Genomic DNA, 60,948 nt, shown 5'->3' with positions numbered 1-60,948 from the left:
GAAGTGGGGAGCACACAGGTTAATTAGTTTGTTTCATCCCTAGATGGAATAAGACCTGTGAGAGAGAACTGTGTTTCACCGCTTTATCTTGCATAGATGTTGAGATTTATTTTTCTTCCCCGAAAAAACATGCAGAGGAGGTGGAAGTACTTGCCTGCAGTGTTCCTTTCAGCCCGCATACAGCCCAAACAACCTCCACTAATAAAGTAGGGTAACCTGTATGTAGCTTGAGAGTCGAAACCCGGGGCAAAAGGTCAACAATGCACACACAACTCAAATTGTCAAAACTCAAACTGTGACCATATGAATAAGGGGTGAGGGTGACACAGATGAGAACATTTTTATCAACTCAGGACTTCTCTTATCTGGATTATGACATTGTTTAGTGCATTTTTACCAAGTAAATCAAACTCAAACTGTAAAGTGAAGGGGATCTGTCCCCTCTATCCCACACCCTTGTGTATCTCAGAAATCTAGCATTGGCTGAGCTGTGGTCAAAATATCTTTATCTTTTTAATAAATTAACTTTTAGTTTAAACCACCTGATGAACCAGAAGAGCGGGATTGGCCTTGTTGAACAATAACCACCACACAGTTTAGACAGTCTCTAAGTTTAATAGTGTTTTCTGCCGATGACAGTTCACCTCACACTTCTCTGAATTGGCCCAGTGGGGTACAAACCGTCTGTCTGGCGCTCCAACAAAAGATAAGCAGTGTAGAGAAAACAAATATTATTAAAGTACAATTTCTTGCACATTTTCTAACTCATAATTCCATATTTTATTGGACCTTAAACTCTCACCTGCACTTAACTCCTTTCAAAACTTACTAAGCAGGTAGCAGGCTGATATGCTGACAACCCAACAGTCTCAATTGAGACATAAAACCATGTCAGAGTTAAAGGAATAACAATGTGCCTGCAACAGGATCATAAAGTACACAAAGCAGTGTTTCCTCTACCGTTTTTTATTGTCTTAAAGGGTCCTCAATGACCACACAGGTGTTCTCAATTCTGCCTGATTAGCTCTCAATCAATCACAGTTTGTACTCGTTCACAGTCCTGAGGAAAAAGGTCTAATCAGTCAAATTGTGTGAAAACACCTGTTAGTCACAGGTATGTAGTGCCTCTTGTATTATAACAGTACATTACTTCATATTGTTTTTAGCTGAATGTATTCTTTTTTTTTTGTACTTCACCAGAATTTCCATAACCTCACAGTCATTTACTCCCTCACTGCATGGCTTCGGTAAGCTTAGATACTGCAGAACAAAAGCAGTCGGGATAAAATACCGAAACGAAAAATACTGGGTCAGATGGGACAGTAAAGCAGTTAGTTGGCGAGACTTTACTTCACGTTTTTCTTGGTAAACATCAGCAGAAACCCGCTGTAGTCACAGCTGCACATGCATACATAGAAGTGCCGAGTGAAGGGAAAATTGTGGTTTTGACTTTTATCTTTTTTTTTTTGTTTTCGGATAGATAAAAACATTCTGATGACTTCTTCCGTTAAAATGAACAGTAAAATGGATGGGAAAAAAAACACATCCAGATAATCCCAACACGCATCCATACAGTGTACCCTAACTTATCACAATAAAAAGGTAACCTAATATAAATCTTGAGGTATGGCCTACTCAACTCGTCTTTGATTCTGATGAACTTGTGCAATAGGAGACAAAACCATTCGTCGTTAATTCACTAACCTATACCGCTGACTGAAATTAAACCGAACTGTCGTCATTGGCTCTCGGTGTATGGTCATCTTCAGCATTAACCCAGTTCTCTGGCCTGTAATGCTGGCATCTGAGGTAAAAGGGCTGAGGCAGCATGCCAGCTTAACACACTAACAATGAGGCATCAGTGTCATTTATTTTCTCCAACGTGGAGTTTCTTGACAGGACAAGTCTTTTTCTCCTGCTCAGTCTCAGTCATTCTTGTGTCATTCTGTCCATTTGTCCGAGCAGTCTGTCTCTTGCAGTTTCCACAATATGGGAAAGTTTCTCTCTCATCACAAACTCTACTGCCTGGATTATTCTTGACCTTTTTTTTTTTTTTTTTTAAATTTTTTTAAATTGTTCATTGGCCTGAGCAGCATTTCATCTCCGTCCTCCTTGTAGCTCTTGGGACGTGTTTCACTGGGCCTGCTTCAGGTTCAGGATCCAGTAACCGGGTGTTCAGTTGAAACCTAGACCTGTGCCCTTGGGTCTCTGTGTGGCCCGGATGGGCTCGGTGATGCCCCTTCCATCTGGACCCAGGCCCATCCCCGGGCTCCAGCCCATGCTCTGCAACATGCGGCTTCCCATGTTTGAGTCAGGGATGGGAGGCGCACTCTCCCCGACCACTCCTGGAAGAGAGGTCACAGGTTAGGAGAGAAGAAGACTTTGACAGCTTGTGTTTAAGAATTTAGGGGAAATAAACCAACAACAACAAAATCCCAACAACTAAGTATTACAATAAATCACATTATATAGTTAATGGTTTGTTTTCAGACAGAATGTGAACACCTCATCACTGAAATAAATAATCACAATTACCAACACTGCTACAAATGTGGCTCATTAGTTCAATGACAAATTAGTAGCAGCTGTCAGCTATAAAGGAAATGTGAAAAGCAGCACTTTGATGCAAGTTTTGAATTAGCAGAGTCTCTGAGAGGCTATAACTGCAGGTGCATCAATCAACCTGAGACTTAATAAATATGTCACATCACAAAAAATAACACCAATTATGCAAATCAGACACAAGCTCTAGTTGAATCTAAAAGCAGGAACATAAAAAATATACGGCAGACAACCTAATAACACCGCCTTTCTTAGCAGTTATTGCTTAAACAATTTGTTCGATTATTCGATTAGTTAATCAAAAGAAAATGAATCGTCAACAATTTTGATACAATAATTTATTGTTTAAGTAAATCATCAGGTAGAAATGCATCAAGCTGCTCAAATGGGAGTGTTTTACATGACTGTAAATTGGATATCTTTGGGTTTAAGGCAGATCATTGCACAAAACAAGACATCATCTTGGTCTCTGGGAACTTGCAATAAGCATTTTTATTTATTAAAAAATGTCGGTAGATCAATACATAATGGAAGCAACAAATGAACTGCAGTTGTAATAGCAGTGTTTTGGTGCTTTTCCTTCATTCACATAGGCTATAGGTATTTGTTTTTCTGTCTACTCTCTGTTACAGCTTCAATATATGCCTCTATAAGACCTGTTGCACTTAAAGGCCCTTTCACACATGCAGTGTATCCCTGAAATGTTCAGGAACATTTCCTGCATGAGGTGATGTGTGAATGGGAGCAGGGATCGATATTCAGGGAAATCTGTACCGCCAATTTCCCACCTGAAAACCTAGTAACATTTCAGGGAAAATGCTGATATGGTTGTGTTGTGAATGAAAGCTGTAACATTGCAGGGAGAGGGGTTACGTCCGTCTGATGAAAGAGACTTTCACGTGGAGCGAGCGAACCAATCACAAGACTCCACTGATGTATGTATTTGAATGTACGACTTGTCTACGGTTGCCAATGCTTTCGCGGGTGTCTTACAAAGTGCTCCTCGCCTGCCATGTTCCTGAAAACAATAAGAGACACATTCCGCTGTGTACGCATACATCCGGCCTTGCCCCATCTTCTTCTTCTGTTGAGTTTAATGGCGGCATCTGTAAGTGTTGCATTACTGCCATCTACTGGACTGTCCCTTGCCCATCTATTCCAGCATTGCCATGGCCTGTGTGAAAAGGTGCAAGCTGGAAATGTTCCTGAATGTAGCTGCGTGTGTGAGTAGTGAAAATCACCAGTTGTACCTGAAAGGTTATCCCAGTAATTTACCAGGAACTATGTGAGAGAGAGGCTTAAGTCTCTCTTCCAGTGACCTCATCAATCTATTCAAAATGTGAACCTCCTCTGAGTCTCAGGATGACACATCTAAGTAATGCAATAATGTAATTAACTTTGCCACATTTACAGTGTAGTTTCCACAGCATCCAGTGAGGGCAAGTGTACCCACGTCTGTCTCAGACAGATAGTGCTCATTTTGTCCTCGCTCTTCCTGGAAGTAACCAGTCCAGTCACAGAGGCCAACCCTTTTAATCCACGCTTTATTTGTATGCAGCATGGGGTTAAGCTGCCCGCTCATTTACAGTCATGATTGTTGAGTTCCAGGTGGGTTCCAGCCAAACTGTCAGAAAACACATTTGGCCGGTCCCCGCCGCTGCCGTCACCTGCTGTTCCTCAACACGCCAACTGCGCCTGGAGTACACGCTTGAGTTGTGCATTACATCACTGACTGTGTCACTTCGTGCAGTGAAATTTCAGCAGTCTGGAGTACATAACCTTTTCATGTGCCCGCTAACTGAGTTTTAAATTATTTTTTTATGAGTAATCTCAATGAAAAAAGGACCATATAAATGATTTTTTTTTGTTTTTTTTCCATTTAGTTGTGTTTTTGTGCCTTCACTGTTGTTTGCTCTCTCTAGCTCTGTTTGTCATATTGTCAACTAGAACTACTTTTTTGTGTTATGGGTCAGGAAATAAATAGAGAGAGGGAACTGCATCCTGTACTGTTCTTATCTGGCCCTCTATTGTGCATAAACAATCATCAAAATATTGGACATGGCTTCAGACTAAATATCTTACAATGGGAGTTTAGCTTAACAGCATTAGGTTTTGCTACCTTGCCTTTCCTCCAAAAGTAGCAACTGGCCCAGGAGCAAGGAAAGTGGTTTGGGGAAGGGGGGGTTGATAAACAAGAGTAACTGGCTGAGAGTTAATCCAGTATCTGACGGCACGACTAGCCGCTGACTCTTGTCCAACAAAGCTTAGGAGGAAAGGGGGTTAAGAGCTAAAGCAGGGTTTAATAATGGGAGCGGAGGGGTATGAAGGATGAGCAACATGCTTCTCTCGATCGACCCTTTTTTAAAAAATGTGGAGTGAAACCCTCACTTCTCATCTCCAGCCTCTTGTGTTCGGATCAGTGCGTGTGCGAGGCGGAAGGCGAGGAGGAAAGGAGGATGACGAATATACTGAGCTCAACCCGAGAGGGGGGACGAAAACAAGTAAGAAAATTAGAGCCAAAAATACATAAATAGAAGGGGCTGGTTGGTAGTAAGTGCCAGATGGTGTGTTAGGTGTAGCTAGGTGTGCATCCGATACCTGAGGGTGCGGTGGAACCGAGGGGGGCTGCTTTTCGCCTCCGCTTGACATCGCCCGTACACAGAGAGCCAAGGTGCCCGCTGGTCTGTCTGCAAATGGAGCCAAGTGACATAAAAATATGGCAGCATTAGGTTTTTTTTTCCCATCTCAAATAACACTACTCAAAGTATTTATTTACATACAGTATCACTCTTTTGAAATATACCATTAACCACTGCGGGCACGAAGGGAAGTTATGTCGATGGGATTGCAGCGGTGATGAAGAAGACTAAATAAAGGAAATGAAATTGGAAAGGATGCAAACAGGTAAGGGGTAAGAAAGGTGAGAACACTGCATGGACAGACAAAACCTGCCACAACTAAGGGGGTCCGGAGGCATGCTCGCCCGGGAGAATTTTTCGTTTTAAAAGAAATTCATTTTACATGCCTGTTTCTAGTTATTTTTAAGTATATTTGCATCTGTCTGAAAACGAATTCTAACAGCCATTATGGGGTAAAACTATCCTGTTCTACATCTGCATTAAAACTGTAAGAACACAAAAATGCAAATGTGTTTTGGTAGATGTAGATGGAAAATATCAGCTTCAAATGGCCACTCATCCACCTATTCATCCATCTATCTGTCTCTCTAACAGACATAAAGGGCTAAAGAAGAATACTGAATGCATCTAATCTAAAAGATCATTACCATTATTTCACCAGATACAGTAAATGCATCTGCAACTTCTATAGCTCCTAATGGAAAGGAGGAGCTGTTTTTGAATAACATTATGTGTTTTAGAAAACAGCAAATGTAGCTTTTTTTTTCCTCCAGAAATTATTCTTTTTGATGGTTCCTTTCATCTTCTATGAAATGTCAGTAAATAGTTTAAAAATGCCTGTTATAATTTCTCACAGTCAAAAGATGGTATCTTCAAATGTCTTTGTCCCCAAAATATTCAGTTTACTACAATGTATGTCAAAGAAAATCATCTAATTTTCATATTTGAGAAGCAGAAGCCAGCAAATTTCTGCAAAACTGCAAATTTCGCCAAAAAAAAAAAGGTGATGAGTCTGCATCTCTGAATTGAGGTTATAAATCAGCCGTGTTTAACTCTTGTTCTCACCTGCTGGCTGTTTTTACTGAACAGCTTCTCCGATGGCCTCTGTCCGTCCGCGAGTCCCAGTGCAACTACAGAGACGAGACGAGAAACAAAAAGTTCAGAGTCAAACAGTCAGTAAGTTATCCTTCAAACACCACACCAGTAATGCATTCAACACCAACTAAACTCTGTCCTTCAAAAGAGATTAATTAAACTTTGCATTTCTACACGCTTTGTTGCATTTCATTGCATTTGAATGGGAATAAAATGAGGCAAAGAAAATGTGACTCACCTGTCCGTGTTCCCTCCTTGAGCCTGAGCTGAACCACGGCCTGTTGAAAACAAAATTGTGGTATTGAGGTCGTACATTCACGACGATGCAGAAAACAAACTGCTATAGCTCATTATTTCTTGCTTGTGAGTAAAACTGTTGGCCCTTTTTCAGGAACATTTTACTCAGAGAACTCAGAAACCTGACCTGAATTTAATCTGTAGGAACATACAGTCGTTAGTTTTGGTTCTTGCAAAAACAGTGATGGACCTGAAATGTGTGTGAGTATAGTGAATCCTATGACTTTGCTTTGAAACTGTATTAATGCATATTTTACATAATTTCATTGTGTCTTTCCCTTTATCCAACCCTCACGCCTGCAAACCCAAATTGTGTTACAAAGCAATTAAAACTGAACTGATTTCAAATTCAAATTGTGGCTTGCAGGTGGACGGGTTTCTTAATCACACTTCTTGTATTGCTCCTTTAAGAAAATAGGTTTCACAAGATATAATATGAACATAGGAATAAGACAATAAATGGAATAGATAATAAAAACAGTCAAATTGCTGGAATCTTATTAACATTTTAAAAAAGCAAAAGAACTCACTCGTGGGAGTCTTGGGTTTGTCTGCCCAGTCTGTCGTTGAAGCCCTGACTGGTGCTGCCCTGCAGCCCTGCCTCAGATGCCTGCTGGTTTCCATGGAGACGACTCAGCCTGGCCTGGAACCCTGACAGACGCAGCACGGGTTTGTCATTAATTAAACAGGATTATTGAAATTACTACATAGTTTGATAATTTTCCCATTTAGGCGCAGCAGACGGTTCATGTTGGATGAGAGGGAACTGAGCTCCACTATGTCCCATAATACTGGGAGGGAGGGGTCATTCAAAAACAGCAGTTCAATGAGAAATTAGTAAGGGAGAGAAAGGCAGCTTTGTTTAATGAAAGATACAGGAATGCTATTATTATTTATTTACTTTTATCATGCCTGCTGGACCACAATAAGGTGACAATGTAATGTTTTCCATGAAGTACTGGGAAATGAAGAGGAAAATGTATTGTTCTGGCATCTAGCCTCAAACTCGTGCCCAATATGTCATGAATAATTAGGTAATTAAATGGTCATGACCACTATCTAATCATGTGAGAAATGTCTGCCAAAGGAATGTTTTTTTTCTATTTAATACAGCATGCTACAACCAAAGCCATAGGCAGGAAATATTACTCCCTGAATTTACTATACATCAATATTTTATAGCCTTACTGCTGAACATTGCCTTGACCTGTCTGTGGGATGTGTTTGCCTCCTACTGGTCATGAGTGAGACTGCAACAACACTGTAAAAATTTAGGTGACTGTACATTTTCACTGGTCCTCAAACTAAATGCTAACAATATACACTCCTACTAAATTATGTAGTACATTTTATGTCAAAATGTGTTAAAAGCTGCCTTGAAAAGACATTTAAAAGTTGCAGTTTTAAAGCTAAGCTCTCAGGTGTGATGGAAGCCTACCTCTCTGTGCTCCAGGGCTCATGAGGGGGAAGGATCCAGTGAGGATGCTGTTGAAGACAGGGTCAACTAGGTCCAGCTCCTCGGACCCCGTCTCTCTCTCCCACCAGGGGACCACGCCTGCCACCCCGCATGCACCCCCGGGTCCTGAACCGGAGCCTGGATCACCCTCATAGAACCAGTCGCTCTGCTCGTCGTCACCTGGAGGTAAGAGGACAGAAAATGTGACCTCATGGTCACCACTGATACAGATGTAGTACATGTGTAATTCCAACTCTTTCTACACTTGTTACCTCCCTGTTAGAACAACATTTATCCACTTTAAAGGAGTTGTTTGAAAAATTGTGGTGTTCATGACAGATAAGAGAAGTTCTACTAGCGCTGCAACTATATAGGAGCAAGGTAGGAAAATATTGGCCAGTGTCAACTAGAAGCACGTCATCTGCAGTGAACATACAGGTAATTAAAACATGCAGACAGAACAAAACACTATTGTACACACAGATTTAAAATGGAAACACAGCCCCAAAACTAAGCATAACGTTCACAATCAGGACGAACACAGAGGCACAAAAAATGAGACCCCATCATCACTTTTTTAGAATTACATGTCAATGACAGCAGCTATTGTTCCAGTAGCATATGGTCCACCGTGTGTAGAAATAACAGGTGCTACTCACATATACCAACATACTGTATACTTCTTGTGTACACTTATGACCAATACTTTTTTTTTTTTTTTTTTACATATCTAAGTACATACCTTGCCTCCCCTCATCATTGGTGTAGAGGCCTCCGTCGCTGCTGTTACTGACACTGCTGGTTTCACTAAAAACAAAAGAAAAGGAAAAGAAATAAAAAGATTAAAGACATTTCATGCAAAAAAAATGGTAAAGAAGAAGCCAATAATTGAGATCGCACACATGTTCTGGACGTTGTTCAATGCCAATAGTGTTTCTGTAACAACACCAAAATTATATTTTTTCTAAAAACCAACATGTTTTTCCACAAACTCTTTTGCTTAATTTAATTTAAATTTAATTTAAAAGTTAAATTCTGCCTAAACACAGGCAGCTGTACAAAAACTTTGTCAAAACAAGCTTGTCTAAAATTGGAAAAAAATCTTATTAAATCAAGAACTTTCTGATTAAAGAATAAGTAAACAAGGTTATGATTTGACAACATATTCTTAGCCAGCTTTTGGTACATGACTGCTTTTAATACTCAGGAATACAGAAACATTTTGGTCAGCAGTATTGAGATTCACGCAACAGATCTTCCTCACCTGTTGGCCTCAAGCCTCACACACAAACAGTCACTCATACATTTACAGAAAAAGAGACAGAAGAGTTGCAACTTCTGGTCAGGACATGAAAAAAACAAACAAAAAGGTCAAAACACTAACCACCTGTCACTCATGTCTTCATCCGAACCCTTCTGCTCCTCCAGCTCCATCTTGTCTTTGGACCCTTCTGTTGGAGATGAGATGGGGTCTTCACTCTCCACCACCACCCCTTCATCCGTAGCCTCTAGTCCCAGCCTGTGTGTGGCCAGTTTCCTCTTCTTTACCCTGCTCTTCCCTCCCCCTGGCCCTACCAGGCCACCTCCACAAAGCTCCATGCCAACCCTTCCCTCCTGCCCTGCACCCAGTCTAGGGGGCCTGCCGCCAACACGGGCTTTGGGAACAGGTGGGGGCCCTAGCATGGTGGAGGAGGGGGGTTCTGACTCCACGGGAGGGTCTACAGCCATACGTTTGACCTTACGTCGTCGCCTAAGACTGCGAGTTCCCTCTGCAGACCCCAGCACACCCAGGTCATCCGGCCAAAGCGGCCTCTTGCTTCGTCCCATGTCAGCTGTGAGGGGGGTGCGGCGTTTGGGGCCAAGTTGTTCATCCGAGTCGCTGTTGTCGCGGGCATGGCTGTTGGCAGCAGAGACACCTCCTGTGCTGTTGCGGTAGTCCTGCAACCAATGTCAATGTGGTAAATACCAGGCTGTGATACTAATGCTAAATTAAGAAACTTAAAAAAGCCTTGAGAATGTTTTGGCCAAAGTGATGGCGGTGCTGTTTATGCAACACTGACAAATGTTTTACATATGTGCAGGTTTTGTGACATCCCAACTGGTTTGGAAGCCAAGACCTCTAAATCCCTGCCCACATCTGATATTATCTGTGATTTAAACTCAAATATTTCAAATAATAAAAGAAAAAAATGACAGGACAATTCAGTCAGATTATCAAGTTAGCACAGGAATGGAATGAAAAACAATCTGATTCGATTATTTACCAGCTGACTGGTGAAAGTAAAGGTAAAAGATTATTGCTGTGAAACATTCACTGAGTCAGGTTACATCAAAAGCACTAGAGAGTATGACTTGTCTAATAATTTCCCTTTTTTCAAAGTTTCCCCTTTTCTTGCCCTCTTCAGAACAGGGTGAGCTACTGAACAACATCTCTGAATGTCAGACAGTCTGAAGAGTTTTACTCAAGGACCCTCTTGTTGGCTTGTATACACAGTGTTTTAAACTGGCAGGTCTTAGGTGAAGAACGGTCTTTATAACCATCTGAAGAAAATGTCTCACCTTGTGTTCTTCAACACTGGACTCTGAACCCTCACTGAGGTGGCCTGTCTCCCAGGGTGGGTGCGGGTTGTCCGAGCGTCGTTTTCTGCCCCTCCGCTTCCGAGCCTGTCTTTTCAGCAGACAGCCCACTGCCAGTGCATGGTCTCCTCCATCACCAAAACCACCACGAGCAGCTTGCTCCGAGCTCTCCTCCAGCGCTGACACCAGGTCATGGACCAGCTCGTCCATCGTCCGGCGAAAGTGCCTGAGGTAGAGTGAAAAAGGGAGAGGGAGAGTATTATTACACGTTTATAATTAACATGGCTGGGGGGGAATGCAACTTGTGTTTTATTGAGCGACAAGTAATGTGTGCAGGACAGCTATGATGCAATTGGGAAACTTAAACGAATTTGTGTCTGCGTTTGGGGATAACTAGTGAATTTCAATTGGTAGAAAGAACAACAGGAAAAATTAAGATTTCTAATTGTTTAAAAAGACCTAAGTTAAAGCCAACGTCGTGCGTAAACAACACTTTCTCATGGCGAAATGATATTATAAGGTTACATATAACGTTATGTAGCTATTAAACTAAAATTAGCTTAAACAGATCATTATTCACATATCGCAGACATTTCTCTTCGTCTAGCAAAGTTAAAGATAACATCCAATGAGTTCCCTGGTTATTACTTACGACAATAAATCTTCCAAATGTGTAACTTAAGAGCCTACAGTGTCATTTGCAAACACACTTAAAATTAGCTTAAACACTGCACTGAGTTAGCGTTAATTACCGCTGAGTTAAGCTGTATTTTTCGGTTGTTATTAGCTTTATAAGCTAACGGTTTCTTGCTAGCTATAAGCTAGCTGAGTCCACTTAAACAAACGTCCAACTATTGTAGCGTTAGCTTTCAAGCTATTTAACTGTCGTTAAGTACGAGCGTCCGCATCGTTCAAACGTGTTCGTCATAATAGCTGTCGCCGGAAAATAAACAACAAAGAGATGCTTAGATATCCTGATTAGCTTTGCTGCTAGCCAGTTAGCATCGCTAGCTTTAGCTCTAGCCGGCTGATTCACGGACGTGAACAATATGTTACGTCTCGGTGATTTGATTTCAAAGACCACCTACCAGCCGGTTCCCGCTTTGCCGATGGTTTTTAGATTAGCTGCACGGAACATTAAAGCCGCCAAATGCCAGATACCTTTAGCCAGAAACAACGGACAAACACTGACACACCACTGACACCATCCTGACACAAAAGCTACCGATCAGCTAGCTGGATAAATATGCGACAAGAGGAGGAGGACACGGTGAAAGCAGCAAGAGGTATGCTACCTTCAGGTACTGGAGGAAATATTGGTATTCTAAATGCACGGCAGATTTTTAAAAAAAAAAAATTTGTTGTTGCTGTTTTGCAATGTTGATTATTACTTATTTGCTTAATGTTATTATTGTCACTATTGAGACATCAGTTAAGTGCATGTTGTACATAACATATCCCTCTCCTCTAAATCTATGTGCCTAGCTGTTTATTCAAAATGATTTCATGTTTTTCATGACTATAAACAGTTTTGCAGCATGAGGAGTGAATGTACAGTTAATGAAACCCTGACGAAAAAAACCAACCCAAACCCAACTTAACCCAATACAGTTTAACCTTTAAAAAACTGAGCCAAAAAGCAGCAAAGTAAGTGTGGAAGCAATCTGTTGTTGTTTTATGAAAATAGACCGTTGTTTTACATAGGAGCTGTGACAAAGGATTTCAAAAAATGCATCTCAAATAATTTTCTTTGTAGACAGATTTTGTTATAATTTCCGTCCAAAGATAAATTCATCTGTAGGCTAATAATTCCATTGTATACAACTACATTTGTAAGTCAGAGTTTAAACACAGGACTTGAAAGCAACTTGGTCCTTAATCTTAAATCCGCATGCATTTACCTTTTTTGAACACTGGATGGCAATGTAGGCCACAGCTGAGTAAGTTTCACATTAGAGGTGGATTGCACTGTTGCAGACAGTCAGCTGGCATATCAAATATATACCAAAGGTCACCAATACAAACACATCAGTGACCACAGTGTCATATTAATTACAGTGGTCACTGGAAGAGTAAACGGGTACCGGGGAGACTTGGACTTCACCCAATGTGACAGGTGCTCTGATCTTGTCTGAATGTCAGTGACGCCACCAGCATGGTCAACACAGGGTCAACAGCAACAACAGGTGCCACACACTCTCTGTGTTAACTAATGAGAAATTTACACATTGAAAAAACTGTCAGGCATGCATTGGTGGGGGGAGCTCCATGCCAAAGTAATTTGTTGTCTGACTGGTGTATGAGGAAGTCCACTTACACTAACATTCTGACAAACAATCCTAACAGGTGCTCCTCACAACATGCCTAAGAAGTCAGAGGGTCTGGTGGATGATGGCCACTCAAGGACCGTCTCAGATTTCTGACAAGGGGGCCCAGGTAAATTTAGTAAGACGCTGTCCGCTTGAACACGGCAGTCAGACCCTTGACACACTCGCAGAGTGAAGACACAAGTTCTAGACTCTAGGCTCATGGAGATCTCACACATACACATGCGTTGAGAGGTAGCAAATCAGAGATCTGCAGCTGGGATCGAACACATTATGGAATCATGATACCAGTAGAGGATGATGAAGAGTTATATGAGACTGTTGAACACGATGTCAGTGACACCACCTGGAGCTGGGTAAAGTAATTTGTAAATCTGCATGTTGTTAGAGGAACCCATAATTAGCATGAATTATGAAAATATAAATTGAGGAACTTCATGACCACATTGCATGTGAAGGTGACATGCATCTAGTTACAACGTGAGTAAAATGTCAACTGAGAGTGTGTGGATATATGCATGCACGCTTACAGATTTATGTGTGTTCTGTAGCATGACAGAGCAAGGCTCCAGACAGATGTTTGTTTTATTTAAGTGCGGAACAGACAAAGACACAGTATACACAATAAAAATAAGATACTGAACATAAATAAAATATTATATAGTGTGTTTAAAAGTAACTAGCTCTGTAAGTGGGTTTTAGAGGAGCAGAGGCAGTGAGACCAGGGGTGTGTGTGTCAGTATTCCCCCCCTGTAAGGCGATCTGGTCTGACCTAAACTTGTGAAGAAGGAGGATAAAAAGTGTGAAGGGGGGATGAGAGGTGACTGGGGAAAGCTGGGTGAAGAGATAGGTGATACAGTAAAAGTTATAAGATAACTAATTGCAATTGAAGTGCAGTGTTCAAACACATATATATTTGTATGTGTATAATGTACATTTTCATATATTGATTAATAAATATGCATAGAAACACAGAAATGTAGTGCTCAAAGTGCTTCCTCGTGGTTTCTTGTAAACATGAGAACACGCTCAAAGATATTTGTGGATGCTTCTATTCCATTTCAAAATATGTTTTCCCATTTTCTATCTTGAGTTAATAAAAACATTCTTCTCATTTTCTCCTTTTTTCAAAGTCTACAGCCATAAGTCAACAATCTTTTGCCTAAGAGGGGGTTTAAACTCTTCTCTTATTCTCATAATCTCCCTAATTAAGGACAAAGAGTTTTTTTCCTTTTAATCTCTGTGTAAAATTGTGGCAGTTCCAGTTCATTTTTCCGTCATGTCTTATGACTCTCAGGCCAGAATAGCCTGAGCCAATCAGAGGCCTTGATATCAACAGATTGTGCAAAAGGGATGACGCAATGCATTTGTTGAAACAATATGCTATTGCTGAGTCAAGTGAAATATGTTGTTTTTGATGGTTTGAGGCAAACCGAGTTGAGTTTGTGGTGGTGTCACTCCTTTAAAATGATTGTTAGTGTGTATATATATGTATAAAAAGTTTGGAGTGTAAACATTGACAATGAATAAAAATCCCTGGTTATGGAAAAAAAATGGGAAGTGTAACTTAGCAAATTGTTGACTGGTTGGACAGTGTATTTGAGCACAGAAGCTGATGTTTCCTCTCCAACAGGCTTAAAATGTCATGTTTAGAAATTACTTTACTATATTTGGGAGATATGAATGTTAAGCAAACAAATGGTGGCCCCACTACAACCTGATTGGTGCTTAGAGAGCAGTCACCTCTTGCTACCAACCTGTATTATCCAAAGTTGCGATTGGCTGAGCTGAGTGTGAGGCCACAGCAGCCAAGACACGCCTCCAAGTAAAGACGGGAATTTTTGGCGCAAAGCTAAGTAAGGTCAACCTAGAGGTGCCCAAGTGGGTCTGACCTAATTCTAACTTTATGTGTCAACATATTAAATAAGTAAAATGTAAGATATTTGAGGGCTTTCGATATTTTAAGCAAATACAAATGTTTCTTTCTTTGCTGATGCATCTTACTGAGCTGTTTATTGACACTTATCATATGTCAACGTGGTTCTTGTAGCCTGATATTAGTTGTGCCACTGACCATACATGTTAAATATGAAATTGCTATCATGTGCTGTTTTGTGTGGACTGAGTTCAGCTCTTCCTGGCAAAGAATCTTGTTCTTCAAAACATGTATGAGGGCAGCTGTGTGGCTCATATGTCCTCAGAGAATCCAGTGACACTGACATAAAGACTGATATGAGGACAGCCTGTATAAGTAGTAGCGCCAGTGGGGGATGACCACTGTTAATATATGATGGTATGTGTTACCCACAGTCATTAAAGGGCTATAACTGTATTTATTTTGCGATCAGGGTGGAGACTTTTAATATCACATATGTAAGAAGATCTAAAAGAAACTAAGGCTTCTGGCATGCAGATAGTTTAAGGTCTTATTATGTTGTTATGAAGAAGATGTAGCAGATTGTACCATGATGAATGAAACTGAACTTTAGCTGCACAGCTTCCTTATAAATATCTTTTCCTCTGCTTGTAGCTTAAATTTAAAAGGGAAAAATGCTCAGTATGACAGCGAACACCTCATATGTCTCACAGCAAGGGCCTCAAGTTAATAAAAACAAAAAGGAACGACAGACATGGAAACCATATGTGAGTACATTTTACTTTCAGGTAATAAAAGGAATAACTATTCCACCAATCTGCCTATTCATAAAACTGCTTAAAGTCAGCTGAGGTTAGACTAGTGCAAGTTGCTGCTGGGTCAGTCGTTTAAAGAGACAAAGTTCTCAGGAAACAAACCGGTACTGAAACTATACATACTAAACCTGCAAGGTTGTAAACCGCAGAGACAGCAGCTGTGGCATTGTACAACCTGACATAATGACATGCACTGCTTGTTCCTCTTTTATCAACCTGCAGACTAGTTCAAACACGTGTTTGTAGTTATACAGTTTGCAGTTTCCTTCATTTTAATCACTTGAATCACATTAGTGTTAGAAATAATCATGTGGAATAACAGTGTGAATATTTCAAGTGTACACAAGAGCCCCACATCAAATGCATTGGTAGACTGTGATGGAAAAACCCTAACAAAGACACACATTCTTCCCTTTCTGGTTTAGCCCAGAAAGACTGCTTCACAGTCTGGAAAAACAATTAGTGTGCGTGCGCGCGCACACACACACACACACACACACACCCACACACCCACACACACACACACACACACACACACACATATGGCTGAACTGGCTCATGTTGTAGAAGAGCTGCACGTGAGTCTGTTGTAGCGTGTAGCCTATCAAATATTTGGGCTGCTGCTTGGAGGTCTTCCATGAAGAGATATTTTGTTGTCATGATTTTGGCTGTGTGCCCACTTCATACATACATACACACACACACAGCATCATATTTCCATCATAGAGGACATTACATTGACTTAAATTCTCTTCTTGGAGACTTACCCTAACACTAACCACTACTTGCTTAACCCTGACCTTACCTTAACTTTAAACCAAATCCTCACCTAAAATTAATGATTTATGGAGACTTGCTTTTTGTCCCCAAAAGGGGGGCGAGTCCCCAGACTTATGTCCCCACAACATTAGGAATACCTGTACACACACACATACACACCAACAGAAAGAGGGAAACAAAGTAAAAGATTGGATAACTAGGTCAACATTACTGTCTTTATATTACAAAAGTGTGTGTGTGTGTGTGTGTGTGTGTGTGTGTGTGTGTGTGTGTGTGTGTGTGTGTGTGTGTGTGTAATTATGCAAGAATATTATTACACAGACATTAATGATCAGGTTCTTCTGGTGTTGAGAGTGCCATTAGCAGTCAACCACTTCCTCCTGACACACAGTCTCAGTAGACTAGAGGGTCTCAGGCTACAACTGCAAACATCGCATGTGCCAGCAGGCAGGGCTGTGATTGGTCGGCAAGATCACCTCACTGCATCACACTGACTCTGTGACTTCAAACGCTGACGTTGACTCACCATTTCCCGCCGCCAAAGCATAGCTGCTGTATACATTTCTCCTCACCCAGTGCTCTTTAAAGTTCAACACTGTAGCATGAGCTGGATATGTTTGTGCAAAAATGTATCATTCAACTCATATGTCGTACCGCATTTGTGTCTTGTATTTGGTAGTTTTTAGGGTATTAATCACCCCATTTGATTAACTTTAAGGTACCAGCGGCAAGTTTAATGTAACCTAATAAAACGATACAAAATTTGTGGTATTTATTGGCTCTTTCCACTAAATATACTAATGAATACGAGCAATAATTATGCCGATATTTGAGAATACCACCATCAGCTTGACGCAACCAGTCGACAGTCTGCGACAATGTATGAAAGTGGCTGCGAAAAAAACAATTTTGTTGCCACAGTGGCAGCTGAGACGATGCGTTTGGCAACTCAACAGCTCGACGCTGATTGGTCACCAGGCGGCTTTTCGCTGCAGATGATGTCATATACTGACAAGGCACCCTGAGCTAGAGGGAGAGAGAGGAGAGAGAGACAGAGTCAGCGATAAACAGAGAGAGGGAGAGAGGGGGGAATGAGTATCGCTTTTTTAAATAGTCCTGTTTAGCTGCTTCCAGTAGATGACAGCAGGTCAGGGCTTTAGCACAGACTCAGACATACTCTCCATCGGGAAATGTGTCTTCTATAATGCCCTGCTGTGTTGTCTTTCACCGCTGAGGAAACGCCAGTCTCCGTCTGTTGCTGTCAACGTATTCAGCCTTAAGAGGTAGGAGCCTATATTTATACTGCGTTTGACTGCACCTGCCCGTTTGCTGACACAGATGATGAATGGGCTCCTTTTTTTCTCACAACTCATCAATATATTCGTCAGCTATATGATAAATACTGTGTGCTTTTATCGTTTATCATTCAGTCCTTGCGCTGTCAGGATGTTTTGAGCCAGCTATTCACTTACATGTGCTGGATTTAAAATGCCTTTCCCTTTGAACATGTGGTTGGGGAAACGAATGATTTGTTGCTAGTAATTAAACATAATTAATCACCTAAATTTTCCTCTTCGGCTGGGGTTTTTGATTTTCTTAGAGTGATCAGGATGTAGTGAAGCTTATGGGTTTGAATGTTTATGTAGTAGGAGAATTAATATGTTACTATGATTCTAATGAGAATGAAAGCAAAACAGTCTCTGTCTATACCTGCAACATATTATCCACTGAGTGGCCCAGCCAGATTCCAGCCTGTGAGGAAACCCTCATAACTGCAGCCTTTGAATCCATTAAACTAATGAGCATACCACAGTTAAACACAAGTCAGCGGCTTTTTAAAAAATAGGATTTCTCAAAGGCTCATTCAAGGCTGTAAATGTGGGTTGGGTATGGGTATAAGCCGTTTAGAAAGCAAGCAGGGCCAGTGATATGAGACATTGTTCCTCTTTTTGTTTCATCTGTAACACAAGAAAATCTATTTTTGGATGAAGCTGCTTTGAGAATCAGCCAGTAACTCAACGCCTCAGTGAAAAGTGAAATTAAAAATTTAAGACAGTGAAGGTCATCTATGAGAGGTATTTCGAGATCCAGACATGTCTTCTCAGATTCAGCTGCTGCTTTAAAGTTAGGGCTCCTGTTCACCAGTGAGGGGCCTCTTGTTGTGGCCACATGGGCTCCATGAGAAAGGGGAAGGGAGGGGTATGTTGGCATTGTTCCAACCTTATCTTCTGGTGCTGCAATCGTTTTTTGGGGCCCACTGCCAATTGAGTCAAAGACAACCCCCCCCCCCCCTTCCATTATTAGACTAGAGCTTTGAAAGCTTTACAAATGGGATGCATCACATGCTTGCCATTGGTGTTTGCATCATAGAAACCAAAATAATCTAGTCAACATCTGGCGCCAGCAATAATAACATGAATGGATACTCTTGAAATGGTTTTATTTTAATCCCTTATCTTATTTAATGTCTGCTGATAACCCTTAGAGCTAAATTTCATATGCAAAAGACATTCAAACCTTCCTCAATCCATAAGCCACTGGGAAGAAATGAAGTTGAATTGTTTAGATACCTATTGATGTGTCGTAATTGCATTCCTTTGAAGTAGTTTGTTTTAAAGCAGAGTTGTCACAATTAGCTGGACATACGTGAGAGAATGCAGATGGAAATAGAGACAGGTATATCAACATTGGATCAGGAGTGAAATGAAGAAGTTGGGAATTTATATTGGTCATATCAACCACAATGAGATCATTGTAGAGATGTTCCAATACCATTTTTTCCTTCCCGATACCGACTCCGATACCTGAACTTGTGTATTGGCCGATACCAAGTATTGATCTGATACCATTGCGTTAAAATAAAATTAACAGCTGTAACCCTGTATGGATGTGATATGATTGCTTTCTTTTGCGAAATGTGTTTTTAAATGCTTTATAAGATTGCTGGTGTTGAAATTGGCAAAACTAGTGCCACCCCTTGAAACTAAAGCCTTGCATGTACGTTGTTTTTTTACTGGTGGGACTTTCCAGTGTAAAATGTTGCCAAATTGCTGACATTTCTAACGGCTAACGTTACACTATTTACCAGAGATCAATTCTTCTTCGCCACTCTAAAACAGTAGCTGCACAGAGCAGTTTGCTGTGTAGGCTGCTGTTTTGGAGACAAATTGACTTCCAGGAAAACTGCTGTTTTATCTCGGTCTGAAACTTCTTTAAAGTTTATTAATAAATTACGTGGTATCAGATCAGTGCATAGACTTGCATACCCGCCAACACCCAAATCCAGCATTTTAGGCAGTATCGGGGGCATTTCCAATACTGGTATCTATATAATTGTCCAGATGTTTTGGAAAAAGCGTATAAGGTGTATTTACATAAAGAACAACAGGACTAAGTGTCACAACTAAGGGAAGTGTGTGTGACTTGATTATAAGGACAGAATCACAAATTTGGTCACTCAACCCTTCTCTTCTGCTACTGTGTCGCTATTATCAAACCAGAAATAAATACTGTGTGAAATGTTTGAATGACGTGGACTGATTAACAGGCCTGTAGCTGGTAGAGAACAGTCAACATACTCAGACTTATGTGTTGAGCCGCTCATTGAGTTCTTGCGTAACAGTATCCTTTACCTTCAGACGACATTTGCATTGTCGGTGTTCACAGTCCCTCTCACATGTATCTGAAAACATTGCCTAGGTGCCCCAGATCTCATGACACCTTTGTTTGGCTCAGCCAATAAACTCCCTGGCAGGTTATGACATCACTGTCACTACATGAGTGCCGACTGGTCTAACTTGGTTTGTCCTTTGACCTCTGGTGTCTGGAGCAGCTGAATGGAAGACAGGATAGGATTTCCAGACTTATCATGAAGGGGGGGCCACAGGGTGAGAAGGTCAAAGTGGTTCTCTGAATGTTACAGTACGCAGGTCACAGAGTATCTTGAGAGAAATAACACATGAGCACTGAGCAGGAGCCAGTTTTTCTGTCCTCTTTCCCCGTACTGGTCACAATGCAGCTGAGAAACTGACCTCAGACCAGATTATGAGAATAACTTCACCCCATTCCTCTGAAGGAGAGTCATCAGGTCATACGTCATCAGTAGCTTGATTGACAGACTGAAGAATGGCACGGCGGATGCCGGTTCATAAACACCTCCTATTTGAGGGTTGACTGAGTTTGAGACATGGTGTTGTGGTGTTTAGTGGTTACAAGTAGGTAATTTAAGAAGCGTTGCAGACCTTTTGCTGTTTATTTAGATATAGCTTTTCGTTCTAAATCATTTATTGTTTTTGTCTCTCTCATCCATCTCATTCCATTCACTGTTTCCTCCCCCAGACCCGTCAGACCATGAACTACGTGGGCCAGTTGGCAGGGCAGGTGTTTGTCCAGGTCAAAGAGTTGTACCGAGGTCTCAATCCTGCCACCCTCTCTGGCTGCATTGACGTCATCGTAGTGAGACAGCCCGATGGCTCCCTGCAATGCTCACCCTTCCACGTTCGCTTCGGCAAGATGGGGGTCCTCCGGTCCCGAGAGAAAGTGGTAAGGGTCATAAAAACCAAGCAACTGCCTTTGTACTGTAAGGAAAAACAGTTTAATTGTTCGGATGAGGTATTCTTATTTCTCTTCTCTTCTTCAGGTGGACATGGAGATCAATGGAGAAGCAGTGGCTTTACATATGAAGCTTGGGGACAATGGAGAGGCATTCTTTGTCCAAGAAACAGAAAATGATCAGGTATAGTGAAAAGAGTTTACCCTAGGTAGAGATAGCAGAAAAAACTAGCCCCCTCTATGGGTGGGGCTCAAAATGCTTTGGTAGACTTATTACCAATGATAGACTGAAGTTATGTACCAAGATTTATGATGACTGGACAAATGGTTAATGAGTCATGGCCAATATTCTCTAAGCTCTGCACTTTGTGAAGATATTTTGGTTGATGGTTGCCATGTTTTTCGACCGATCTTGCTCATTTTCAAAAGAAAAATCTAGACCGGCATGTGTGTGGTAAAGTGAAGGGTAACACAAAATGTCAGTCCGTTAAATGACACACATTGATTCAAATAAAAACAGTTTCAGATAAAAACACATTTGAAACAATCTCCATCTCCATGATAAAAACTCAGACACACCCTTGTTTACAACCGAGAGTCATTATCCAAACTGTCTTCCCTCTTACACATAGTCCTAGTAGTCTGAACAAGGTCACGCTGTGTGCAGAGTTGGCACAGCAGCCAGGAATTTCTTCCTTTCCTTTTTTGCTGAACAGCATTCCTCTGTTCATCAGTGAGAGTACTGAAGGGAGTATTTACTAACGTGACCTATATTAAATACTGTGGACTTATGATTGAGCAGAAATCAGGACTTTCTTACTTTCTTGGAGTTTCCTGAAAAAAAATATGCTTATGGCAATTTGTGTAATTTTGTTTTCTATAAAACAAATGATTAAAGTTTGAAAATGTGAATAGTTGAAGTCAGAAATCCCCCTTAAGATGACTTCATTTAAAGTTTGTATGTTTTTGAAGCCCATGAGAACCATTCAAAACTCAGTATTGAAATTCATGGAAAACTTGAGGGAAAAAAACAGCTGTTCTCGGAAAGCTGACTTTTTCGACATCCAGTGTTTTCACTTGGGTTTCCAAGTTTTTTGAGCTGCAGACTGAAAGAGCCAAGTGGTCATAGTAAAATGTCTCTGCGTTATTGTATGCACACGAGGATGTGTGTGTATGCCTTAAAGACATAAACAAGCGGTAAAACTACTGAAACTTGGGGCCCGACACCGACAAGGGAAGTGGGTGATTTATTTCAACCAGAGTGGTGTCAGATTCCCACGCCTGGAAGAGCAAGGGGGGGAGGAGGATTGTGTCTCTGGACCGTTTTCTTGGCACAGGGAAGAAAAAACGTGAGGCAGTATTATCAGACCACAAATCATACCTCTTTTTTTCCTTTCTCCTCCTTCTTCTGCTTTCCATATGCCTTTCCACACATGCATTTATACTCCCCTCCACTGGAGACCCTCCTGGAAAGCCCAGATTTTTCTTAGAAGGAGGTTTTGTAAAACTGCCTCCTTTTCACAGAACTGAGGAACAGATTCTGTTTTGGATCGGCTTGCAAACTCTCTCCACAGCATAAGGGGTTCCTGCAAACAGCTGGCAGTGATTGCACACATGTGCCTACTTGGCTCATACTAAAATTGTGCAAAAAAAAGTTTATAAAGTTATACCAAATCGCAAAATCTAGAAACAGGAAACTTTATAAGATAATTTGAATGCGATATTTTGTTTTTCAATGTGTACGTTAATTGTAACATTAAAAATAATATTAATGGAGGTTGCATGGTCTGGACATTTACTTTGAGCAGAATATTTACATCAAGGGATGCAGATTTACTTGAAATCATTCAGTTTCTATATGTTAATAATCTGCAGCATTACACTGCATTAATTTTAAAAATTTCTTGTTTCTTGTCCAAACAGGAAGTTGTTCCCTCCTACTTGGCCACCTCTCCCATCTTGTCAGATGGAGCCATTCTGATGAGCTCCTCCCTGCTAGGGAAGAGCTCTGGGCCTCCCATACAGACCTTGGGCTCCACGGGGAGTGCCGGAGAGACCGGCGGTTTGATGATGAAGAAGAGGAGGAAGAGGAGGAGGAAGGCCCGAGCGGACAGCATGCGGAGGGAGGAGAGCGGAGACTACTCTGAGGACGAAGACATGTTCACTATAGACATCAGTTCAGATGAAGGGACGGAGATGGAAAGCAACAGGTGAGAAACAGCAGAACGAAGAGAGAGTAGAGGGGAAAAATGGGAAGAGGGAAATGGTAGAAAAGAGGAATAAAGACAGCAAAAAGGAAGAATGTATGTAAATAACAGGGAAGTAATAAAATACATGTGAGGAAAAGGGATACACGTGACAGAGTACAGGAGGGGTGAAGTGTGGACAGTGAGAAAAACAGTACAATACATCACTGAAATAAGCTTTGAGAGCAGCTGTATTGGAACTGGAGTCTGTCAGACAAGAATAAACAGACCAGCGTCTGTAGTGGAGAGGCCTCCAGCTGTGGTGTTGGCACACACACCCACACCCACTGATAAGATACTCAAGACCATATGGAAAACACTACATCCGCACCATGATTTTTTTTCCCTCACTGGATGTGAAAGAGCAAGTTTGCACATGAAAAGAGTGTGTCTGTTTTTGTGAATGAGTGCTCATACAGTATGTGTATATATACGACTACCACAACTCGGCCCTTGCTGTGCGGTACAGTAGTCAAACAATAACAGTCTAGTATGTGCAGTATGCATGTCAGGCATGTGGCTATAGGAGCCACGTCCCTTACATATGTTGTTAAGATCTGCTTATCATGAATGAATACGAGAGCGGTTGTAAATAACTGCCGCAATGACAGATTTATTTCATTTCTGCACATGTGTGTGAGATCTATTACATCTAAATTCTGGCTCGTCTCTGCTGTACGCAACTGTAAATCAATACCACGGTGTCTTTTTCATTCACGTGAGCTTACTGAGAGCGCCGCAAATAAAATGCGTGTATACAACGTGTAAACAAGATGTTAAAGTCCCCCTCCTCCACTCAAAAATTTTTCTTTCTGTTCCTTCAGTTGGATGTTTGAGCTTCGCTGAGAGTTTGATACTAGTAGACTGTTTTCACATTCATCTGCTGAAAGTGGAAAGTTTCTCAGATTAAATCAGATTTTAGGGCATTAACCTTTGAGCAGGATTTGTGACATCACAACTAGTTTAGAGCCAATCGTGGTCTAGTATGCAACTTATACAAGTGTGATGTGGAAAACTGAAGACTCCAGTGTACATACACTGAGAATGGACTTTACAGAAGACATTCTTTTGAAATGAAAAATATTTGCATATTAATAGCTTTTTAACAAGGTCATTTAACTTTTTTTTGTGGAAAAACTATATCAGAAACAAATTATTATTCCAAGCAGAGTTTTTTTTAGATTTCCTAAAACATGTCTTGAGGGGGACTTTAATTGGCTTTTAAATGAATTATCTAACTTAAAACACTAAACCGCTATTAGCGATGTGTTTTGCATTTCTGGTCTGATTATAATGTTTTGTAATGATATTTTTTCTAATATACTTAGAATGACATTTCATCACATAATTCCTTTAAACAGCTTCTTTCTGAGAGTCAGCTATAATAGCAGGGAGATAATAACTATACCAATATTTCCACTGACAGAAGCTTTAAAAGACCAGAATGCAATGTAGCTAAGACGTGTTATGTTTTGAGTGCAGGCAGAGTGCAACAAGTTCAGGCATGATCTCTGTGGGTCTTGAAAGTCGTTTTGGAAAATGGGTGAAAAGTGAAAGGTAAATTACAGCCCATCACAAAATTAAAGAAATACACCTCGTCATTAACATTGCAGATTAATGATGTACAACTATACGGTATACATGTACAGCATTTGTGTGTGTTTCAGGTCTTCGTCTCGGGATGTCTTGAGAGACGAGGCAACAGCTGGTTCGAACGGTGGTTCTTTCAAACAGACTGGCGTCTACACTCGTTCAGATGGAGAGTGGAGTCCTATTCAGAGGTGCTTCATTTACTCATAATCATATGAAGACTTACACATTATGAGTAGATCTGAGCAGCTGTTTGATTGTTGTTTATCATATGTTCCTCTCTCAGCCCTGGAAACTCGCGTCCCACCTCTCCTAAGAGTGACTCTGAGCTTATGATGAAGCCATCAGACACAGACAATCAGAATCCAGCCATGCACTGGGCCTGGGGAGAGCTGCCACAGGCTGCCACGGTAACTGTTGTGCTATATTGTATATATTTGTGGTAGCTTTGGTATGTTGATGTTACTCCATGTAACATGTGTATCATCATCCTTTTCCCTACTTTTCTAGCCATCCTTCCTCCCAGTGAAATCCAACACTCCACAAGTTTGTCCCGTATCCATCCCCGTATCTGAGAACACACACTTTCGTGTGATTACTCATGAGATGTCCGCAGAACGGTGTGGACCCTGCTCTGAAATGTCAGCAGTCAGACTGCTCATGCCGGAGGAGACAGCAGCTACTGAGGAAACAGTTGTCACAGTCAGGATGGAGTCGGAATCTTCCAGGATGGAGTCCCAGGCGCAGGTTACAACAGCGGGAGGTGCGGCAGCTCGTATGATGTCAGACATGGAGGAGACAATGAACCGTCCGCTAGGCAAGACGGACTCTCCATCCAAGAGAAAGGGTAATATTTTCCACTGCTTCATTTGAAGTCAATCAAGAACACAATAAAACTTATTCTCCCCTTGAGAGTCTTGTTTATCTAACTAGTTATCATTTCATCTGCTGAGGTTCGGAACTGACAGCCGTAGTTCTCCTTTTAGCTCAACGGCATTCAGTTTGTGGTGAAAAATCACCCAAAAATTACATTTGGAAGGTTTTTCTAAATATCATGACAGTTACTAATGATCCCACAACCCCATACGCTGCAGTTAATATTTTAAGAATTGGTTTGTTGGTGCACCACAAACCAAATATCATTCCATTCATTGTATTAGGGTGAGCAGCTGCTTCTCCAAACAGCAAATCGAAAAACCATCTGGATGGTTTGAAGAAAATTAAGCTTTATTGTGTCTTAGAATAAATTATTGTCTGTCATGTACTTTGCATGTCATAAACTTTGTGGTAAAATCCACTGAAGTGCTTAGTTATTAAGAGAGAATTAAAGCCGTAAAAAATATGAGAAACTGTCTAGTCAGGGAAATATTACCAAAAGCTGGTGAAAAGATGTTTTAACTTGGTCAGCCTCCCAGCCCCCCATACTGATTTATCAATAGTCTTTTTCAATTTTGAATCGACAAGAAATGTTGTCCATATGGTTTCATAATTACTCACAATTAGTCAAAACCAAGCAGTTAAATGCATTTTTCGTGAATAAATGCAAATACTAAGAGGCTGACAACTGATTTCAGTGGGGTCATTGCTATGTTTGCAGACAAAAGGAGCCGCCATCTTGGTGCTGATGGAATCTACTTGGATGACATCACAGAGCTGGAGCCCGAAGTGGCAGCCTTGTATTTCCCTAAGAGGTATGTGAATGCACACATGCATAGAGAGTCATCATTCCTGTGTAATGAAAGTTTTAACACATTGATATAGCCGAGTTGTTCAATTCTATTGAGCTTCAATCTGATAAAAAATGGCTTCTCTCCTGTGTAGCGATGGCGGTGCAACAATGAGGAGCATCTCAGACCCGGGCCTCCACAGCACCAGTCTGTCCCCACAGTCGCTCAGCTCTGGAGGAGACAGCGGCGTGGACAGCTACTGCGACCACATGGCTGACCTGCCGTCCATTGCCATCTCTCTGTGCGGTGGCCTCACTGACAACAGGGAGATCACTAAAGGTGAGCTATTCACGCTGACGCATGACAACCGTGTGTGACATCTGTGGTGCCAGCTGTGGCAACGGGAGGGAAACCGAATGCACCTAAAATGTGTTTGCTTGTCTGTTTGCGCTTACAGAGCAGTTCCAGGAGAAGATCATCTTGTACCAACAGTTTGTAGAGAACCCCTCCATCATCGATGACCCCAATTTAGTCGTGAAAATTGGATCCAAGTAAGATATTCACACTTACTAGAGTGAGAAAATGCTTGTGTCTAAATATAGTAAAACTGTTTATAATCCACTCTTTACTGTTTGGATTAAACTGCAGCAAAACCTGCAGTGTAGACAGGATTCTTTGGGCTCATGAGGAGGTTTTTGCAAAACCGACAAAGTGTATTTTGCTGCGTTTACGGAACTGATATAAATATATTTTGTTTTCTCCCTCAGGTACTATAATTGGAGCTCTGCAGCTCCACTTATGCTGGCTATGCAAGCTTTTCAGAAACCACTGCCAAAGGTAGGAAATTGATACACAGCACAGATACTAATGACTCAGACCATAGATTGGTTGTATTACATGAACACAATTCCCCCTGTTGACCAAAGCGGGTACTGCATCCTGTATGTCTCTAACTCAATACATATCTTACAGTTGTTATGTTACATTCAACAAAATGTACAATCTTTAACCTACAAATCCCACATCATAAATGTTCTGTTGTTCTCACACAGACTTTATGTTTTGTGACAAACATCCACTGAATCTGTTTCACTTGGGCACTCAAATTAAACTTTGTCTTCCCCTCTGTTCTCCCTCCCTCTTATTTTATCACTCCCTCCCTCTACTTCATCCATCCATCTATCCATTAGTATACTTGCCTCAGTTATATTTACTCAGCCTTAGAGTTTCTTCTCTGTTGTCTGACTGGGATGCTGGGATACAGCTCTGTATGTCAGCATTTAAATGACTATCTCATCTTATTTCACTTTCTTTCTGGCTTTTACCATCTCTATTCCAAATGCAATCAAATTCTTTCACTCACTTCGCGCCTCTTTCTTTTCCCTCATCCCAACCGCAGACGCATTGTTGTTTCTGTGTTACTGTTTGTTGTTTTGTATGATTTGTTTTGGCTTCATTTTTTAAGTGTTTTTTACGGTGTTGTTTTGTGGTTGTTTGGGGTTGTGTGTGCGCCACTCCAGGCTGCAGTGGAGAACATCATGAAGGAGAAGATGCCCAAGAAAGGAGGGAGGTGGTGGTTCTCGTGGAGAGGGAGGAACAACAGCACCAAATCGGTAATTTCACCTTTTTTTTTTTTACTGTAGATTAAGCTAAAATTTTTGACATTTTTGCTACTAGAGCTACCAGGCACTGTGATTATTATTACTTATTTAACATGTTTACATGAATGAGTGATGAAAGCAGATGAACATTGTTCCTTCCCTTGTAGGATTCAGTCTCTGGGGCGTGTGGCTCTGCTGAACAAGCTGGGAAAATGTCAAGCAGGTAATGAACTCCAAAACATTGCTGGCTAAAAAGTATCATAGCCAAGGACTGAACATCCTAATTGAGTAACTTACATGTATATTTCAGTCTTTAACCCAACCCTGTTAACCTGTTCGATAACAGACATAAAGAAGAGTCGTCCTCTAGTGATGAAGACCACGGGGCAGCCAAGCAGAGCTCTTCCTCCGTCCAATCAGAGCCTGGGCTCACAACAGGAGGCGTGTCTTATAAGAAGACGCTCCGACTCACGTCAGAGCAGTTGGTGAGGAGTTTGGATTAAATACACTGCAGAAATGTTCATTTTTAAACTTTCACTTGTGACTCTTTATAATATTATGTTCTTCTCTCCTCTTTCCTCCCTTCATATATTCTGTTTCTTTCTCTCTCTCTCACACACACACACACACACACACACAGCTGTCTCTCCAGCTGCAGGATGGTCCCAATGATGTTGTGTTCAGTGTGACCACTCAGTACCAGGGAACCTGTCGCTGTCAGGGAACCATCTACCTCTGGAACTGGGACGACAAGATAATTATCTCTGACATAGATGGAACCATCACCAGGTGTGTGAATTATACAGTGTACATGTCTGTGAATTTATACATACTTTTACAAACTACCTATACTACATACTTTGAGTTAGTTTGGATTTAAATTGAAGATATGGCCCCAAATGGCCAGGTCATCTGTAAGCTGTGCACCTCACTGCCCTGAATAACTTTTTAATGACTAATAGTGTTCGGTATGTTGAAATAATCTTTTAACAACAGTTTCATTTATTGTGCTCATTCACTGCTGATTATGAAGCTGTTTTCCATTTCCCTCTGAAGTTTAAACACGCTGCTTTCTGCACGCTAAGATTTAATCTTTCAGTTTTTCCCAGAAAAATGAATAGCAGGGAGTGAACAGGTGTTCAGCACTTTTTGATTAAATAAAATATTCAACCTCTTAATCTAAAACAAGAGCTTCTCTCAACACGATTTTTCATAATATTTTTAATACTAAAGAAGAGTTACTTATGTGTCCAAATCTCACATGTATGTGTTTGTCTTCAGGTCAGACACCTTGGGTCATATCCTGCCCACACTGGGGAAAGACTGGACCCACCAGGGCATTGCACAACTCTACCACAAAGTCAGCCAGTAAGCACTCATCTATGAATAGAACACCAGATGTGAATTACGGTCAATCAAACAAAGCACAAAGGAACAAACAATTCTAGAAAATTCAAACTGGAAGCAATTATTTTCCAACATAACTGATTGCCTGTCTCATATCACTCTCATATGAGTAAAACAGTTTTGTTGTTATCGCCAGTAATAATCATTATTTATGCACACGACTAATGTTTTTTCTCTCTTTCCATCAGAAATGGCTACAAGTTCCTGTACTGTTCAGCTCGAGCTATTGGCATGGCGGACATGACCAGAGGTTACCTCCACTGGGTCAATGAGAGAGGCACCATGCTTCCTATGGGCCCTGTGCTTCTGAGCCCCAGCAGCCTCTTTTCAGCTCTGCACAGGTATGAAAATGGGCTTAAACAGGACACATCGGACACTGACTTGAGCATTGTTGTACTGTACTGATTGTGGTTTGCTGATATATTCTCTGTGATGTGTCTGCGTGTGTCTTTGACAGGGAGGTGATTGAGAAGAAGCCAGAGAAGTTCAAGGTGGAGTGTCTCACTGATATCAAGAACCTCTTCTACCCCAACACACAGCCTTTCTACGCAGCGTTTGGCAACAGACCAACGGTACACACACATATCTGCATGTTATATACAATATAATTCATGGTATTTTTTTGTATGCATTTATCAAACAGACACTGGGTTATTTAAATGTAATTACTGATGCTCAGTATAGAATTAAGAAGTTTAAGTTAGATGTAAATTATCTCTATTTATTGTAATTCTCTTTTATATCTGTAGGATGTATATTCTTATAAAGAAGTAGGAGTCCCACTGAACAGGATTTTTACAGTAAACCCCAAAGGCGAGCTGGTGCAGGAGCATGCCAAGACCAACATCTCATCGTAAGTCCTGCATCCAGTTTGCTTGGTCTATATTAGGGGGGGAAATATTTTAATCACTTCAGAGAAAATGTTCAGTTTGCTCATTAAACGTGTCGCATCCTCCTCTCCTCTCCCTAGTTACGTACGTCTGGGTGAGGTGGTGGACCACGTGTTTCCCCTGAAGATGCGAGCCTCCTCCTCAGACTTCCCCTGCTCAGACACCTACAGCCACTTCACCTACTGGAGGGAGCAGCTCCCCCGGGTGGACCATCAGGGAACTACACCTCCGCAGACTCCCAGCCCTGGCAGCTGACTACCTGTGGCCTGCTGAGCGGCTCGCAGCAGGCAGAGCACTGACTGACCGATGGTGTGCTTGAGATGTCATTTAGACAGTAATGGTTACATACGTGTGTGTGATATGACGTTGTAGATTTTTTTGTAGAAGACCGAGCACTTTTAGTGCACAGCTGAGAGCTACATCAGTAGGCTAATCTGCTGTGAATAGTCTTATAACGCACAAGATGGATGTAAGCGCACTTTTATTAAAAGAGGGCCGCTGTGGCCTTCTGACTAGATGTATGTATATGAGAAATAATAGTAATTTATTCAGGCAGCTTAGCACATATTATTTCGGAGTGAGCGTTGACCTTCTAGACTATTTATGCACACGGTTGCATACTGTATCTAGCAGACATACCTATGGCATCTGTTCAGAAGTGCATCAGACAGAAAACAACCATATTGCAAGTCACTTAAACTTGTGCCAAATGCTCAATGCAGAATTTATTTTCTTACTCTGAACTTTTCCAGTCAAGACTGTTACACTTTACAGATTGTTCAATCAGCATGGAAATGCAAATATGTACGCGCAAGTAGTTCATTCTACTTCATAGCAACATATGTGTGTGTGTGTGTGAATCATGGGTCCGTTTGAAAGAGTCAGTATTAGTTATAGTACACTCAAATGTACTACAGAGCACACGTGCGTATGAATGAACGTCATGTAGTTTGATATTAAAACGTGTCAAGAGCTTTTATGGGCGAGTCCCGATGAAAGGTATAAAGAGTTTCAAATGAATATTTATTGTTGAGAGAAAGTGATGCAAACAAGTGAACAGAATGCACAACATTTTTCAGTCATATCCATCAGTTTTCTCTAAAAAAGTGTGAGCTGAGTTGCTGAATCATTTTTATTTTTCTATCTAAATCATGCAGTGTGTGTGTGTGTTGTGATTAGAATTGTATGTAATTTCTGTGGTGGCCTTCATGAAATGCCTTTTAATTTATTCCTCCAATTACAGGTCCTACAGTTCAACACATTGATCATCATGTCTACATGACTGAGATTATGCTCATGTTGTATTTATTTCACCTGATTAGAAACTGACTGGTGAACAAATGTAGCTTACCCTTGTGTTTTAACATGAACCCATTTGTTCTTTTACAGTAGCTTTTACTGCCTTTCCCTCTATAATATCACTCCAAATGAATAATTTACCTTTTTCTAAGTTACAGACATACATAAGTTACAGTATTTCTCATAATACCACAGATAATATGAGGTTAATAATATGGGGAAATGTTTTGTTTTTCAGTACAAGCTGCTATAATGGTGATCTGTGGGTTTATTGTGAATATGCTCCCCTCAATAGTTTCATCAAAGTAGGTGTGAGTAAGCCTATAGTTTATGAGAGATGATGTGTATATATGCTTTAAATATGGTATTATTCTTTCCATGAAAGAGCTCAAATAGCCTCAAAGCTTTCTGTATTTTTTTGCCTTAACTGTGAACATTATGATCAATAATTAGCTCAGTCACTCCCTCCACTCTCTGTTGTTGACCAGTTCACTGTTAAATTGGTGTAATCAAACTCAATAAAAAATGCCTTGGTACAGCAGTGAGTGTGTTAATCTTTATTTACCGCAACATTACAGATCTTTTCACCACAATGACAGCTCCTTCACTTGCATAATTCATATTCAGCTTTCTTGTAACCATAATAAGGCCTTCAGACAGATGGGCAATGACAACTTGTTCTAAAACATGCGAGCAGAAACTCTGACTTTTAGCATTAAAGGTCAGTAGCCACTTCTTGGGTAATGGAGGAGTTTGGTTGAGCCTTTGGGCAGAGTGGATAGAAGGCTGGAGGCTCACAGTATTTAGGATTACATCTGTCCAGCTTCCAGGTGGCGAGTTTCTGCTCAATTTATGAGCAATTAATCAAATCAATTGCAATTCATTTAAAGAACCCCTGCAGATGTGTTTTAAGACATATAAATACTCTGCTATGAGTAATAATTTATGTCTAATATGGTTTTTAGTTCAGTTACGTTGTTAAAATCCTTCTTCTCCCTCACTGAAAATTCCATAATCTGTAAATATGCAAATATTTTTCATTTCAAAAGTCTAACTGCTGGACACAATATGTCTCCAACTTCAATGAAAATTGCAGTGTCCAGTATGTGCACTATAGGCTTCAAGTTTCCACATCCCATTAGTGCAAAGTCCATATTGCAACACTATTGGCAAAAAAAACTAGCTGTGATGTCACAAATCACGCTTTTATTTCTGCACCTTGAACTCAAATTGAAGGTGAGAAAGGAGAAACTTTCCTCCTTCAGTAGATGAATGTGAAAAAAGTGACACATACATCATTCTGCACCCAACTGACGGAACAAGAAGAAAAACACATTTATGACCGGAGGGGGACTTTAATTACTCCCAACTACACTGCAATTAATTTGACTATAATTAAATTACACTGTAATTAATACATTTTTAATTACTTAAACTATTTGAACGTCTTACATCCTAGAAAAATGATTAGGTTCTGTCAGAGAAGAGAATCATTGCTTTAACCCAGTATGAGACATTTACTTGTTCAGATATCTGTCGGAAACAGCAGTTCTCCACAACTCCGCTGTTCTTAGTTCCTGGTATTTCATAAACTCGTGCTGAATAGTGTTATTGAAGAACAATTCAGTTCTGCATATTACAATATGCGGGAGGAGTCTCCAAAATCCAGCGCCACCATTGGCCTGAGTTCCGTGGAGCTGCACTACGCAGGGAGTATCGCAGCAGGCTCTCATGTACCGAAAACGAAAGCTGAGAAAGGGACAGACACCTAAGAGTTTTGTGTATGTTCCGGTAAATAATGACGAATACGGTAAGACACCAGCAAACACCTTTTGATATTAGTGGTTTTTTTTTTCCAACCGACACACTTCTTGCATCCTTTCAGTCCGGTTTTCTTTGTGATTCTTGTGCACAGTGTGAGCTCATACGTTATTTAAAAGTTAACAGTGACTATAAATGATTAAGTACATGACATCGAGAGTCGAGAGTGACTGAACAGGTTACATTTGTTGCGTTTTCTGTGGTTGTCAGGTTGCGGTTATTATTTAGCCGTAAAAAGTCCACATTGTCCATGAGGCCTTTAAGCTGCTGAAACTTTGACCTACTTAACATATTCATTGATGTTGCTTCATACCAGCCAGCATTAGCTGCTACAGCACAGACTGCAGATAGGGGAGTCAGTGTTGTTTCTCTTCATTATTGGATGAAAACCATCACAGCCCGAAACTGTTTGACAGTGTAGTTTTTCTACATTATATTTTTTTGTTTTGTAGCTCTGCTAAAAGAATTTTTCATCCTTAAATTAAAGTTTTTCTTCTTTTTACTGTAAAATCTTTATGAAAATGTAGAGATTAAAATACAAGTTATACAACTGTATTTGAAATGTGGTCTTCTTAGGACAGATATTAATTAAATAACATGAATGTTTTTTGTTAATAAACTAGTTTATGTTCTGTATTGCCGGATTGCTACAGCAGCTGGTAATTCCCCCAAATAAGTTCTCCTTTCTCTTTATTTCCTCTCACATAGTCACACCTAGGACATCAGCCATGTTTCTGATCTATCTACCGATTTTTCTATTCTATCTTGCCATGCTTTTGTTCTTTTTTAATGTCAAACATAACATTCAGCCTTCAACATAAACACGACTGTGTCCTCCAGTATAGGGAGTCAGGCAGAGCAGGCCTGGAAGATGACAAGGAGTTTGTGGATATATTGGAGGAGAGGAGGCACAGCAGTGATCTTGGCCATGCCTTCAGGACTTTCAGCCCCCACCCGTACAAAGGAGCGACCCCCTGCTCCTCGGGCGACCTCAACAAAGCCGTGCTGGACTCCCAGTATTTAAACTACGTGACCAAGCAGGTGGGATTGTGTGATTTGAAAAGATGCTCATTAACAGGGAAGTTTCACTCTGTAGCTTCAGTCTTCTTGGTGCATCCCTCCTCAGATCGCCATGGAGACGGGGTCATCGGTGGAGGCGGTGAAAGAAGAGGCTCGTGTGATTATGGAGGAGATGTCTCAAAACCTGCAGCTGGGTTTTATCAGGCTGATGGGCTACACGCTCAGCAAGGTGTTCAAGAGAGTCTTCAGCAGCATCTTTGTCAACATGGAAGGACTCAACGCGGTCAGAACTGACTACTAATCAATACTTTCAGTACTGTCAGCTACAGTACTAGCTAAAATTTACTGCTCCTAACTAGTTGTTGACCTGTTTTTTCATACACTCTAGATCGTAAAGGCTCAGATCACCCAAATCACAAAAAACTTGCTCAAGAAAAATTGCTTCTTAGAAAGAATACTTTTCCCAAACTGCTGCTGATAAAGTAATTTCTCATTTTTTTCCTGAAACTTCTTTCATGTCTCTGTCCATTGCAGCTCCAACAAGCCATCCAAGACAGTCCTGTGATCCTGATGCCCAATCACAGGAGCTATGTGGACTTCTTGGTTATCTCCTACATCCTGTTCACCTATGACATCCCAGTACCGGTCATCGCTGCAGGAATTCGCAAGTATCTATTTAGGTTCAAAGAACAGAAAACTACTACAAGATCTCAATTGTTGTTTCAGCTACAGGCTCTCACTTCTGTTTTTCTCTCTCCTCCTTCATTGTAAAGCTCTTGCAGGGATGAAGATGGTCGGGGAGATACTGCGCCGCTCTGGAGCTTTCTTTATCCGACGTGCCATTGGCTCTGACAAACTGTACTGGGCAGTGTTGTCAGAATATGTCAAAACCATTGTCAGGGTGAGACACAATGAGCTGGTAGTATACAGTATATGACTGTCTGTAAAGGGCACTTCCAACAGTTTACTGTGTTTTCTGTAGAGAGGGTTTGCTCCTGTGGAGTTTTACGTCGAAGGCTTCCGGAGTCGCACGCTGAAGTCTCTGACGCCCAAGTTAGGTGAGTGTATGCATGTTGACACTTTGCTAGTGTGCATCCCAGAGTGGGAAATTGTCTCTTTGTCAGATATCTGTTCATTTTGGGGAATTGTGGTCTTTGCTGCTTGAGGCTCGTTTTTGTTTAGTGGTAAAATTCAAACATGGCTACAGTACTTTCAGTTTGTTTCATTTAAGCCTCTGTGTGTGTTTGTGTGTCTGCGTGTATCTGCAGGTATGATGCACATGGTGCTGGAGCCCTACTTTAAAGGTGAGGTGTATGACATCTCATTAGTGCCCATTAGTATCAGCTATGACCGAGTGCTGGAGGAATCCCTGCTCGCCCAGGAGTTATTGGGAGTCCCTAAACCCAAAGAAAGCACCATGGTATGTCCCAGTCACATCACTGACGTCATAATCAACTCATTCTAACATGAAGCATGCTGCAGTGTGTCAGCTACAAACCCAACAGTATAAGATAGAGTGGTGTCAGAAAAAATATATGCAGTTCAAGATGGTTCAACAGCTTTCAGCATCCACTGAAATCTATCCATCACAACCTCATTAGTACTGGTCAGATGGGGTCATGCATTAATAAAGTTGATCATTTCCTGCTCATGATTCACTTGTAACCTTGCTCTTTCTCTGCAGGGTTTGCTGAAGGCTAGCAGAGTTCTGCAGGAAAATTATGGCAGCTTGCATGTGAACTTTGGCCGTCCTTTGTCGGTCAGACAGCTGTGTCAGGGGAAAATAGACCGCTGCCAATACAACCTCATACCCAGGTAGATAATTTCATTATATATTTCAAAACTGTAGAGGGTAATACTGCATATAGAGTAGGGATTTCTGGAGCATGGCATGGAGAAGGAAAGAACTCTTCACAATTCACTTCACACTTTTAGGGTGTTTGGATTAGATTGTTTCATAATAATTGGACAAAATCTCACAAGAATCAAACAAAAAATGTAACTGAAAATGAATAAGAGTAATTTGACACCAAAACATGACCTCAAAGGCAAAACTTGCCAGATTTAATTACAATATTCTCCACTTTTCTTTCACTAATGAGGATTTCTCTTTTGCTGTCACATTTTTCAGTTTCACTGCTTAATTTTTCAGTTTTGTACCCCTGACCCGTCCCTCCAAAAGTAATTGAGCAATAGGGATACAGCTATAAAATACCTACACAAGAAATTTGTGTCACAATTGAAAAATTCAGCTGCAAAGCTGTAAAAAGTGACCACAGAAGAGAAATCAGTGACAAAAGTGGGGAATATTGTAATCAGATGTGGCACTCTTGTGCAGTTTTATTGCATGTTTTGCCTTAGAGGTAATTTTTTGGTTTCAAATTATTTTTATTCACTTTCAATGATTTTTTTGTTTGATTCTTGGAATATTTCATTCACTTGTTATGTAACAAATCTAATCTCATAGTAGTATAAAGAACAACTTTATTATGAGCCTTCATCGGGGTCCACATACCACGTACTACAAAAAACATTTTCATAAATGGGATACTCACTCATCATTTTCATTTTGCATACAGTAGATATTATACTTGCTTCTTTTCCTGTCTTGAACACAGGTTTTTGAATTTTAGAGATTATGGTGTAGCTGTTTAAATAGTATAAATCCTGTATACAGTGTATGAATATTTGGAAAAGTGTAAAGCTAAGATTTAAACACACTGCCTTCAATTTGATTCGCAGTAATGTGACAGATTATTAGAAGTATTAGTAGTAGTCACAAAAAGCTATTGCTTCAAACTCATTTTCATGAAATGTTGATTTCTTACACGAAACAGGAAGAAATCTCTGTGTCGCATCCACCTCCACCCTTCCCCTCCTCCTTTACTGTATATCCGTTCACAGGGATCTTCCTCAGATGCCCACTCCAGAGGCCCAGTCCTGTGTGAACTGGCTGGTTCATCTGATGGTGCGAATCCAAGAGGAGGGCTCTCTCACCAGCCCCTGGTCCCTCATGGCCTGCCTGTTGCTCCAGACGCCTATCGCAGTCCTAACAGAAACCGGTCTGCTGTGGCAACAGCACACAGAGAAAACCCTCTGGCTCAAGAAGCTGGCGCTAACCTTCGGGGCTCGCCTGAACTGGCCTGGTGGGTTTTTATACCTTTACTACATGTATTATCTTTTTTTACTTCAATTAAATTTAGTACAAAGGTAACTGCATCAAGCTTGAGCACATGATTTGGATATTCTGTACTAAAGCTTACTTTCACATCCCTTTTTTGACCAGTAGGTGGCATTTGCATGTTGCGTTACAAGTGAAACAGATAAAGTTAATGCAGGAAAGTAACTGAGTGGCTGAATCTGACACCGTCTCACTTCAGGACACTAAATACAAACCGGTTTGTAGTAGATCAGACAGATTAGATGAATGTGAGTTGGCACAAGCATTCACATTCACTTAGGAGATCTTCAGTGGATTAATGCACTTTAAGCAACTTATCCTAAGAAGACCCCACTGAACTGTCTCACTTTTCAGCTCTTGTGTATGTATGCACATACAGACACACAAACACACACAAATTCATACTGTAGAAGCCACTCTGAGGCTGATGTGGCCCTCTTAGACTCAAAAATACTATTATACAACTCGGATTTTGTCTGACGCTCATGTATTCCTCACGCTGCAGGACAAGTACCCGACTCAGACGTGATGTCATCCACCGTGGCTCTTCACCGCTCCGCCGTTCTGCACAAAGCGGGGCGTGTCTACCTGGTTCAGGAGGAAGAGCCTGCAAGGCAGCATCCAATCAGCCCAGAGGAGGGCGTAGTCAGGACGGCGGCGGCGGTGCTGATGCTGGTCTCCTACAGGAATCAGACACTGCACGTGTTTGTTCGCCCTGCCCTGCTCGCGATCGCCATACACGTCACAAAGAGCATACAGAGAGGTGAGTGTTACATGCAATATATTTCTGAACCGATACATAACGCTATAAACTGAAGTGTGTTTCCATTCTGTTTGCAGATGAGCTCTTTAGCTTCTTCTGCTTCCTACAGGATGTCTTCTCCAATGAGTTCATCTTCATCCCTGGCAAGTCATCTCAGGTAAAGGTCTCTTCATCTCACCATCTCAGAACAAAGGTCGTGATTCTTGCCCCGTTAGACTGTGAGATCAGCAAACTGCCTACTTGAGAATGTAAAGTTGGTTAATCTGAATTGTGATTAAGCTGTGACATCTTGTTGTTGATACTGTGTCAATGTCTGTTTCTCCATCTATCAGGACTTTGAGGAGGCATGTTCCCTCCTGAAGAAATGTGGAGCGCTCCACTTCAGTCAACAGGAAGTGACAGTGTCGGAAGCAGAGGCAGGCCTGGAGGTGTTGTCCTTCCTGCGGGCACTTCTACAACCCTTCATAGACTCTTATCAGGTCTTTTGATCATAATAGCACATTACTGTATGCACTTAGATGAGTTTGTGTTTTTTTTGGTGGGAAGAGGGCGCAGTGAAGAACATTTTATATCAGCAGGTTCAGTCAGCATCACTGAGCCCTGATTTCTCTTAATAAACTTTTTGGTTTGATTTGGTGCTTCATTTGAATACAATTCCTGTCATTGATCACGTTCAGCACCTGGAATTTGGGTAGTTAAAATCAAATCAATCCACAAAACAAAAACAATTCGTTTTATCAATTTAGTTTCTAAGCAGATGCTAATTTATACAGCAATTTCCTTGAAAGAACTGCTCTGTTTAATTAAAACTTTCAGAAAAAAAAAAATTAAGGCCAGAACCCAATGAAAATCTTTTATAAAGTCCTGACTACGGTTCTGGTTACAGTAACACTTGATCACACTAGATTTTTCCCTCCCTGTTCTCCTTTAAAGCTGGTGATTGTAATGTTAGTGTTAATACAGTATTAATACAGTATATTGTAAATACACTCACCGAGCACTTTATTAGGAACACCTGTACATCTAATGTCAGTAGTAAATAATAATAATAAAAAGGTGATCATTCTACTTTCTGTTTATTATTGAGGTCGTAGTTGATGGCGGTATATTGGCGTGCATTATATTGAAAATCTTTTCTAGTATTTTGTCTACCCCATTAACATAACATAATATGAGGGGGGCAAAATATTAGGAACTTTTCAATATGACGCACTCCAGCACACCACAACTCACTACAACCTCAATAATAAACATAAAGTAGAATTATCAACAAAAACTGAAAATGTATCAGCTTCGTGAAAGTAGAGTTTATGGTAGAGCTGCTGTATTGGATTGCATCAGATTGCACAGGTGTTCCTAATAAAGCGCTCAGTGCGTAGACTCATCTGTACGGTGGAGGTTTCAATGTAATTAGAGGCATTCCTCTGCTACTGAAAGATGCTGTTACACCTGTTCTGGCTGACAATGCCATGAGACATGGCATGATGCTGGGAATCATATAAATCTCATTTGCATATATCAAGTTTTGAAATGATTTAAACACAAAGCTGGCTTCAACACACCTTCCCACAAATCTGCCATTATTGCTTTAGTTCAAACATTCATCCTTGACACAATAGAGTGACAGCGTGTGGAAAACAGTAGTAAAAATATAAGGTTTATGTTCTTCGGCTTGATCAGATGTGTTTTTATGTCCAGGTGATGTTCAGGTACCTCTATGAAGAAGTACATGTGATCTCTGAGAAAGACTTCCTATCTGCTGTGCGGAGCCTGGCTACAAAGCTCATCCTTTCAGGTAAAACAGGAAAGTGTAAGAAATGACCTTTTGACCTCATCTCCCCCTGTTGAACTCTTACCAGCGAATCAGAGCTGCATTATCATCTCTACATGTTGCAGGTGAGCTTCACACCTACGAAGCCCTCTCATCTGATACGCAAAAGAACGTTATGTCAGCTCTGCGGAGACTGGAGGCTGTGACAAAGTTGAGGACGTGAGTAATGAGATCAGCCCCTGCAAATCTGTTTGGTTTTAAGCTCATTTTCTTTGGTGGTTGAGAAGCTGTCTGTATTTCCGATGCCAAAATTATACATGCAAGTATCTCTTTATAGGTCTGAGCAGAATGAATACAGTGTTGACAAAGCAGCTGTCAGAAGGATCGGAGACATACTCTGTAAGTCTGTTTACCTCAAATTGGACTTATTTTTTGATAAAGATATGATGCAGATGAAAACTTTGCCTTTCTTCCATTAAAAACTCTTTCTTTGACTTAAATACCCTTCCCTCTCTCACTGTAGCTGGGAAAATCCCTCCCCAGATGCTCCAGACTACACCTGACGCAAGACTTTAGTCTCTGCTGGAACCGATCCATCTTCAGTATCAGCCCGCAGTCCGGTTTAGCCCTACTTGACCCTTCCTCCTCTCCGTCCTCTTCCTCCTGTACCTCTATGCAGTCTTCAGTAGAATCGCTGCACTGTCACTCTGCACTCTGAGCCCTCAGACAAAATACTTCATCCTGGATGCCAACCTGGCTGTTTTCCACTCTTTGAACACCCACTACCTCCCACTCCCGGTGTTCTTGCTTTCATCTCTTACAGATCTGACAGACAGGGACAAGATAAAGTTAAAAGATGGTGAACTGATACTGATATTGTTGTATTGCTGATCTAGTTTGATGGTTGTAATCAGTTGATGAAGGAAGACGCTACTTAGATCAAAACAGCACACAAGTGATGCCTGTGTGTTGAGAAAGTGAATTATAACTATTTTAATCATTAATACTGTGTTAATGTATTTTGAACATTATGTCCTAGATTTGTTGTCGATTGACAAGACTGGAATGGCTAATTTAGTAAAAGATTTCTGGTATAGAAAGTGCAATTAAATGGTAAACACTGAATTATGACACTTGATTGTATGGACATTAATATATAAATGTTTACAATATAGATATATGTAAAGATCTGAATCATGTAACAATGTGAAATACCATAACCCATTAGAGATGTGAGGTTTCAGTTGTTTGAGACATTTATTTTAACTTCTTTACATCTCAATAAATGTAAAACAAATGTAACAAAATGCACCATAGATTCTTAATCTTTTTTTCTCACTTAAATATAATCTTTTCTCTTATTCTGTTTCATACTTTCAACAACAGTGAGTGAAAACAGAAGGTCAAAGTTCAACCTCCTTTCATCTGGCATTCATCACTCAACACTTTGCCTGCAGCTGTAACCCTCAGCAGTTAAAAGAAGGCCTCTTATGTGCCAATTACCCAGCATACTGTTTTACATGGACAGAGATTATCTATACACAGGTGGCACGTCAACCTTGATGCGTAAAGCGCTGACAGGGTCTTGACAAAACACCGAGATGTATTCCAACACTTTTGAATTTAGCTTTTTCTCGCTCTCTTTGGCTCTGACTCGCTCTTTGTCCCATCTCTCCTTCTCGCCGTTCATTTGGGAGAACAGGTTGATCTGGATGGTGCGTAGCGTGGCTGCCAGGACGTAAAAGCCTCCCTGCAGCATGTGGCAGAAGGCGGCGCCCACGCTGAGCGCTGCGCCCATCAGGTTGGGCACCGTCTCGCACACCACACACATGCCCTCCAGGAAGTGCAGCGTGCCTTTCCTGGCCAGGGGCTGGCCTTGGTGGTGGTAGCCGTGGGGAGATGGGGTTTGCTGGGCATTGTTGATCAGGTACCTCGCGCAGTCGGCGAAGTGAGTGGCGGCTCGGCGCAGCGGGAGCAGGGCCAGGTACAGGTGACAAGCAGCTTTGGTCAGAGCATGGAAGAGCAGCCGCAGCTCAAGCACGGCGTTGCCTGGAGATAAGAGGGTAACGTGGTCAGCTAAAGTCTAATTTAACACTGTGGCTAATGTCAGCAACCATTACAAACAGCGTCTGCCACTGGATTAAAGTGTTCATCAGCCATGTGGGCGGCTGCGATCAACTGGGCACGCAATGCGCGTCTTTACGCGCGCCCCTCAGCACGGGACCCATCATTTGATAAAATGACTAATATCACACATCCTTTCGTCTGCAATAGAGGCTAAAAACTTGGATTACCTCCTGTTGCAGTTTCACATGGTGTCTTGAAACAATAATACACAGGGGCCACTAGAGTAATTAGTCCCAAAACAAAACCGAATAAGCTTTTGAAGACATTGGAATTGTCTCGCCACAGTAACATGTTTAAATAAAACCCACAGATTAAATTAGGCCTTCTTAGTTAATTAGTAAAATGTACTCTGCACTAAATATCTCCTGAAAGTTTTAGTGGGTGACATGGTCTGCTGCACCTGCGGCAGCGTTTATTCTCAATTTGTGCGTAAAATTCATTCAAAGGCCATAATTTCCTGACCTAAGTGTGTCATGCATCCGACATCTCCCAAATCAGTTCTCGGCAACGCTGAAAGGAAAAACAATTCATGTTTTAGTTACCCTTCAAGATACCATTACTGTAAAGTGATGTACAATTTGAGATTATACAAATCCTTTAAAGCGCACATGATTCGAGGAATAGGTTTTATTTTTAGACTGTCGATTTGTGAAAGCTGTTTCCACCCTAAAAATAGTAAACTTGTGCCACACGGTTTCTTGAACGCTTCCAAATCTCTGCTAACCATTTTCTCTTACCGTCTATAAAGCAGAAAATCCAGAGCAGGGCAATACTTGCTGCCAACGAAGTCCACCAATCCATGTAGCCTCCCCCCTGTCCTGGACCCGAAAGGAAGAAAACAGAGAAAATCCCAAATTATGATCTGGCCAAGCCCTGCCCTGCCTTTACGCAGTTAATACCTAAACATTAAGTAGTCGCATTCTCCGCAGGTGTCGGGAGTGTTGCAGCCTCTGCGGAACACCTTGAAAGTGCACCTCAGGTGTCAATAGGCGCATTAAGAGCAACAGGCTACGAGTCTTTAACCTACTGCACCTCATAGTGTCTCACCGCTAGATACAACTCCTCAGACATGCACCTTTGTTGTTTCCACTGTGCAAAAAAGACACATTTACCCCATCAAACATACCGTATTTCTCACCTATATCATGTTGCAATTTTTCATCCTGTCTTCCGCTTTGCTTCTGGTCTGTTGGAGACATGATTTACTAGATGCCATTCAAGACTTCCTTAAAGAAAGCTATTATTTCTATGCTCTAAGGAGAGGATACCTCACTTCCAACTTCTCAGCCTGTACAAATATAACCTAGTATGGGTTTATAGCCTACTACCTGTTTGTGTAGACACACGTGAGTACCAGACAAGGTGTCACCTTGCCAAAAATAGATAGACTAGTGGACCTTTTTGGCTTATGGCTCCATAAATAAAGCAACGTCTACCTGGAACCCCTCCTCACACATTGCATTGTCTACCAACTAAATGGAAGAGGACATAACTTTTAGAGGCTTTAGGAGATAAAATCCAGTATTTCACAATAAATAAAGCAAAGATTTTTTGGAAAATTTGAAAAAAAACCCAACATTTTGTGTGTCAGAAGTGGGGTTTTTTTCTGTTGTCCTCTCCTGCCCAATCATCTCGCGACCCCTCAGATTAATCCAGCGACCCTTTGTGGGGATGCCGACCCCCCAGGTTGGGAAACACTGGACTAGTTACTATTGAGAATAAACATAAAAGGGGGAAGTAATTGGAAAATTCAGGATCTCTATGCTATATCTCTGTGCACTTTATAACACTTATTGTAGGCCTATTTTCTACTTTACCGTGCATGTCCGAGAAAATAAGTCCATATTTTGCAGTTTAAGTGTCAAATGACAACTTTTTTATAAAGACTGTATGTTACTGCTGCAGCCCCTGCCTCGCGGTAAAGCGTCGCGTGCGTCCTGAGAAGTCTTGGCTCACTCGTGTGCCGGTGTCATGGCAACGGAAAACCTCTAGACGGCAGGTAGGGCACCTGGGGACAGTTCGCTCTCTCTTTCTATCAGCAAAACTGAAGCGAGACTTAAGGAAAGCGGAAAGTAAGCAGCAGCCACACGCTTTTAAATGTGAAAAGTTTTTATGTGATGAACTTCTGACATTTTGGCTTCTTTCTAGTCATTATTTTCTTCTGTCCTCAAGTCAACAAAAGGTAAGAAAGCATTACATTGCCATGGTGACACCGGCTGGTAAATGCAAAATTGAAGTGCGCTTAATTTCATGCAGCACTGCTCTAATACAGTTTGTAGTGATACCATATTTCGCCTGTAGCACTGTGGAGACTGTGGCTAATAAGTTACATAGATTTACTGACTACTATCATTTCATCTCTGATGACTCAAAGATATTTTTCTCTCATGATTTAGGGATGAGCCCCATGAAGAGAAACACTGCCAGTGGTGTGATCACCTTCCACACACCTTTTCATGTCAGCTTGTTGAAATCACAGGTAATAAAGACGTGCAACTGGACAAAAGTAGCGAAAAAAGTATTCACACATACACCACTGATTGTTTCACACACTAAAAGCAACCTTTTAAATGGATTACACCTGCTTTTTATGCAAACACATATCCGCTTTTTTCCAGTATGCTTCACATTCAAAAAGATAAATTGACTGCTATCATATGAGATCAATATGCTCAACATCATGTAAGTGTTTACTACTGGGATTTTTTTAAGGAAAGAGAACTTTTCCTTCACTTTCCCTGTTGTTACTGTAAAGGTTAAGATGTAGCTGTAACATGTTTAGGACATTACTCACTTTCTCTGCGTTGCTCCCCTTCACAGCAAGAGTGAAACTGTGAACTCTTGCCAACTAATAATTTATCACAGTTTTAATGTCAGGGAGGCTGTACTATATGTACCCTGGCCTGCCTGGATAGTTTGGCAGAGGGGGGTACAATGCCTGTCTGCGTCTCCTCTGTCTGTACAGCGTCATATCTGAATGTGTAATGCTGAAATCTCAGGATCTTAGCAGGGATGGATGAAAAGGTTTCAGATTACTATCTGACAGATAAAGTAGCCACTGTTATCCTCTCATAAATGAGGACAAAAGACAAAGAAGTCTGGTGTTGGGTCAGGTGCTGCATATTATTTCACACAAACAAGATGAAAATGACACTGAGGAGAGGAAGCTGCAGTCTTTGTACTGATGATAAAGCTGCTAAATCATGTAAAAAAAATCCCTATAGCGCACTTACACGTCCTACCATATGTGTTCATGTAACAGCGAGAAGGAACTCAGGTTTCCAGGTAGTGACATGATCTGTCACTGCCCCTTTGTGCTGGCCTCTGTTGCCGTCTGTACACCTGTGTGGTCTGTCTGGGAACTCTAGCTGGGATTTAAAAGTCCACTTGGGGCTCTGCAATTTAGTTTTTTCATGCACAGATCAACAAAGACACTGTACACTGCAGACTGTACCTAAAGCATGTTTATTAATGACATACAAATAATTTTTCAGGAGTGCATGACAGATTTGAAAGACATCTCAGAGAGCAGGAAGAGCCTGTCTCAGCCGAGTGTGAGGATGAGGAGCACCAGCAGATGTGTAAGAGTGGGGAGAAGGGATGAGACCTCACCCTCTGGGCCTCAGCAGGGTCCTAAACAGGACAGGCTCTCTTACACCTCCCTCAGACGACTGCAGGTACTGCACACCACCACATATCAGCACCGAGAAAAAGGTGAATTTTCTTACTGCAATTTTCTTATTATCATACAGGCAAAAATGGAGGCTGAAAATCAACAGAAAAGAGACATAATCCAACCTTTAGTGGACACAGAAAATGGTTTTGTGAAGGTAAGATTTTCAGAAAAAGTCATATCCCCTAATATATGTGTCTTAAGTCTTAAGTAATAGGGATTTTTAGTCTGTAATGCCCATGTTGGTTGAAATGTGTCTTCATGGAGGAGCTGGAGAGTTTCCTGAGCCAGCGTGATGTAGCAGAGCTGAGGAGGAGGGAGCTGCTGCACAAGCGCTGGACTGAGCGTGTGTGGATGCCCCTCCAGAGGAGAGTGGAGCAACGTGTGTCCAGCTGCACCCCCGAGGAGACCAAGCGGCGGCAGACCTTATACAGTCACTACCTCCATCACTGCAACTCCAAGGTAAAACCTGTGTAGACCTGCTTTGGAGTGCAGTAAATGAACCTCATGTCGCTGCTAGAAACTGCTTTTACACTGATGTAGAGTGTGATGTGTTTTTTTTTAAAATTGTGCATCAGACTTCACACAAAACTTTCTGTTGTGCTTTGGGCATGACTACAAAACAGACAAACCTCACACAAGAGCAGTGAATTTAACTCACTCTAATCACTGTAATGTCTCTCATCTGCAGGGTTTTGTGTTTCTAGATACTGGTGATCTAAGGGAGTACAATCCTTTTCTTCTCAACGTCAAAAACAAACACCACTTCAAGGTGATTTCTTTTAGACTTATATATTCCACTTAAGATATTTGGTACATAAAAGTATTCCAAATGTGTCTTTTACTGACAAGTTATTCATCACTCTGTTCAAAGCTCAATACAGTTGAGTTAAAGGACTCATTGTACCTTCAATTACATGAAAGACTGAAGGAAAAGAGAACAGCCAGTTCTTGTGAAGCAGGTATTTGTCTATTTTCCTTTATTTATTTAAATTTAAGGTCTTCTCATTTGTAATGTTTCGCTTTAAATTGTAGCTGATATTTTGGCAGCAACATTTTCTCTTATATTTGGGGAATTAAGCTTATGAAGCTTTCTGAAAGAGAAACTTTGATGTCAGGCTCTACGCAAATCCTTAATGGTCGTTTTTCAAGTTATTAACCAATTTCTCTTCTGACTTAGGATATAAATATACAAGCAGTCAAGTAGAGAAGCTACCTCAGAGTGATCGACCCCTTACCGAGTCTGTGACACCTCCGGCCAACACACTATCACAAGCCTCATCTTATTATCTAGTCTCTGCATCGAGACAAACTCCAGTGCAGGACGAGACTGACGGAAGGAAGTCTGGCAGGTACAAATATACACCAGCTGAACAACGAAGGGCCACAGAAATGAGCTAATCAGTCTAGATAAAAATTAAAGTCTTGCAAATGTGTCTCATTTAGACTGGATACGATACCACGCCACATAATTGCAACTACCGCACCAGATGGAAGGTGCCATCAGAGCGGCTGCTGGTTCTCCAGATGAGGGCGTTTGGCAACAACCACGGGCAACGTCAGTCTTCATCTACCAATAAATTCCACATATGACCAGAATTCTTCCCGCTAATCCTTTTCATTATCCTCCTCCCACACACACACATCATCTTCTACCATTCAAAGCTAAGTAGCTGGTGATAAACAAGCATAAACCACAAAGCAAATGATATAATGAACTCACATAAACATGAATGATTTAATGTCAGCAGTCTCAGTAGTGAATCTTTATGGTTTTTTATTGCTTTTCTAGTGTCTAAACTTGAAACAGTGTTATTCTGTAACACTCCAGGAAAGCAGGCATATGTTGAGTGAATAGTGAAAAATTAAGCCACAACATAAAGTTTACCGTATGTACATTTTATTCCAGCCATTTCCAAGATTTAACAACATGAAGCCCCATGGTTACACCGTAGGGTCGACTCTTGTACAGTAGTGTGCAGCAGCTGAAATCTATAGTCATGTTTGTCAGTCCAAACAATGTCTGTATGTCAGTGTGTAACAAGATCACAGGCTGTATTCCTCCACTGACAAATTTGTACATAAGATATTAAAAATATTACGTATTTTAATCATTTAGGAAAACTAATTGACTATATTTCAAGGCATTTTGTCTGATTGCATTTCCAAGTGGTGAACATGAGCATATTGGCAATTCATATTTTAGCTGGTGTGTTGGGAGCGAGAACACCCTTTTCAACATTAAATTACTACTTTTGAGGACATTGCTTTTTGTCATTCTACATTTTTGGCAGGATCTCCTTCCCTTTGTGTTTGAGGTCGCCTCAATGAGTCTGAATGGCTCATGGAAGAACAAGGCAGTGAGGGTAAAATCAACAGTTTTTCACGGCATCACTTGCACTGGTATAAATAGGCACTTTTGGATGTGTGTGCTTGTGTTTGCTTGTATTTAAGTAAATACAAAAATGTCTTCTCTTCATTACTATAAAGTGACTGTGTGTGCCCGAGGGAGCGCTTGGCTGTGTGTTTTCCTCATTTGGTTGGCTCATAAAGCTGAAGGTCTAGTTTCACCCAAACTTCTCCGGTAGGGACTTCATGCAGCAGTAGACGACGGTTTGCAGCACCTTTGCTCTCCATCTCCTTCTTTATAGTTGCCACGGGGACTTCAGTGCGACCAAGGAAATCTAAGCAGACAGAAAACAGTAATTTAGAAAAACTTCTAATATTAAAAAGAGTGCTGCTGAGACAAAGTTTAGACCTTCAAGGGTCTTTACATCTTGGTAGAGTCCAAACGATACTGGATTTTTGAGGCTTGATACTGATATCTGAGAGTTAAAAAACTCAGTTTTATCAGCCAAACAACAACATTTAAAATGAAAAACTTTAACTTAAAACAAAAGATTTCATAATAATTCCTTTTAATTTGGTTATTAAAGAATGGCTATTCAGATATTTACAGAGTGGGACATTTTACAGCACTCTCTGGTGGACAAAATATGTAAAAGCAACACTTCTTTGGTATTCCTGTGTGGCAATTTGTTGTTATTTTTTAGCTGACAAATATGCAGATACAGATATCTATGAAAAACTAGCATTGGCCAATAATACTGACTTGGGCTGATGTATCCATTGGCTCTACATTTAAGTGTTCTGCACTCCTACCCTTCAAACTGACAGGCAGCGCTTGCCTTTAGGCCTCAGCAAAGTCAAATCAAAGGTACAGCAGCACAAACAATAATGGAAAGATAAATGTCTTTTTTTTTCAATTTCCATTGTTTGTGTAAGTATGTCTGTATTGTGTGTGTATGTTTCTCTCCATCCACTGACCATCTGGTGAGAACTGGTCTTTCTCGAACACAGTGATACACAGGACGTCCTGGTAGAGGTCTTTGATAAAGAACTGGCAGTTGAAGTTCCACTTGGGGTTCAGAGTGTCGCTGATCGGTCGGGAAGTGTAACACTGAGCCCCCATCGTCAGCTCACAGTACGGATTACTCTTACCTGGAGAGAAATTATGTCAGTTTTTACATTAACAAAACATTACTTATGTCCATGAGTATTTTTCTTTTGAAGAAATATATCAATGAAGAGTGAATTATCAATAGATATGGATAGACGCAGGGCAACAGGGACATCTGTATTCTGTCTCAGGGCCTCACCATTGGGTTTACAGGCTTTGAGCTCCTGGGCTTCAGTGACTGTAACCAACAGTCTGCCGATACCACTAGACTTCAGAGAACGTGCTAAAAGAAACACAGAGCCATTAGATGCAACCCACAACACATCATTACACATTTTACCAGCTGAAACAACAGCATTATATCACCGCATACAGTGTATCCTTGTTGTGTACTTGTGTATTCATCTTTTCCCTGCGTATACACGTTATGAGTAAGAGACTGTAAAAAAATTATGACAAGGGGAGAGGAGGTCAAAAAAGGGGGAGGATTATGTATTTTTTATACTTTTGGTTGAACGGAAGGTAGTCTGACTTTTTTGGGAAGGTCTTTTATTTTTTAATCATTCCAAATTCATAATTTAGCCTTCAATTGCAAGATTAAAAAAAAAACTAGCAAAAACAAATAAAAAAGAAACAAAAAGGAACAAGTCCTAAATGACAGTTTTGGTGTGAGCAGCTGGTCATAAAGGTATGCTTTGACATAAGAACAACAATCCTCTCAGTGTCTAATTGTGTGTTTAAGTATATAATTTTTCCCATCACAGTTGACTGTGTTCCCTCCTACACTGTAGTCTGCATCATAGAAGTTTTAAAAAAGCTTAACTTGTCATATATAGTTGGCTTATAATATAATTCTAGTTTGGCCTATATTGCATCTCTTTAGTCTAAAGTAGAAGGTGGCTGGAATATTAATAATCTTTTTACAGAATGTTTGCCATAAATTTGGAAATTGCTAATTCCACTTCTAATGTGTGATTTGACTGCTATAGTGAAAATTATTATTAAATTAATGTGGTAAACATTAACATACTGGGAATATTGTACACATTTTTTAAGTGAAAGGGAGTGTCGAAAAATTAATATCGACAATATTAATAACGCAGGGAGGGTCAGACTTTTTTAAAAAGTGAAATATAAGATTCAACCCCCTAACCACCTCAATAATTTTTATACAGTCCCTAATCAGTCAGATAATAGCTGTGTGTATAATTAGTTGTCAATAAAATAAAGGCATTAAATCATTCTACTGTATATAATTAAGTTTGTGTGTGTAAGTGTACAACATGTTAATTTGTCTCTGTATATGTCTCAACAATTTCACTGCAAATCACACACACACACACACACATAAACACACACACACCACACACAGAAGTAAATAGGTTCTCTCAGCAGTGACTGCATTTACCTTGGTAAGCCTTCTCTCTCTTTTTCTTCTCAGTCTCTATGAAATGTTCAGACGCTGCTTTGATTTTCTGGACCCACGCCGTCCTACAGTAACAACACCGTAAACATATGAATACTATACACAGTAAGATTACATCATCGGTAAGTTTTGTACAGGTATGCCTACCTCTCATTCAAGGTCTCAGTTCTGAGTGTGTAGACACGATCGATGTGTGAGACATGGAAGAGTGGTTCATCACTGGATGGGTCGGGTGGCATCTTCACCAAAACCTCATTCAGAAACAGCGGCTGTTGGAAGAAGATGAAGTGATGAAAGACGTGTGGACGGATGCCCAGCGAAGGATAACGATTAGAGATGCTGTTCACAAGATGAAACATTGTTTTCTTTGCCACAAGATAACTGGATCAACACCATTCATGTTATATTATTTTGTCTAAGAGAAAAGTTGAACCTCTCGCTTACTGTTTTGTACATCTTCAACTGGATGTTGGTCTTGGGGCTGAATAGCTTGTCTGGTCCTGAGGAGGAGAAAGATTTGGCGCTGTGTGTGAGGAGAAGGAAATCATTGAAGAGGAAAGCCCACAGCTCCCTGCTGCTTTTGGTTTTGTACAGCCGACCGCTGTGGAGCAGCTTGCGAGGCCCGAGGCAATTAGTCAGCGAGTTGAAGACCAAGTGCTGATAGAGAAGGGGAGAGAAAGTAAGAAATAACTGAAGAGAGATATAAGGAAGGAAAGAACACTGTGAAGTCCTGCGCAGTAAGTAATTTAATGAAATATGCTCCCTGGCTTTGCTATGAGTGCATTTGTTTTGTTATCTGCAACCAGCAGAATCTAACATATCAACATTAACAGACTAACATCACTACAATTACAACATTGCACTACTAAATGGAAAAATGTGCATTGATTTGTGTCTCACCTCTATAGGTCCCTCACACTGGACGTGACTCTGTATCCACTCAAGCCGATCTGAGTTCTCCTTCTCTCTGACCCCTTCGTTGACCTGAGAGCACAGCTCCTCGGCTCGCTCCAGGGCTTCTCTAAGTGGGCCGTGGTCTGCATGGCTGTCTGGTGTGTGCTCCAGGATCTGAAAGAAACAAAAAGGAGTGAGATAGAGAGAGACGTGGAATCACAAAGTGGATGTGAGAAAAAAAAAAGTGCATGGGTGGGGGATATTTTAATTAATGAGTTTTTAAAAAAAAAAATCACTGAAGACTTGTGGAATTAAAGGAGACACTTTAGCTCTGTACTTCTTTGATGTGTGTGTGCTTAATCTTCTTCCACATACATTTTTTATGAGCAGGGGGTAGCGTGTGATTCTCTGCATTGGCTTGAGGAGGAAGCTGGATAGCGGCATTCCTTTACAGCGGTAGTTAGTGGCTATCTTCTGCTCAAGGGGAAAGAAAGAGGCAAGACAGATTTATTTAATCTCACAGAACCCTAGTTAGTTTGTTTACATTCATAAAAACAGTATCTACTGATGCACAGAAAGGATTCGCAAATGGTTTGCACCAAACTCATCCGCCACTCAGTACCTTGAGGAAGTCTTTAAAGTCGGGCTGGTTGTGGGTTTTGCTCTGCAGCAGGGCGGCGGCGTTGAGCTGGCAGGAGCAGAAGCGGATGTAGGGCTGCATGTGTGCGAGCTCTGAGGCCAACAGGTCCCCTATCAGCTGGACTGGCATGTTCTCTCCCCCTGTCTTTTTACGGACACGCAGAGCCCTGGGACACAGAGATGATGATGATGATGAAAAACACTCAACAGAGTACACAATTTTTGCTGTGCTAAACTAGGCGGAAAACTCAACTGGATGGAATAATTGAAACAGAACTTCTACAAGCCTGCAGCTTGTAGAATCCTGTGTAAGTGGGTTTGTAGACATCGACCAAATCTCTCTTGTTGCTCTGATTTCCAGGTTGGCAGGTCGATTGTTTGTGTTTTTATATGCAATAAGTGTGCAGTTCCTCTCTTATTAAATAAGGGCAAGAAACTTCAATTTTAGTTTCTCAGGAAGCAGGATAGATCTTAACACACACACCAGGATGTTAATAAAAGTGGCACCTACTTGAGCAGTTTGGTGTTACACATAATCAGCTCCCTCCAGTTCACAAAGATCATGCTCATCTCAGTTTCTGTTAGGCGGCCTGACTCAGACATGGGCTTGTGGAAGACCTGAGAGGCATAAACATACAAAGACACAGAGAGAGCAAGAACTATTTTTTTTAAAAAGGATGGTTCAATAAAATGCTGACAGTTTGTGAATATGCCTTTGTGAGTGTATGTGTGTCTGTACCTCTAGCACCAACTCCAGGTCCTCCACATAGGTCTCCTCCGTCTGGATGAGCTCATGGATGTAACCCTGTCTCTTCCTCTCCTGAGGGGTCATGGTGTCCAGTGTCATCAGGTCAGCACACCCTATAGCGCACATGCACATGCAAACACACACATGCAAGCATGCGTGTGCAACAAACACTTTCCTGTCAATCATTCGTGTGGCGGTGTCTGAGAAAATACGGCAATCAGCCTTGTCAAAAACACTACACACGTCACCATGTTAAAATCTCCCTTTATTCTCAGTTCTATGATATTTTATTTACATTTAATGCACAGACAAGAGTGAGGCACGTTGTAGTTGCAGTACATGAACTAAAGGAACATACCAGGCTGATGCTAAAACATTGCTACTAAGGAAATTAAAGAAAAAAGAAGCACCTGTCATGGCGGAGCGCTCGCTCCGAATGATTGCATAGGTGTGAATGAGTAAAGTAGCTAATGCTTGAGTGAAAGGGCAGTGGAAGACTCAGTTGGTAGTTCAAGTCTGTGACGCTAATGTCAGCAGTGCGGTGTCGTTTTCTCTGAATGTACTCTTGACAGACGGTATGCTAATATGGTCTGCGTGTTTTTGCTGGTGATATCACAGTTCAGTAAAGGACGGGTCTCAACTTGGAAGCATTAATAAATGGAAAAGTGCATAATAAGTTGAATAATAAAATCACAATCAGTTTTAATCAAAGCGATGCGTTAGCAAGCAGCAATCAAGGTTACTGGTGATTAAGCAACAGTGAGTCTTCACATTGGTCCATTTTTAGCAAGGTTTAATGTTTTTAGTGCAAGAATGAGTGACCCTGTTAAAAAAAACTTATCATACTAATTCATAGCCTTAATTTAGAAAACTAAATAACTTCAGTCTGATGCCATTTTACATATTATTTTCATTATATTGTGTAATCAAACTCTTATGATCCATATTTTCTAGTTATCTTTAACAAAACTAAACACTCCATGCTATTGTATCAGAGGAACAAAAGCCTCTAAAAGTCATGTCTAGCTGCCTCTTTCTCGCTCCCTTTGTTAATTAGTTAAAGAAAACATCAAGGGAAACACAGTAGAGGAGAGAGCGAGGGGGTAAGGGTGAGAAATAAATGCCTTAAAGATAAAAAAAAAAGATTAAAGATTTTTTAAAAAAGGAGCGAAATAAGGGATCAAAAACACCACAGTCCTAAACAAGTGAGGCGGAAAGCGCAGAGCTGGGCTGTTCTTGCTGGCGGCTGGGCTTCCTGTTGCGACAGGGCAATTGGCTCAGAAAGAAGGGGTGAGGAAGAAGAGGGGCAAGAGGAAGAAGAGGAGGAGGAGGAAGAGAGAGGAAAGCCAGCATTACTGTCCTACAGAGGAAACAAAAAAAAGAGATGAAGTGGAGGAGCGGGAGGGGGGAGGTGAGTGAGATGAAGGAGAGACGGAGAGACAGCAGACATTAATATAGTTTTAATATTAATGCTGGACTCTTACATGCAGGTGCATTAATAATGTATTTCTGGAAATGTAAATGTTACTAATCATATCAGCTGGAGCATGATGGTAATTTTTACATTTAATTTCTCTGATGAAGAGCAGCCCTTGTGTCTACCGGGGTGTGTATGAGTCAGGACGTGTTGATTGGAATTAAAATTTCATCGTGTTTGGTGTCTACGGCTTCGACGAGTTCATCCTAATTACATGTCTGGTGTGTTCACTCTTGTTAACAGATATCCGCTGCTGTGGGGAGACCGTGCGAGCCGTGAATACTGATTTAAACACATACCTCCTGTTAAAAAAATGGGTCTTTTTTCATTTTCAGATCAGCTATGAGTGAGCAGTGAGTATACACATGTAGAATCACACCCATCCCAACAGTGCAGTGATTAGCGCACGGTATTGACAAGTGCATCGTACCCTCCACTGAAAGTTAAGATTTAATCTCCAGAAATGAGAATGATTAGGTTATAGTTGTTTCATTTTGTTATGTGACCCAGTGATTTGTTGGCAAGACTTGTTTAAAAGGAAAAGAGCAACATTTTGGGAAACCACTGTCTGTCTGTTAAATATGAAGCTACAGCTAGGAGACGGTTAGCTTAGCTTAGCACAAAGACTGAAAGCAGGGGGAGATAGTTAGCCTGTCTCTGCTCAAAGGTAACAAAATCTTCCAACCAGCACTTTCAAAGGTCTCGAAAAGACCAGATTCAAGGAAGTCACTGCACCTGGACAAGAAATAGTCCAGCACAAAACCTCCTGTAAAACCACAAGCTGTTGTTACATTTCCCTTTTTTGTGGTACGAATTAAACAAACAAGATTAACATGTTCATTAGTGAGCTTTAGAGGTAGATTTTGTTACTTTTGGACAGAGCAAAAGTAGCTGTTTCCCACTATTTCCAGTCTCTATGCTAAGCTAAGCTAAGCGTCTGCTTGCTCTAGCTTCATATTTAACGCATACTTACTGTATAAGAGTGGTATCGATCTTCTCATTTAACTTTCGGCAAAAAAAAAAAAAAAATTGCATAACCGTATTTCCCAAAATGTCTAACTATTCCTTTAAATGATTTTCAAGTGTTGGTGCAGTCATTTCATGGATACTTTAAAAGGCCTGATCCATTGTACGTGCCTGGATTTGAGGAAACTTAACAATTATTTCCTCTTTTGTTCTTGTTAATTTAAGACCAAACATATGTTGTGGATTGAGCCTTTTAAGTACAGCGGGTTCATGTTCACCAATGATCTCTCAGTGATAGACAGAAACTCTTTTAAGCTTACCGTCAGTCTCTTCATGCCCTGACATGGATAAGGAATCTACTGTACCTGAAGTGAGCCAAGTCAACCAATCAGATCATTCAGAGACACAAGTTTGTTTCTATAGCTGATAATCATGTTTTATCAGTTTCCACTTGTGTCAACAGTCTATTTTTCCCACCAACAGCATTCCCACTATATGTGTGAGGTATTGATTTTCCTGTCAAATGGTAGAACGGAGAGATACACTCCCTCTGAGAAATATTTTTTCTAAGAAACATCAGCAGTGCAGACGCAAACAAAAAGGTTACTCACATTGCTGGCTGGGGTCTGATTCTGTGGTCATCTTGACATAATTGGTAGGCAGCAGGCCTGTGGTCCCGTTAGTCTCCCCTTTCCACCAATCAGGGTTGGTCTTGTCCAGGATGTTGATCAGCTGACCTTTGGAGAAGCTCAGCTCGTCCCGATTGGCAGCCGTGTAGTCGTACATGGCGATAACTTGGCACACTGAGAAATCAGGGGCAGAAATGGTTTGTTATTAGGTTGTGAGTTCAAGCAAAACAAATTTTAATCAAAAGGATATATTACTTTCTATGGTTTTCTGGAATTACAGTTGAATAAAATACTAAAGGTAATTACATATTAGTCAAGCTACAAATGCCTCACCAAACAATTCTGCTAGTAAGTATGTTTACTGATATTTCTTCCCTTATTCCAGCTTGATATACTCACACACATACATGGAAGTACAGTCGTTTTATAACATCTTAATACATAATTGTTTCATAATTTAATTCATGTTTTGTTGGAAACTCGTCAAAAGTTATTGGTAGGGTTTTCACGTCTTTCATGACCTACAAATCAATGTGTCTACTTGAAATGATGGTGGATTTTTACCTGACAACTTACTACTGCAATCCCCCCCAAAAAAGTGGAAACCAGCTAGAGGAATTATGTAAGACAATTGTGGATCATGCTCACAAATAGGATGTTTGGTTCAAAGTGTGTCAGCCCTCACCTGGCAGAGGGGAGGGGGAGGACTTGCTGCTGGAGGGGCCCAGGAGCTTGACGTGGGAGGAATGAAACCAGCCTCTCTGCCGCTTCTTGCCTCGAGCCTGGAGGGAGGAGAGGCAGTGAAATTGAATCAATCTCCCGCTGGCTCAGGCCTGAATTCTAAATCGAAAGATGAATTGATGAATCGCTTTCGTCGGGCAGGGCACTCGACCTCTAGAATCTCATCAGTGCAAACAACAATCTATACTGGACTGTGGTGAGTCTTTACATTCACTGCCTTCATAAATCCAGCCAAAGCTCAGCCTCAAATCTGTGGATTGACTAAAAGTTGGCTGTTCAAAAAATGTCCCATTTAACTTGATTAAGCCTTACAAAAATATAGATTAGCGTAATAATTTCTGAAGGTACTGTACAATTTGGCAAAGATGTGGTAATCCTACATACTGGAACAATGTTAACTTTTGATTTTGAGTCTTTTCTGAGCTGTCCACACTTTGCTGCTAACTTAACTCAGCTGTCTCATTACTGTGTCATCCACTGAGAGTGTAACCAGAGCTACAGCTGCTGCCTCAGCACAAATTGGGCAGCCTAATGTAGATGTATGACTCTACAGACAACGCGTTATTAGTCCTCTAACCTCCTGTCCACCTCTCACCACCTCTTTATTGATCTGACAAGTCAGCAGATACAAACATACGCTACAGTATCAGCTGTGTTTCAATGCTAAAATGAACTTCTTTACTTACATGTTACTTTCTGCATGCTGTTAGCACTGATGGATGTGATGTATAAAACTTAAACAGGTCTTTTGTATTGCAACTAATGATCATTTTCATTATCGATTAATCTGCCAGTTATTTTCTCGATTAATCAAATAATAGTTTGGTCTATAAAATCTCAGAAATATATGTATATGTCTTCAAATATATATATATATATAATTCAAGATTCACATTTACATTTTCAGTTTTATTTTTTTCAGTTTCCTTCACAGAGAGGCAGAACAGGCTGTCAGTGTGGATATTTAAATATTCCTTTCTGAGAATGGGCAATGGGTTTAACAGCTCTAGGATGGATTAATCATACGCAATTGACCTTCAACTTCACATCAACATTTAGAGCCAAATGAATCCCCGAAGCAAATCCTTGTTGCTGAAATGTTAATGTTTTAAGAGCTAATATTATTCTTATTTTCATTTCTTTAAAAAAAAAAAAACGACTTGCCTACGGCTCTCATGACTGACCTGCAGTTCCCCGAGCCACCAGCCGGTGGAGTTCTTGGCCAGGACCACAATCAGTTGCCCTGGAGACAGATGCAGCTGATGCACTGTCGGGGCAACGGAGGTGGTGACAGCCTGGGCGATCTCTGTTGACCAAACAGAAATAGCAGAGGCTGAATTTAGATCAGGTAAATGTCAGGTGAATAATAGAATTAATCAGCAGATTCTGATGTGAGTTGTTCATCCTCACCGGGCTTCTTGGGTGGACCACCAGGTCTTGACGACTAAATGAGTAAAAGTGGTAGTAAAGTAATTAGCAAAGCAAATCAGAGAAACATATATTTGCAGAATACAGAATGTCAAATAATAGCAAATGCTCACCACAGGTTTTCACTGTCTGACTAAGAATTAAGACTATGAACTAAGAAACTATTTTGTCTGACTAAGAATTAAAAGGAATTAAAGAATACATTTCTGTTGTCATGTGGCCAGTTAGCTGACTAATCTTTGCAACACTACTGAATATAAAATAAATACATATATGAATAAGTACACTAATAATTCTTGATTCTAGTTTTAGAAACATTCAAAATTTAGGTCAGAAATAGCAAAAACTTTAGTTGATAACAAAACTTTTTTTACTTATGAACACATTTCCACTCACCTCTGGTTCAACAGGTCGGACATAGTTGGAAGGAAACACCCCCGTCTGGTCCCCGATGCACCCTCGCCACCACTCCCCTTCTCTCTCCGTCACCATGACAACATCCCCCTCAACAAATGTCAGGTCTCCCACCTCTGGGCTCTCATATGTATACAAGGCCACATACTCTGGTAATGGTGAAATACACGATTGTAAGTTAACCACGACTCTGGTTTGTTATGACTGAATATAGAGACTTTATTTCTACATATGAACAATACTTACCCTCTAGCTGAACAAAATCAGATGTCTCAAATGCATCCACACTAGAACGAGAACAACACATTAAATGTCATTAAACATTCATATTCAACTTAAATTGAGGTGTGTATATTGTGTTTGTTCTCATGTGCGTCTTCATACTCTGTATTGCCACCCGCCTCCACGGTGACATAGCTTTTGGGGAACCATCCCTGTGTCCCGTTGAGCTGCCCCAACCACCAGTCATCCCTCTGCTGCAGCACGCTGATGACATCACCCTGCGAGAAGCTCAGCAGCGCGGTGATGACGTCGCCTGCGCTGGAGGCGAGGCTGAGGTGAGTTTCTGAGGTGGCCGACCACGAGGAGACGGCGCGAGCCAGCAGAGGGATTGAGAGCTGAGAAGATTAAAGGCACGGCACATCGGTGACAACTCAAAATAAACAATTACACCGTCAAATCTACACCTATGCTATAGATATAGAAAAACTGTATTGAATATATATCTGTGAATATAAATCTATATTGCAAAATGTGACTTTTTCTGACTATGAGAAATAACCTACAAATGACAGACCTACTAACACTGATGTTATCTATTGGGAGATGGAGATCTGTAAATGTCTGTGTGACCCACAGAGAAGCAGGGAGAGAACTCCCAATAGAGAGGGGCTATAAATACATAGCCATGCTCTTGTCAAAGCTGTGTGTGTGTGTTGGGCAGCAGACAGACCTAGTTCCTTGCCCGCCAAAGCCAGTTTATACCCTAGATATAGTATGACCGGAGACATCGTTAGACCAACAGGAAACCCGGAGAGAATAACTGTTAAGTACGAGCCAACTTTTAAACTATATTTAATCTTGTTTATGGCATTTTTTTGGTCATTTTCCCATGGGAGATATCAAATGGTAAAAGTTCTGTAAACTAAATGCTCTAAAAACCTTTTTTAAAATGACATTAAAATAACTTTTTGTCCTTAATATGAATCCTGACAACAGAGAGTATATACAGAAACGGACTCCTGTGTTGCTTCTGAATAAAACATGGCTACTTCTTCCAGAAAATAAATGCTAATCTCTAAACTGACACAGCGATAAAACGGGGTTTCGATTAGCATCCAGAATAGGCTGAAAAGCTTATCTGCCCATTAGGAGTATGATTTTTCAAAAGAGTCGGACCAAATTCATTGTATGCCTGGTGTTAAAAGTAAACAAAACAAGCTACTGTAAGTACTTTCCTTCTTACCTGTGCAGTGTCTGATTGGACAGGAACAGTGCTGTCACCCGTTACCTCCCCATCTGGGACTCTGGGTAAAACAGAAGGGACAAACCATTAGGGAAGGAGCCAGCAGAGTCATAAAAACAACACAAACCGTCAGTGGCATAAATTACAAAGCCCAAGGTGACTGTTACACACTAGCAGACAGCAAAAAAAAGGAGCTAAAAACTGTGCTATATTTAGCATAAAGAAACTGAAATGTCACACAGAAAATGCCTTTGAGATGCCTTTTTAAAAAAACATCAGTATATCCTGTTCCTTCTGCTTCATGTTACCCTGTGTTAAGTGGCTGTGGCGGACAGGAGGGTTGTCCTGGGGAAGAGGGGACGGTCTCGGTAGAGGTGGGGGTAGGACATTTCTCTGCGTAACTCTCGGGGAACCAGCCCCTGTTTCCACGGTAACTCCCGCACAACCAGCCAGGTTCACCGACTGTCTTCTCATCCACCTGCATCATGGAAAACGCGCTTTAATCACACTCAATCAGACATAACGAGGTGATAATGATAAACATGTCATTTCCCTGCTTGTAGTCATCTTTCGGACAAATCGGGAACAATTACTATCATGCAAACGTGTCATAACAGTCCAGTGTGGCAT

General features: G+C 40.9%; 6 protein-coding genes across 20 annotated transcripts in view; 3 read left to right on the top strand and 3 right to left on the bottom strand.

Annotated features, from left to right (window-relative positions):
- Window positions 1–1,159: 1,159 nt before the first annotated feature.
- On the bottom strand, window positions 1,160–11,818 carry gpatch2 (G patch domain containing 2). 2 transcript variants are annotated; one of them, XM_044376489.1, is made up of 10 exons: window positions 11,715–11,818; window positions 10,609–10,852; window positions 9,434–9,987; window positions 8,792–8,856; window positions 8,032–8,229; window positions 7,124–7,244; window positions 6,535–6,574; window positions 6,267–6,331; window positions 5,161–5,249; window positions 1,160–2,345 (listed from the first exon to the last, which is right to left on the bottom strand). In XM_044376489.1, the coding sequence occupies exons 1-10, from the start codon at window positions 11,762–11,764 to the stop codon at window positions 2,176–2,178; spliced, it is 1,596 nt and encodes a 531-aa protein (XP_044232424.1). In that variant the 5' UTR covers window positions 11,765–11,818; the 3' UTR covers window positions 1,160–2,175. The 2 variants fall into 2 exon arrangements, with proteins under 2 accessions (XP_044232424.1, XP_044232425.1); XM_044376490.1 differs by having other exon boundaries at window positions 9,437–9,987.
- A 6-nt stretch (window positions 11,819–11,824) lies between these two features.
- lpin1b (lipin 1b) lies at window positions 11,825–32,216 on the top strand. 5 transcript variants are annotated; one of them, XM_044376483.1, is made up of 23 exons: window positions 11,825–11,912; window positions 12,685–12,812; window positions 12,973–13,062; window positions 20,763–20,966; window positions 21,064–21,159; window positions 22,899–23,185; window positions 24,704–24,778; window positions 24,889–25,002; window positions 25,098–25,221; window positions 25,322–25,658; window positions 26,409–26,502; window positions 26,633–26,817; window positions 26,936–27,029; window positions 27,246–27,315; window positions 27,999–28,091; window positions 28,247–28,302; window positions 28,426–28,564; window positions 28,720–28,868; window positions 29,361–29,447; window positions 29,675–29,827; window positions 29,944–30,058; window positions 30,236–30,339; window positions 30,457–32,216. In XM_044376483.1, exons 2-23 carry the CDS (start codon window positions 12,762–12,764, stop codon window positions 30,629–30,631), a joined length of 2,892 nt encoding a protein of 963 aa, XP_044232418.1. In that variant the 5' UTR covers window positions 11,825–11,912; window positions 12,685–12,761; the 3' UTR covers window positions 30,632–32,216. The 5 variants fall into 5 exon arrangements, with proteins under 5 accessions (XP_044232418.1, XP_044232420.1, XP_044232419.1 ...); XM_044376485.1 differs by lacking the exon at window positions 24,704–24,778; XM_044376484.1 differs by lacking the exons at window positions 11,825–11,912; window positions 12,685–12,812; window positions 12,973–13,062 and adding an exon at window positions 13,087–13,309.
- Window positions 32,217–33,248: 1,032 nt separating this feature from the next.
- On the top strand, window positions 33,249–41,540 carry gnpat2 (glyceronephosphate O-acyltransferase 2). The gene is made up of 16 exons (XM_044376864.1): window positions 33,249–33,485; window positions 34,337–34,537; window positions 34,623–34,799; window positions 35,051–35,180; window positions 35,290–35,417; window positions 35,499–35,574; window positions 35,785–35,936; window positions 36,201–36,331; window positions 37,421–37,662; window positions 38,203–38,460; window positions 38,538–38,617; window positions 38,793–38,939; window positions 40,159–40,255; window positions 40,357–40,450; window positions 40,569–40,630; window positions 40,755–41,540. The coding sequence occupies exons 1-16, from the start codon at window positions 33,474–33,476 to the stop codon at window positions 40,805–40,807; spliced, it is 2,040 nt and encodes a 679-aa protein (XP_044232799.1). The 5' UTR covers window positions 33,249–33,473; the 3' UTR covers window positions 40,808–41,540.
- A 74-nt stretch (window positions 41,541–41,614) lies between these two features.
- Window positions 41,615–44,258, bottom strand: LOC122999712. 3 transcript variants are annotated; one of them, XM_044376872.1, is made up of 4 exons: window positions 44,176–44,236; window positions 43,497–43,544; window positions 43,096–43,176; window positions 41,615–42,280 (listed from the first exon to the last, which is right to left on the bottom strand). In XM_044376872.1, the coding sequence occupies exons 1-4, from the start codon at window positions 44,180–44,182 to the stop codon at window positions 41,763–41,765; spliced, it is 654 nt and encodes a 217-aa protein (XP_044232807.1). In that variant the 5' UTR covers window positions 44,183–44,236; the 3' UTR covers window positions 41,615–41,762. The 3 variants fall into 3 exon arrangements, with proteins under 3 accessions (XP_044232807.1, XP_044232808.1, XP_044232806.1); XM_044376873.1 differs by lacking the exon at window positions 43,497–43,544 and having other exon boundaries at window positions 44,176–44,258; XM_044376871.1 differs by lacking the exon at window positions 44,176–44,236 and having other exon boundaries at window positions 43,497–43,703.
- A 37-nt stretch (window positions 44,259–44,295) lies between these two features.
- Window positions 44,296–47,630, top strand: fam228a (family with sequence similarity 228 member A). 5 transcript variants are annotated; one of them, XM_044376869.1, is made up of 10 exons: window positions 44,296–44,357; window positions 44,507–44,540; window positions 44,755–44,837; window positions 45,853–46,035; window positions 46,111–46,188; window positions 46,299–46,493; window positions 46,723–46,803; window positions 46,906–46,993; window positions 47,212–47,383; window positions 47,478–47,630. In XM_044376869.1, the coding sequence occupies exons 3-10, from the start codon at window positions 44,757–44,759 to the stop codon at window positions 47,560–47,562; spliced, it is 963 nt and encodes a 320-aa protein (XP_044232804.1). In that variant the 5' UTR covers window positions 44,296–44,357; window positions 44,507–44,540; window positions 44,755–44,756; the 3' UTR covers window positions 47,563–47,630. The 5 variants fall into 5 exon arrangements, with proteins under 5 accessions (XP_044232804.1, XP_044232802.1, XP_044232803.1 ...); XM_044376868.1 differs by having other exon boundaries at window positions 44,339–44,430; window positions 44,531–44,540; XM_044376866.1 differs by having other exon boundaries at window positions 44,339–44,430.
- Window positions 47,631–47,914: 284 nt separating this feature from the next.
- Window positions 47,915–60,948, bottom strand: part of LOC122999707 (intersectin-2-like) — a 35,224-nt gene continuing 22,190 nt past the window's right edge. For 3 of the 4 annotated variants that reach the window (XM_044376860.1, XM_044376862.1, XM_044376861.1), the window contains 21 exons: window positions 60,627–60,796; window positions 60,319–60,379; window positions 59,238–59,470; window positions 59,100–59,140; window positions 58,836–59,002; window positions 58,422–58,455; window positions 58,196–58,317; window positions 56,956–57,052; window positions 56,253–56,444; window positions 55,962–56,006; window positions 53,190–53,311; window positions 52,962–53,068; window positions 52,434–52,617; window positions 52,187–52,285; window positions 51,818–51,985; window positions 51,362–51,574; window positions 51,065–51,186; window positions 50,900–50,982; window positions 49,691–49,774; window positions 49,359–49,532; window positions 47,915–48,715 (listed from right to left, as the gene is read on the bottom strand). In XM_044376860.1, the coding sequence (XP_044232795.1) occupies window positions 48,564–48,715; window positions 49,359–49,532; window positions 49,691–49,774; window positions 50,900–50,982; window positions 51,065–51,186; window positions 51,362–51,574; window positions 51,818–51,985; window positions 52,187–52,285; window positions 52,434–52,617; window positions 52,962–53,068; window positions 53,190–53,311; window positions 55,962–56,006; window positions 56,253–56,444; window positions 56,956–57,052; window positions 58,196–58,317; window positions 58,422–58,455; window positions 58,836–59,002; window positions 59,100–59,140; window positions 59,238–59,470; window positions 60,319–60,379; window positions 60,627–60,796 (2,670 nt within the window). In that variant the 3' untranslated portion in view covers window positions 47,915–48,563. The remainder of the gene's footprint in view (window positions 48,716–49,358; window positions 49,533–49,690; window positions 49,775–50,899; window positions 50,983–51,064; window positions 51,187–51,361; window positions 51,575–51,817; window positions 51,986–52,186; window positions 52,286–52,433; window positions 52,618–52,961; window positions 53,069–53,189; window positions 53,312–55,961; window positions 56,007–56,252; window positions 56,445–56,955; window positions 57,053–58,195; window positions 58,318–58,421; window positions 58,456–58,835; window positions 59,003–59,099; window positions 59,141–59,237; window positions 59,471–60,318; window positions 60,380–60,626; window positions 60,797–60,948) is intronic. The other variant, XM_044376863.1, reaches the window with a different exon arrangement.

This window comes from Thunnus albacares, chromosome 16 (genome assembly GCF_914725855.1).
Source record: "Thunnus albacares chromosome 16, fThuAlb1.1, whole genome shotgun sequence".
Classification (NCBI taxonomy): Eukaryota; Metazoa; Chordata; class Actinopteri; order Scombriformes; family Scombridae; genus Thunnus; species Thunnus albacares.
The sequence above is the reverse complement of the archived record's forward strand: the minus strand, read 5'-3'. Positions and strand labels throughout refer to the sequence as shown.

Coding starts and splice junctions, on each gene's coding strand:
- lpin1b (XM_044376483.1), top strand. CDS start 12,762: ATGTCAGTGACGCCACCAGCATGGTCAACACAGGGTCAACAGCAACAA. Junction 28,869..29,360: donor ATAGATGGAACCATCACCAG/GTGTGTGAATTA, acceptor GTTTGTCTTCAG/GTCAGACACCTTGGGTCATA. Junction 29,448..29,674: donor CTCTACCACAAAGTCAGCCA/GTAAGCACTCAT, acceptor TCTTTCCATCAG/AAATGGCTACAAGTTCCTGT.
- fam228a (XM_044376869.1), top strand. CDS start 44,757: ATGAGCCCCATGAAGAGAAACACTGCCAGTGGTGTGATCACCTTCCAC. Junction 44,838..45,852: donor TCAGCTTGTTGAAATCACAG/GTAATAAAGACG, acceptor ATAATTTTTCAG/GAGTGCATGACAGATTTGAA. Junction 46,494..46,722: donor TCCATCACTGCAACTCCAAG/GTAAAACCTGTG, acceptor TCTCATCTGCAG/GGTTTTGTGTTTCTAGATAC.
- gnpat2 (XM_044376864.1), top strand. Junction 35,181..35,289: donor GGTCATCGCTGCAGGAATTC/GCAAGTATCTAT, acceptor TTCATTGTAAAG/CTCTTGCAGGGATGAAGATG. Junction 38,618..38,792: donor TCCCTGGCAAGTCATCTCAG/GTAAAGGTCTCT, acceptor TCCATCTATCAG/GACTTTGAGGAGGCATGTTC.
- LOC122999712 (XM_044376871.1), bottom strand. CDS start 43,557: ATGTCTCCAACAGACCAGAAGCAAAGCGGAAGACAGGATGAAAAATTG. Junction 43,177..43,496: donor AAAATTGCAACATGATATAG/GTGAGAAATACG, acceptor TTTCGGGTCCAG/GACAGGGGGGAGGCTACATG. Junction 42,281..43,095: donor GATTTTCTGCTTTATAGACG/GTAAGAGAAAAT, acceptor TCTTATCTCCAG/GCAACGCCGTGCTTGAGCTG.
- gpatch2 (XM_044376489.1), bottom strand. CDS start 11,764: ATGTTCCGTGCAGCTAATCTAAAAACCATCGGCAAAGCGGGAACCGGC. Junction 6,575..7,123: donor CAAACCCAAGACTCCCACGA/GTGAGTTCTTTT, acceptor TGTTTTCAACAG/GCCGTGGTTCAGCTCAGGCT. Junction 6,332..6,534: donor CAAGGAGGGAACACGGACAG/GTGAGTCACATT, acceptor TCGTCTCTGTAG/TTGCACTGGGACTCGCGGAC.